Raw genomic sequence first — 71,774 nt, 5'->3', positions numbered from 1 at the left:
ATATCATCTACTTTTCCACAGAGAGATGTTTCCCTTATTTCCATCAGTCTTAGTTACACTAAAAGCAGAATTTGTATTCTTGGAAACACCTTTAGTTATTAACCAATTGTGAACTGTTACAACAGAATTCTTTAGATGGCCAATTTATGAGTCAGTTAAGTGCAAAACACGTTTACCAACAGATTTAAATACTTTTAGTTTCTTTGCAGTAAGAAGTCAAAAGCACAAACCTACATCCAGTAATTAACGACTTAGCATTTTATCCTGTTAAGACCTAAATGTCCACAATTTATAATTCCATTTGTCATCCAACCAAAACTTTTAAACTTTCAGGTTACCAAAGACTTTGTTACTTCAGAAATTACCCATTAGAACTTTGAGACAATTAACCATCAGTTTAGTCATTTCTTTGCTAACATATTTTAATAACACAAGCTTATTTGGCCTTCAGTAAACTTTGACAGAATAAAAGCTTCACATTAACTGCTGATAACTTAAGTCATACCTTAATTAAACCAACAAACTTAACTTAGTTCCAATACTGATTTACGTTCCACCTGGGCCCACTCCACTTTTAATGTTTACCTGAGACACAAGTGGGAAGATCTGGAGTGGGGGGTGTTAGGTTCAGGGGGTGCTCTTCTTGCTCCTGGGCAGCGAAGAGAGAAGGAGCTGTGGTGCATGATCTAGAGGCTAGTCATGCAGGCTGCACGCACGTTGGTGCAGAAACAGGAGAAGGGGGAAACAGAAGAAACAAAGTGCTGCCAGGAGGCAGAGAAAGGATTCCCGGTTTTAGAGCTCATAAGCCCCAACAGAGGAGTAGACACCATGCTTTCCCTCCAGCAAGCGGGGGAGGAGTTAAGCAGTCCAAGTCGGGCCAGAGAAGACAGGGAAACTTCCCCGAAACAAAGAGAGTTTCGGCAGCTGCTTGGGAATATTCCTTATGGTCTCTGTCTTGAGTTAGACCAACCCCAGTTGGCTCCAGTTACAGCCATTAACACGGGAAGTGAGTGAGGGAGAAGCCCCCACAACTATTAGGAGAAACAGAGGGAAATAAAGCCAGAGTCCCCTTTGCTAGGGATGGCCCAGCAACCTTGGTTTACTAGAAGAAGGCTTATTTACATAATTATCATCCAATATGTCAGGAGGACCTTTACTAGCTGACCCATTTGGGCAAACACATTCCGCAAAAGCCCCTTAGTTCGGGGTCCTGGTGCAGAGCAATGAAGGCCTAGGTATGAGCAATGAAAGTATCCTAGGTCCATTTGCCCTGTTGCCTGCAGAGGAGATCTAACTAATAGATCCCACTGAGGCCATGCAGTGTTACAGGAGCTCAGTCCTTTCCTAAGTTTTGCAATCCAAATTATTTCCAGTGGGTTAAAAGGCACCCCAAAGTAGAGTCCTTAGGAACTGAAGAAGCCTACTTGATGAAGTTCTAGAACCTAGGTGAGGTTTGGTGGGCTGAGGTCCGGAGCTGATGACCAAGTAAGAATTCTTGAGACATCTTTGGTGCAAAATGGTGGTTTACTAAAGCACGGGGACAGGACCCATGGGCAGGAAGAGCTGCTGCTCCAGGTTTTGAAGGATGGCAGATTATATACCTTGCCATTGGGGGGGGGGTGTGAAGGAAAGGGAGATTCTTGGTGGGGTGTTGTGATCCTGCTATCATTTACATTCCCTTCTACCTAGCCTCCTCCAGTTGATGGTGGGGAGAGAGACATTAGGGCTTTAGGAACTGAGAGTTATTTCCCTCTGGAAATTTGTGCTATTGATAAGGTAACCTCCCTGTTTGTAGATCTCTAGGACATCTGTAGAGCAAGGGAGATTCCTGTTCTGCAGGATTGTGGTCTCTGCAAGTTAATTATTTATCATTTTATGGCAGTCAGGGGTGCCTGAGGAATGCTACACATATTACGGAGGGGAGCGGGAGGAGCGGGGGGTGCAAGGCGCCAGCTTTTGCTTTGTCTTCAGCCAGCCTCCTGCTCCCTTATCATACTGAGGCCATGCTTCCAGAAAAGTAAAGAAGGTCCATTACCAAATACCTCCTGACTCCTGGGTGGCGTCCCATGCAGGATATGTCAGAGGTTACCGCGTGTCAAAAGAGAATAGAGGCATCCCTCAATATATCGCTATTGATCACTGATGAGGGAGCAAAAGGCTGGCTGAGGACAGAGCAAAAGCTTGTGCCTTGCACCCCCTCTTCACCCGCTCCCCTCCATATGTGTGGCATTCCTCAGGCACCCCTGACTGCCATAAAACGATAAATAGTTAACTTGCAGGGATCGCAATCCTGCAGAACAGGAATCTCCCTTGCTCTACAGATGTCCTAGAGACCTAAACAGGGAGGTTACCTTATCAATAGCACAAATTTCCAGAGGCAAATAACTCTTGGTTCCTGAAGCCCTAATGTCTCCCTCCTCACCATAAACTGGAGGAGGCTGAGGTAGAAGGGAATGTAAATGATGGCAGGATCATAATACCCCACCAAGAATCCCCCAATTATCTTGATGTTAGTGCCTGACCTAAAGACGACATTGATCAAGCCATAAGGGCAAGGCCTCCCCCCGGAACCTTGTAGGCCCTCCCTAACATGTGAGAACTCTGTTGAAACCTCACATCCCTTCACCAGCTCCCACCCAACCATGGGGTATATAACATGCCTACCCGCACAACCCGGGGCAGCAGCTCTTCCTGCCCACGGGTCCTGTCCCCGTGCTTTAATAAACCACCATTTTGCACAAACGACATCTTAAGAATTCTTTCCTTAGTCGTCGGCTCCGAACCTCCTCACTCCACCGAACCTGACTTAGGTTCTGGGACTTCATCATTTTTGGCAAGCCAGCCAGGAGGATTGTGAGTCTTTACATTTGGACTCTGAGCTTCTGTACAAAATTGGTGAGTACTTTCCTTTTCCTGTACTCTCATTCCAGGGCTTTTTCAAAAAGTATGGTCTTATTGGATCACGTGCATGTCAATTGCTCAGGCTGTAATCCTCTAGCCCGTGGCTACTTTATGGGGAGGAGAACGTCTGCCTTTTGGCTGTAAGCTAGTACCCTGGCCAGAATGGCAATAAGACCCAGAAACTTGATGGCCTCTCTTTATTCCTGTTCTTATAGAAAGTTGTCTCTCTTGGGCATGGGACAGCCACCTAAGTCACCAGGACGGCTGCCAATCATAAGACTCCCTTGTGAGGTTTCCTGATTGATCTAATGTGATCCCCTCCACATCCCTGGTCTAGCCACTTCTGGCCACGGGACCTCCACTGGGAGCCGGCCGAAACCAGCACCCGAATGAATTAAAACGCAACTGGGGCAAGCTGGTGCAGCCACTCTGGAAAACAGCATGGAGGTTCCTCAAAATGTTGAAAATAGAACTGCCCTATGACCCAGCAATTGCACTATTGGGTATTTACCCTAAAGATACAAATGTAGTGATCCAAAGGGACACATGCACCCGAATGTTTATAGCAGCAATGTCCACAATAGCCAAACTATGGAAAGAACCTAGATGTCCATCAACAGAGGAATGGATCAAGAAGATGTGGTATATATACACAATGGAATACTATGCAGCCATCAAAAGAAATGAAATCTTGCCATTTGCAACAACATGGATGGAACTAGAGCGTATCATGCTTAGCGAAATAAGTCAAGCAGAGAAAGACAACTATCATATGATCTCCCTGATATGAGGAAGTGGTGATGCAACATGGAGGCTTAAGTGGGTAGAAGAATAAATGAAACAAGATGGGATTGGGAGGGAGACAAACCATAAGTGACTCTTAATCTCACAAAACAAACTGAGGGTTGCCGGGGGGAGGGGGTTTGGGAGAAGGGGGTGGGATTATGGACATTGGGGAGGGTATGTGATTTGGTGAGTGCTGTGAAGTGTGTAAACCTGGTGATTCACAGACCTGTACCCCTGGGGATAAAAATATATGTTTATAAAAATAAAAAAATTTAAAAAAAAAAAATGTAAAGATTAAAAAAAAAAAAAAAAAAAACGCAACTGGGGACCGTTTCCTAGGGAAGTTGGCTGCAAGGACCACATGTGTTGGAATGTCGCAAAGACCATGATGGATTTGTCTTTACTGTTTCTTGTCAGTATCTTCTACTAACTGCCTAAAGCTATGAAATTGGGTAATTTCCCCTTGCCAAACTTTTCTAGTATTTCCATGGGTTAATATGGCAAAACAGTATGCAGTTTTCAGGACAGGCAATGGCATGGCACAATTTCCTAGTCCATTCACCAGGCACCCATCTGTAGCCTGGGATGCGATGGGGAAGTGGAGGGACGCCGGCACCCCTCCAGGGCCTTTTAAGGCATAATGGTGATCTCAATAGCATATCTTGAGGGACGCCTCTGGTCGCTTTTGACACCTAAAACCTCTGACATACCCTGTGTGGGACGCCACCGAGGAGTCAGGGGATTTGGTAATGGACCTTCATTACTTTTCTGGAAGCATGGCCTCAGTAGGCTTCTTCAGTTCCCAAGGACTCTACCTTGGGGTGCCTTTTAACCCACTGGAAATAATTTGGATTGCAAAACTTAGGAAAGGACTGAGTTCCTGTAACACTGCATGGCCTCAGTGGGATCTATCAGTTAGATCTCTGCAGGAAATAGGGCAAATGGACCTAGGGTGCCTGCATTGCTCATACCGAGGCCTTCATTGCTCTACACCAGGACCCCAGACTAAGGGGCTTTTGTGGAATGTGTTTGCCCAAATGGGTCAGCTAGTAAACTTTCTCCTGACATATGGGATGGTAATTACGTAAATAAGCCTTCTTCTAGTAAACCATGGTTGCTGGGCCATCCCTAGCAAAGGGGACTCTGGCTTTATTTCTCTCTGTTTCTCCTAATAGATGTGGGGACTTCTCCCTCACTCACTTCCCGTGTTAATGGCTATAACTGGAGCCAACTGGGGTTGGTCTAACTCGAGACAGAGACCATAAGGAATATTCCCAAGCAGCTGCCGAAACTCTCTTTGTTTCGGGGAAGTTTCCCTGTGTTCTCTGGCCTGACTTGGACTGCCTAACCCCCCCACCCTTGCTGGTGGGAAAGCATGGTGTCTGCTCCTCTGTTGGGGCTTATGAGCTCTAAAACCGGGAATCCTTTCTCTGCCTCCTGGCAGCACTTTGTTTCCTCTGTCTTCCCCTTCTGTTTCTGGACCAAAGTGCGTGCAGCCTGCATGACTAGCTTCTAGATCATGCACCATGGCTCCTTCTCTCTTCAGTGTCAAGGAGCAAGAAGAGCACCCCCTGGACCTAACACCCCCACTCCAGATCTTCCCACGCATGTCTCAGGTAAACATTCAAAGTGGAGTGGGTCCAGGTGGAATGTGAATCACTATTGGAACTAAGTTAAGTTTGTTGGTTTAATTAAGATAAGACCTGTCTTTTAAGTTAACAGTAGTAAATGTGAAACTTCGAAGTTTACTGAAGGTCAAATAAGCTCATGTTATTTGTTAAAATTTGTTAGCAAAGAAATGACTAAACAGGGTTAATTGTCTGTCTCAAATTTCTAATGGGTAATTGCTGAAGTAGCTTTCAAAGTCTTTGGTAACCTGAAAGTTTTAAAGTTTTGCTTGGATGACAAATGGAATTAAATTGTGGACATCTAGGTCTTAACCAAACAGGATAAAATGCTAAGTCGTTAATTACTGAATGTAGGTTTGTGCTTTTGACTTCTTACTGCAAAGAAACTAAGAGTATTTAAATCTGTTGGTAGACTTGTTTTCCACGTAACGGATTCATAAATTGCCACCTGAAGAATTCTGTTGTAACAGTTCACAATTGGTTAATAACTAAATGTGTTTCTAAGAATACAAAGTTCTGCTTAGTGTAACTAAGACTGATGGAAATAAAGGGAAACTCTGTATGTAGGAAAGTAGGAGATATGTAAGAAAGATTTAAGGAATGGGAATACATTTTGTTGAAGGTAAAGGAAGGTAATTTTGTCCTAAATGAGATGGTTGTTTGGAAGGAAATGGCTTTGGACAAAACCTGAATGCAAAGGAAACTTGTAGAAGGTTTGTGAAGGGAAATCTTCACCAAAGGAATTTTAGCTGTGGTCGAGAATGGACTAAGATTGAAATGAATGGGTTTTAAAGGTACATTGGTACAAGACTGAAATTGTCTCTGTTCAAAGGACAAAGTTTTCTTAGATTAATTGATCTGCTGTTAAGAAAATGTAAATGGTTTTCTCTTTGCCTGCCCAGAAAAACCAGTTTCTATGTTCAGTTTTATCAGGTGTCAACATCCCTAATTATATTTAGGCATATGTGCTTTAAAACTTTCTAAAATTTTAGCAAATGTTGACAGGATTTAAATTGTAAATCTCTTAACTCAGGCTTTTCCTTGGTATGTGAAGCTGCTCATGATGTACTACTGAACAAATGATAAACCTTGGATTACATTTGGGAAAATACTATAACTATTCTAGAGATTCTACGCACTTCCTAAAGTTTTAACGTTTTGAGAGATCACTGCTTGATACTGTAATTATGGAAATGTTATGTATCACAGAAATAACCTGATTTCCTTGCAGCTAAATTCTAAACTCCCGTGTCTCTTTAGCTCTAACCATATCCATTCTGAGATTTTGTCATTTATAATTGTTTTAATTCTCTTATTCTTTTTTTTTTTAATTTAAAGATTTTATTTATTTATTTGACAGAGAGAGATCACAAGTAGGCAGAGAGGCAGGCAGAGAGAGAGAGCGGAGGAAACAGGCTCCATGCCGAGCAGAGAGCCCGATGCGGGACTCGATCCCAGGACCCTGAGATCATGACCTGAGCCGAAGGCAGCGGCTTAACCCACTGAGCCACCCAGACGCGCCTAATTCTCTTATTCTTAATGAGTTTTATCTTCAAGGAGATTCCTATAAAGGACTTTCAGGACAAATACAGATATTTGATATACTTGAAAATCCTAAAACTAAATGGGTAAGAATTTCCAAAGATAACTAAAGGTTCATTCACCAGAATTAGGAACATGGGACTAAGTGAACTAAAAGATTATAGTGTTGTGTCTCTTAATGTTTTGTCTTACTTTAAATATTGCTGGTTCTCTCTACTGTTTGCTCTTACAGACTAGGGATACTCCCTCCTAGTTATCTGTAACTTATAGAGATGTAAAAGTGCTAATTTGTAAAAGTGCTCAAAGCATTCACCTTTTCTCTCAATCTGAACCCTCTGAAACCAAAAGGTCTCAGTTAAGTATTCTTTCTTCCATGGCAATCGGTCATTTGCACAAGTTCAATAAGAATCTGTTCTCCTTGTAACAGGACACCACTGGAAACTGGTTATTTTACCAAGGCTTTGACTGAGATGTCATATTTGAAAAGACTCAGATATGACCAGACAGTTTAAAGGAACTAAGGTTGACTTTATGAAACCTGGAGCCATAAAGCCCCTTGGGACTGTTGGCCTGATACCTTGCTTACAGAGTTCCCAGCAGCCTCACCAGGTGAGTAAAGAATGTCACTCCTTCGTAGGTGCAGCCTCAGAAGAGGAATTCACCCAAAGGTATTGCAGGCATGCCTGATGGCAAGTACAGGGCTTGGCTTCTGGCCCGGAGAGGCTACTAAAAGTTCAACCTAGAGATTCCTTATACAGAGTTCCAGCAAAGTAGATTCTAAAAGATCTATTGATCACACTCACTGTTCTTGCTGAGCTTATGTAAATAATGAGCCAAGATTGTCAAAACTGGACTTGTTTCACAAGTGAATTAGTCCTGATTTGGCTATCTCTGGAAATTAGGGTTATTTTAGAGAGAAAAATTGTGTTTTAGTAACACACCTTTATGGATGTTAAATTAGATTTGATTGTCTTTAAAGGTTTGTTTACCTAAGCTAAACAATTTGAGGTAAACTTCAGAGAAGTTGTACAATAGCTTCTTTAGTCGATCTTATTATTTTGTGGGGATATTAGCAGACCCCACAGCACATGATTAAACAACTGGAAAATGGGATTGATTCCCCTGAAATTGTATAACTTAACTAACACCTTATGTGTGGCTGGGATAATGAAATTGCCTAAAAGCCAACCTATCACACTCCATAGGATTAACTATGGACTTGCGGAGATAATGGATGACCCCACTTTCTTTATGAGTGGATTGAATGATGCATGGGGAACTCCCCTGATCTCTTGACAAGTTTTCTCACTTGCCAGTGATCCTCTGTAATCAGGATATTGTTAAGGCTGGACCACTCAAAGGTCTTCTTATTGGTTTTATCCCTTAGTCCTATTTATCCTAGAGGCCACCTCTGTTGAGGTGCAATTGCAAATAGATGCTTTAGCTAAGCATAGAACAGCCCTCATAAAAGGAGCCTCAAAGCTCACTATGAGACAGTCCTTGACTGTAATGACTTCACATCAGGTCCAAATTTGTCTTAGAAGCCAAAGGCCACCAATGGATGATGGAGGCCGACTTACTAAATACTGGGCTACACTAACAGATATGCCAGAAATAATACTTAAAACTTGTCAAACTTTAAACCTAGTTACCTGTATGCCTGAACCTGACCACTGTACTTCTTTCTCTATAGAGCAAAAATGTTCAGAGGTTATTGATCTTGCTTACTCTATATGGCCAGATTTAAGATGCCCCTGTTAAAATTACGAATGACAGTTGGTTTTCTGATGACAGTAGTTTTCATAGAAAGAATAAGAAAAGCTAGGTGTGGCATAGTGCTCACTAGCACTTTGCAATTGCCAAAGCCTAAGAATTAACATTTATACTGACTCCAAATATGCCTTCCTGGTACTACAATGGAGCTATTTGGAAGGAAAGGGTATTGCTACCAAGCCATAACTCCCCAATCCAATATGGGCCTAAGTTACTAAACCCTCCTTATCGCTATACTAAGGATGGTATATATCAAATCTGGGATGCGCATCTGTGGCTTACACCCACAATTGGACGGCTCAGTCAAAAGGCAGTTTTATGCTGGGAACAAAAGAATCATATGTTTGGTACTTGGGCAAATAACACACGATATCTAGGATGGCTATCATTAGAAATGTGTTCCCAAGTAATAGTACTCCAGGCTACTGACTGGTTTGCTACTGACTGGGCAAGGTGACCTGGCATTAGATGGCCAGCTCCAAACGGAACCCACTGGATATGTGGAACCAACCTGTGGCCCTGGCTTCCTCCAGGGTGGATAGGTCGCTGTACTTTATGATTTGCCTGGATTCATGGGCGCATTACTAAAACCATTACAACTCCAGCTAATCTCCCCAACTTGAAACAAAAATGGACACGATCTGTTTTTAAATGGTATGATCACTTAGCATCCATTTTTGTTCCATCTGAGGGACTAGAGGATGTCATGTGGCATGTAGAAGCCCTTAATAAATATACTACACAGGCACTTAGTGATTCACTAAATAGCATCTCCCTACCTAAGACCGAAGTTTCACAAATACGCAAGGCAGTCCTACAAAATAGGATGGCCTTAGATGTCCTGACAGCAGCCCAGGGTGGCACATGTGCAATTATCAAACAGAATGTCGTGTGTACATCCCAGACTATCACAAAAATATCACAGGACTAATAAAGGATATGAATGTCCAGATTAAGGCTCTACAAGGTCCTTCTCTCTCTCTCAGGGAATGGATAAGTACTTGGTTTGAAGGAGGACTATGGCCAACAATTAAAAATCTCTTTCTTGGGGTTCTCACTCTTATCGCCTTTTAATCTTAATATGTTGCTTTTTTCAATATTTCTCTACTTGGTGCCGAGACTCCATTGCTACAATGACTACACCACAACAGACGATCCTTGTTGCGCGGGAGGACGCCTCTTCACTGTCAGCGCTGGATTCAGCTGCCTCCACTTTTTGTAACACCCTTATAGTTCCTACCCTGACCAATATTGACCCAAGCAGGTAGGGACAGCTCTACGCCCCTATTCAGCACGATGAAGTTACAGAAGATGAGACCTTCCACCTTCAACCACCTTAAAGATTTAAGGGTCAAAATTGTTCAGGGGGGAATGATGAGGGAGCAGGATGCTGGCTGAGGATAAAGCAAAAGCTGACGCCCCTCTTCACCTGCTCCCCTCTATATGTGTAGCATTCCTCAGGCACCCCTGACTGCCATAAAACAATAAATAGTTAACTTGCAGGGATCGCAATCCTGCAGAACAGGAATCTCCCTTGCTCTACAGATGTCCTAGAGACCTAAACAGGGAGGTTACCTTATCAATAGCACAAATTTCCAGAGGCAAATAACTCTCAGTTCCTGAAGCCCTAATGTCTCCCTCCTACCATAAACTGGAGGAGACTGAGGTAGAAGGGAATGTAAATGATAGTAGGATCATAATACCCCACCAATAATCTCCCAATTATCTTGATGTTAATGCCTGATCTAAAGACGACATTGATCAGGCCATAAGGGCAAGGCCTCCCCCCAGCACCTTGTAGGCCCTCCCTAACATGTGAGAACTCTGTTGAAACCTCCCATCCCTTCACCACCTCCCCCCAACCATGGGGTATATAACATGCCTACCCTCACAACCCGGGGCAGCAGCTCTTCCTGCCCACGGGTCCTGTCCCCGTGCTTTAATAAACCACCATTTTGCACCAAAGATTCTTTCTTTAGTCGTCAGCTCCGAACCTCACCCCACCGAACCTGACTTAGGTTCTGGGACTTCATCAATCACCATCCTGCCTTCCTTGGGAATGCATTTCTGCCATAAAAGGCCCTGGGGGGGTGCCGGCATCCCTCCTCTTCCCCATCACATCCTATGCTGCTGATGGGTGCCTGGTGAATCGACCAAAACACTGCGCCATGCCATGTCATCGTATGTCCTGAAGACTGCATACTGTTTTGCCATTTTAACCCATGGAAATATTAGAAAAGTTTGGCAAGGGGAAATTACCCAATGTCATAGCTTTTAAGTAGTCTGTAGAACACACTGATAAGAAACAGTAAAGACTGAAATCCATCATGGTCTATGCGACATTCCAACACATGTGGTCCTTACAGCCAACTTCCCTAGGAAACGGTCCCCAGTTGCGTTTTAATTCAATCAGGTACTGGTTTCGGCCGGCTCCCCGTGGAGGTCACGTGGCCAGAAGTGGCTAGACCAGGGATGTGGAGGGGATCACATTAGATCAATCAGGAGGAAACCTCACACGGGAGTCTTAAGATTGGCAGCCGTCCTGGTGACTTAGGTGGCTGTCCCGTGCCCAAGAGAGACAACTTTCTATAAGAACAGGAATAAAGAGAGGCCATCAAGTTTCTGGGTCTTATTGCCATTCTGGCCAGGGTACTAACTTACAGCCAAAAGGCAGATTCTCTCCTCCCCATAGAGTAGCCACGGGCTAGAGGATTACAGCCTGAGCAATTGACATGCAAGTGTTCCAATAAGACCATACTCCTTGAAAAGCCCTGAAATGAGAGTAAAGGAAAAGGAGAGAAAGTACTCGCCAATTTTGCACTGAAGCTCAGAGTCCAAATGTAAAGACTCACAGCCCCACGTTTGGGCACCATATGATGAAGTTCTAGAACTTAGGTGAGGTTCAATGGGCTGAGTTCCAGAGCCGATGACCAAGAAAGAATTCTTGAGACATCTTTGGTGCAAAATGGTGGTTTATTAAAGCACGGGGACAGGACCCGTGAGCAGGAAGAGCTGCTGCCCCAGGTTGTGAGGGATGGCAGGTTCTGTACCCTGTGGTTGGGGGAAGGTGAGGAAAAGGGAGGTTTCAATGGACTTTTCATATGCTAAAGAGAGCCTACAAGGTGCCCAGAGACTGCTGTAGTCTTTCAGCAAGCCATTAACATCCAGATAGTTGGGAGATTTCCTGTCTTGCAGGATTGTGATCTCTGCATGTTAGCTATTTGTTTCTTAGGGTGGTCAGAGGTGCCTGAGGAATGCTCCACATATTACTAAGGGGGGGGGGGTGTCTAATGGAGAGGGGGTGCAATGTGCCAGCTTTTGCTTTGTCTTCAGCCAGCCTCCTGCTCCCTCATCACAATTAATGAATAACTAAATTTTATCTTTGAAATTAATAATATACTGTATGTTACTAATTGAATTAAAAGAAATATTGGAGTGGGAGACGGACCATGAGAGACAATGGACTCTGAGAAACAAACAGGGTTTTGGAGGGGATGCGGGTGGGGGTTTGGGTGAGCGTGGTGGTAGGTATTGTGGAGGGCACATATTGCATGGAGCACTGGGTGTGGTGCATAAACAATGAATTCTGGAACACTGAAAATAAATTAAAAAGTAAATAAAATTTTTAAAAATAATTGCTATATGGCTGTTACAGTAGGTAGTATAATATTAACTCAATTAGCATCAGAATAACCTATATTTAGAGCAAGAAAAGTCATTCATGGTCAGTGTACAGTGTTTGTAGCTAAAACACCCAGAACGTAAGCCCGATGAGCTTCAGGAGGCAGTGGAGTTTGTTGCCTTTTTTGTTTTGTTTCCTTTCCAAGGTGCCTTCAGATATCCTTCCACTATCCTTCAGGAAAATCTTCCCTGTGCTTTGTTGTTCCTTCCTCTCCCCTTTCAACATGGGGTCCAAGGGCAGGTATGCAGGGGGATAAACTTTCAGGCTCTATCATCTGCATCATTGCTGGGTCCAAGGTCCCCTTCCTCCTCCTCTTTCACCCTGCATTGTACAGAGATGGGGGCTGGGGTGGGCTTGAGGACTGGGATGTGGAGGGGTGTATGAGACAGTGTTTCTGCAGCTCTAGCCCTCCCTCCTCTGGAAAGTTCCTGCATGAAAGGTTACTAGGTGACAGGACTGAGGTCTTCATCTCTGTTTGCATGTGTGAGAACCGTGTTTTGTGAATACAATAGCTTAGTTCCTGGCACTTAGGAGGTACTCAATAAAATATGACTTTCTTCCCTGTGTCTTTTTTTTATGGGATAATTAAAAAAAAAGTTTATTTATTTAATTGACCGAGAGCACAAGTAGGTAGAGAGGTTCAGTGGGGAGCCCAATGCTGGGCTTGTTCCTGGTGCCCTGGGAACGTTACATCTGTATCTTTGGGGTACATACCCAGTAGTGCACTTGTGGGGTCATAGGGTAGCTCTATTTTTAATTTTTTGAGGAATTGTCACACTATTTTCCCAAGTGGCTGCTCCAACTTGCATTCCCACAAACAGTCTTGATGAAGTTTTAGAACCTAGGTGAGGTTCGGTGGGCTGAGGTCCGGAGCCGATGACCAAGAAAGAATTCTTGAGACATCTTTGGTGCAAAATGGTGGTTTATTAAACCACGGGTACAGGACCCGTGGGCAGGCAGAGGTGTGGCTGCCCAGGGCCTGTGAGGAGTGGCTGGTTATATACACAGGAGTGGGGTAGGTGAGGACAAAGGGGTGTTCAGAAGGGGTATTGGGGTAAAGAAGACTATCAGGATATTGAAGGCCTGGTTACTGTCAAGCCAAGGCCACTTTCCCTCTAATGAGGCACTAACATAAAGACAATTGGGAGTCTGCTGGTGGAATGTTACATTCCTGCTATCAAGCATCCTTGTTAATGAGATTTAGGTTTAGAAGAAATTTAACTTTATTTACTTTTCTTTTTACCTCCACCTCCTTTTTTTTTTTTTTTTTATGGAAGGGAGGGTGATGTTAGGGCTTGAGGAACTGAGTTAAGTGTCCTTGGAAATTGGGCTATTGATAAGGTAACTTCTTTGTTGTAAATCTCAAGGACATTTGCAAACCAAGGGAGACTCCTGACTTACAGGACTGTGATCTCTGCAAGATAACCATTTGTTCTTCTTTTAGGGCAGTCAGGGGTGCCTGAAGAATGTCACACACATCACCAAAGGGAGTGGGTGGAGATGGGGTGCAAGGCGTCAGCTTTTGCTCTGTCCTCAAGCAGCCTCCTACTCCCTCATCAGTGTCAGAGGGTTCCCCTTTCTCCACATCCTCTCCAAGATTTGTTGTTTCCTGCTTTGTTAACCTTTGCCATTCTAACTGATGTAAGGTAGTATCTCAATGTGTTTTTTTTTTTTTTTTTTTTAAGATTTAATTTCTTGTGCCTGAGTTTTCACGTCTGAGAGACCACCAAGGAGTCAAGCACCGATGCAATCACATGAGGGTTTATTTGACAAGCTTAAGCTTGGGCCCAAGTATACCCGACACAGTGGAGTAGGGACTTGGACCCCGAGCCAGATTATAGTCAGAGTTTTTAAAGGCAGAGTAGGGGTGGACTTGGCGGTGGATGAGGACAAAGGGGGTGTTCAGAAGGGTTATCAGGGTAAAGAAGACTGTCAGGATATTGAAGTCCTGGTTACTATCAAGCCAAGGCTGTTTTTCCCTTTAATGAGGCACTAGTGTGAAGACAATTGGGAGTTTCCTGGTAGAATGTCACATTCTTGTTATCAAGTATCCTTGTTAGTGAGATTTGGGTTTAGAAGAAATTTAACTTTCTTTAGGGCTTGAGGAACTGAGTTATTTGCCTCTGGAAATTGTGCTATTGTTAGATAGCTTCTTTGTAAATCTCTAGAACATTTGTAAACCAAGGGAGACTCCTGTTTTGCAGGATTGTGATCTCTGCAAGCTAACTATTTGTTTTCCTTTTCGGGCAGTTAGAGGTGGCTGAGGAATGTCACACATACTGCCGAGGGGAGGGGAGCAGGTGGAGAGGGGGTGCAAGGTGCCAGCTTTTGCTTTGCCAAGATGGTTGTACTTATGTCAGGGCTAGACTCAAGGTGGGTACAGCCCTGTTTTTCTTGGCCTCCACATTATTTTGTTGTTGGACACAGAGAGATTACAAGTAGGCAGAACAACAGGCAGGGCGGGGTGGGGGGGAAGCAGGCTCCCCACTGAACAGAAAGCCAGATGCAGGGCTTGATCCCAGCACCCTGAGATCATGACCTGAGCCAAAGGTAGAGGCTTCACCCAGTGAGCCCCCCAGGTGCCTCTCAATGTCGATTTGATATGTATTTCCCTGATGGCTAGTGATGTTGAACATTTTTTCATGTGTCTGTTAGCCATTTGGAGCAGTATTCAGCTACTCTTAACTGGGTTTGCTCATACATTTTCGTCATATTGGGGAAATATAATTAAAAGGAAATCTTTGAGAAATGTCCTTCACACAGATAGTGGGAAAGAAAACCCTTTTATTATAGAATTAAATTTACCAAAATGTGATGTGTATCATAGGCAATCTTTGAAGAGATGCAAAGACTAAGAAAATCACTATTTTCCATAGCCATGCAGACACAGCTCATTACACATATCTTCTCAGGATAGATGGTTACTAGCTCTCAAGTAAAATGACCTGACAGCACCATCTGTCACAAACAGTTCACCCTAGATTTACATAGTAATAGGGTGACCATCTATGTTAGCTACTTGGCCTCACTAGAAGAAAAACATATTTTCACATTTTTATAACAGGAAGCGGTTTTACACGAGGATCCTGGTGCCACTGAGGTTAGGCATATACCCTGGCACAGGAAGGAGGAGAGAGGGGTGTTGTCTTCCATGAGTGAGCCGTTCAAAGAGAAGTTTCACAGATCTTTAAGAAAGACATTCCTGGATCACAAAGCTGGCAAAAGGCCTATCTCTGTTTTTCAATACATATGTTTCAAAGAGGTGAGAGAGCACCCATAGTCACAAGTTTTCTCAATAAATAATGAAAAAAAAAAAAAAAAGGAAGAGACTCTCTTCCCTTATTTTCAACAAGGACAATTAAGCCTCTTTGCCTTAGTTTTTATTTGTCCTGACAGTGGACCTTGGCTGGGTTTTCTCACATGGGTTCTGTTTAGCCGGCACCTGGCTGGTCCAGGACAACTTTAGCTAGAAAGGCAATGCTAGCCTGAGCATGTCCTTTTCATGGGAGAGGGCAAGGCAAATGGTAAAAGAAGTTTCCAGCCACTCCTGGAGTCATATTGATGAAGTCCCAGAACCTAAGTAAGGTTCGGTGGGGTGAGGAGGTTCAGAGCCGACGACTAAAGAAAGAATTCTTAAGACATCATTGGTGCAAAATAGTGGTTTATTAAAGCACGGGGACAGGACCCGTGGGCAGGAAGAGCTGCTGCCCCGGGTTGTGAGGGTCGGCATGTTATATACCCCACGGTTGCGGGGAGGTGGTGAAGGGATGGGAGGCTTCAACAGAGTTCTCACATGTTAGGGAGGGCCTACAAGGTGCGGGGGGGGGGAGTCCTTGCCCTTATGGATTGATCAATGTCGTCTTTAGGTCAGGCATTAACGTCAAGATAGTTGGGAGATTCTTGGTGGGGTATTATGATCCTGCTATCATTTACATTCCCTTCTACCTCAGTCTCCTCCAGTTTATGGTAGGAGGGAGACATTAGGGCTTCAGGAACCAAGAGTTATTTGCCTCTGGAAATTTGTGCTATTGATAAGGTAACCTCCCTGTTTAGGTCTCTAGGACATCTTGTAGAGCAAGGGAGATTCCTGTTTTCCAGGATTGCAATCCCTGCAAGTTAACTATTTATCATTTTATGGCAGTCAGGGGTGCCAGAGGAATGCCACACATATGGAGGGGAGTGGGTGAAGAGGGGGTGCAAGGCGCCAGCTTTTGCTTTGTCCTCAGCCAGCCTCCTGCTCCCTCATAATTCCCCCCTGAACAATTTTGACCCTTAAATCTTTAAGGTGGTTGAAGGTGGAAGGTCTCATCTTCATAACTTATTCCTGCTGAATAGGGGTGTAGAGTTGTCCCTACCTGCTCGGGTCAATATTGATCATGGTAGGAATGCATAAGGGAGTTATGAAAGGTGGAGGCAGCTGAATCCAGCGCTGACAGTGAAGCGGCATCCTCGCGCACGACAAGGATCGTCTGTTGTGGTGTAGTCATTGTAGCAATGGAGTCTCGGCACCAAGTAGAGAAACATGGAACAAAGCAACATATTAAGATTAATAAGGCAATAAGAATGAGAAGCCCAAAAAGGAGATTTGGCCATAGCCCTCCTTCAAGCCAGGAACTTAACCAATCACTAAAAGAGAAAGAAGCATCTTGTAGGGCCTTAATCTCGGTGTTCATATCCTTGATTATTCCTGTGACATTTTTGCGATAGTCTGGGATGTATACGCAACATTCTGTCTTGATAATTGCGCATGTGCCACCCTGGGCTGCTGTCAGGACATCTAAGGCCATCCTATTTTGTAGGACTGCCTTGCGTATTTGTGAAACTTCGGTATTAAGGAGGGAGATGCCATTTAGTGAATCATGGAGTGCCTTTGTAGTATATTTATTAAGGGCTTCTACATGCCACATGACATCCTCTAGTCCCGCAGATGGAACAAAAATGGATGCTAAGTGATCATACCATTTAAAAACAGATTGTGTCCATTATTGTTTCAAGTTGGGGAGATTAGCTGGAGTTGTAATGGTTTTAGTAATGCGCCCATGAATCCAGGCAAATCATAAAGTACAGCGACCTATCCACCCTGGAGGAAGCCAGGGCCACAGGTTGGTTCCACATATCCAGTGGGTTCCGTTTGGAGCTGGCCATCTAATGCCAGGTCGCCTTACCCTGTCAGTAGCAAACCAGTCAGTAGTCTGGAGTACTATTATTTGGGAACACATTTCTAATGATAGCTATCCTTGATGTCATGTGTTATTTGCCAAAGTACCATATGTATGATTTCTTTTGTTCCCAGCATAAAACTGCCTTTTAACTGAGCCGTCCAATCGTGGGTGTGAACCACAAATATGTATCCCAGATCTGGTATATGCCATCCTTAGTATAGCGATAAGGAGGGTTTCGTAACTTAGGCCTATATTTGATTGGGGAGTAATGGCTTGATAGCAATCCCCTTTCCTTCCAAATAGCTCCATCAGCATGTAGTACCAGGAAAGGGTATTTGGAGTCAGTGTTAATGTTTATTCTTAGGCTTTGGCAATTGCAAAGTGCTAGTGAGCACTATGCCACACCTAGCTTTTCTTATTTATTTATTTTTTTATGAAAACTACTGTCATCAGAAAACCAACTGTCATTCGTAATTTTAACAGGGGCATCTTAAATCTGGCCATATAGAGTAAGCAAGATCAATAACCTCTGAACATTTTTGCTCTATAGAGAAAGAAGTACAGTGGTCAGGTTCAGGCATACAGGTAACTAGGTTTAAAGTTTGACAAGTTTTAAGTATTATTTCTGGCATATCTGTTAGTGTAGCCCAGTATTTAGTAAGTCGGCCTCCATCATCCATTGGTGGCCTTTGGCTTCTAAGACAAATTTGGACCTGATGTGAAGTCATTACAGTCAAGGACTGTCTCATAGTGAGCTTTGAGGCTCCTTTTATGAGGGCTGTTCTATGCTTAGCTAAAGCATCTATTTGCAATTGCACCTCAACAGAGGTGGCCTCTAGGATAAATAGGACTAAGGGATAAAACCAATAAGAAGACCTTTGAGTGGTCCAGCCTTAACAATATCCTGATTACAGAGGATCACTGGCAAGTGAGAAAACTTGTCAAGAGATCAGGGGAGTTCCCCATGCATCATTCAATCCACTCATAAAGAAAGTGGGGTCATCCATTATCTCCGCAAGTCCATAGTTAATCCTATGGAGTGTGATAGGTTGGCTTTTAGGCAATTTCATTATCCCAGCCACACATAAGGTGTTAGTTAAGTTATACAATTTCAGGGGAATCAATCCCATTTTCCAGTTGTTTAATCATGTGCTGTGGGGTCTGCTAATATCCCCACAAAATAATAAGATCGACTAAAGAAGCTATTGTACAACTTCTCTGAAGTTTACCTCAAATTGTTTAGCTTAGGTAAACAAACCTTTAAAGACAATCAAATCTAATTTAACATCCATAAAGGTGTGTTACTAAAACACAATTTTTCTCTCTAAAATAACCCTAATTTCCAGAGATAGCCAAATCAGGACTAATTCACTTGTGAAACAAGTCCAGTTTTGACAATCTTGGCTCATTATTTACATAAGCTCAGCAAGAACAGTGAGTGTGATCAATAGATCTTTTAGAATCTACTTTGCTGGAACTCTGTATAAGGAATCTCTAGGTTGAACTTTTAGTAGCCTCTCCGGGCCAGAAGCCAAGCCCTGTACTTGCCATCAGGCATGCCTGCAATACCTTTGGGTGAATTCCTCTTCTGAGGCTGCACCTACGAAGGAGTGACATTCTTTACTCACCTGGTGAGGCTGCTGGGAACTCTGTAAGCAAGGTATCAGGCCAACAGTCCCAAGGGGCTTTATGGCTCCAGGTTTCATAAAGTCAACCTTAGTTCCTTTAAACTGTCTGGTCATATCTGAGTCTTTTCAAATATGACATCTCAGTCAAAGCCTTGGTAAAATAACCAGTTTCCAGTGGTGTCCTGTTACAAGGAGAACAGATTCTTATTGAACTTGTGCAAATGACCGATTGCCATGGAAGAAAGAATACTTAACTGAGACCTTTTGGTTTCAGAGGGTTCAGATTGAGAGAAAAGGTGAATGCTTTGAGCACTTTTACAAATTAGCACTTTAACATCTCTATAAGTTACAGATAAGTAGGAGGGATTATCCCTAGTCTGTAAGAGCAAACATCAGAGAGAACCAGCAATGTTTAAAGTAAGACAAAACATTAAGAGACACAACACTATAATCTTTTAGTTCACTTAGTCCCATGTTACTAATTCCGGTTGAATGCGGCTTTAGTCAGTTTTGGAAATTCTTACCCATTTCAGTTTTAGGATTTTCAAGTATATCAAATATCTGTATTTGTCCTGAAAGTCATTTATAAGAATCTCCTTGAAGATAAAACTCATTAAGAATAAGAGAATTAAAACAATTATAAATGACAAAAACTCAGAGTGGGTATGGTTAGAGCTAAAGAGACACGAGAGTTTACAATTTAGCTGCAAGAAAGTCAGGTTATTTCTGTGATACATAACATTTCCATAATTACAGTATCAATCGGTGATCTCTCAAAATGTTAAAACTTTAGGAAGTGCGTAGAATCTCTAGAATAGTTATAGTATTTTCCCAAATGTAATCCAAGGTTTATCATTGGTTCAGTAGTACTTCGTGAGCAACTTCACATACCAAGGAAAAGCCTGAGTTAAAGAGATTTACAATTTAAATCCTGTCAACATTTGCTAAAATTTTAGAAAGTTTTAAAGCACATATGCCTAAATATAATTAGGGATGTTGACACCTGATAAAACTGAACATAGAAACTGGTTTTTCTGGGCAGGCAAAGAGAAAACCATTTACATTTTCTTAACAGCAGATCAATTAATCTAAGAAAACTTTGTCCTTTGAACAGAGAATTTCAGTCTTGTACCAATGTACCTTTAAAACCCATTCATTTCAATCTTAGTCCATTCTCGACCACAGCTAAAATTCTTTCTCTGAAGATTTCCCTTCACAAACCTTCTACAACTTTCATTTGCATTCAGGTTTTGTCTCAAGCCATTTCCTTCCAAACAACCATCTCATTTAGGTCAAAATTACCTTACTTTACCTTCAACAAAATGTATTCCCATTCCTTAAATCTTTCTTACATATCTCCTACTTTCCTACATACAGAGTTTCCCTTTATTTCCATCAGTCTTAGTTACACTAAGCAGAACTTTGTATTCTTAGAAACACCTTTAATTATTAACCAATTGTGAACTGTTACAACAGAATTCTTCAGGTGGCAATTTATGAATCCGTTACGTGGAAAACATGTCTACTAGCAGATTTAAATACTCTTAGTTTCTTTGCAGTAAGAAGTCAAAAGCACAAACCTAGATCCAGTAATTAACGACTTAGCATTTTATCCTGTTTGGTTAAGACCTAGATGCCCACAATTTAATTCCATTTGTTATCCAAGCAAAACTTTAAAACTTTCAGGTTACCAAAGACTTTGAAAGCTACTTTAGCAATTACCCATTAGAACTTTGAGACAGACAAATAACCCTGTTTAGTCATTTCTTTGCTAACAAATTTTAACAAATAACATGAGCTTATTTGACCTTCAGTAAACTTTGAAGTTTCACATTTACTCCTGTTAACTTAAAAGACAGGTCTTATCTTAATTAAATCAACAAACTTAACTTAGTTCCAATATTATTTACTTTCCACCTGGACCCACTCCACTTTGAATGTTTACCTGAGACATGCGTGGGAAGATCTGGAGTGGGGGGTGTTAGGTCCAGGGGGTGCTCTTCTTGCTCCTTGACAGTGGAGAGAGAAGGAGCCGTGGTGCATGATCTAGAAGCTAGTCATGCAGGCTGCACGCACTTTGGTCCAGAAACAGAAGGGGAAGACAGAGGAAACAAAGTGCTGCCAGGAGGCAGAGAAAGGATTCCCAGTTTTAGAGCTCATAAGCCCCAACAGAGGAGCAGAAGCCTTGCTTTCCCACCAGCAAGGGGGGAGGGGTTAGGCAGTCCAAGTCAGGCCAGTGAACACAGGGAAACTTCCCCAAAACAAAGAGAGTTTAGGCAGCTGCTTGGGAATATTCCTTATGGTCTCTGTCTCAAGTTAGACTAACCCCAGTTGGCTCAAGTTATAGCCATTAACACGGGAAGTGAGTGAGGGAGAAGCCCCCACATCTATTAAGAGAAACAGAAATAAAGCCCGAGTCCCCTTTGCTAGGGATGGCCCCGCAACCTGGGTTTAGTAGAAGAAGGCTTATTTACGTAATTACCATCAAATATGTCAGGGGAAGGTTTACTAGCTGACCCATTTGGGCAAACACATTCCACAAAAGCCCCTTAGTCTGGGGTCCTGGTGTAGAGCAATGAAGGCCTCGGTATGAGCAATGCAGGCACCCTAGGTCCATTTGCCCTGCTTCCTGCAGAGGAGATCTAACTGATAGATCCCACTGAGGCCATGCAGTGTTACAGGAACTCAGTCCTTTCCTAAGTTTTGCAATCCAAATTATTTCCAGTGGGTTAAAAGGCACCCCAAGGTAGAGTCCTTGGGAACTGAAGAAGCCTACTGAGGCCATGCTTCCAGAAAAGTAATGAAGGTCCATTACCAAATCCCCTGACTCCTCGGTGGCGTCCCACACAGGGTATGTCAGAGGTTTTAGGTGTCAAAAGCGACCAGAGGCGTCCCTCAAGATATGCTATTGAGATCACCATTATGCCTTAAAAGGCCCTGGAGGGGTGCCGGCGTCCCTCCACTTCCCCATCGCATCCCAGGCTACAGATGGGTGCCTGGTGAATGGACTAGGAAATTGTGCCATGCCATTGCCTGTCCTGAAAACTGCATACTGTTTTGCCATATTAACCCATGGAAATACTAGAAAAGTTTGGCAAGGGGAAATTACCCAATTTCATAGCTTTAGGCAGTTAGTAGAAGATACTGACAAGAAACAGTAAAGACTGAAATCCATCATGGTCTTTGCGACATTCCAACACATGTGGTCCTTGCAGCCAACTTCCCTAGGAAACGGTCCCCAGTTGCGTTTTAATTCATTCGGGTGCTGGTTTCGGCCGGCTCCCAGTGGAGGTCCCGTGGCCAGAAGTGGCTAGACCGGGCATGTGGAGGGGATCACATTAGATCAATCAGGAGGAAACCTCACAAGGGAGTCTTATGATTGGCAGCCATCCTGGTGACTTAGGTGGCTGTCCCGTGCCCAAGAGAGACAACTTTCTATAAGAACAGGAATAGAGTGAGGCCATCAAGTTTCTGGGTCTTATTGCCATTCCGGCCAGGGTACTAGCTTACAGCCAAAAGGCAGATTCTCTCCTCCCCTTGGAGTAGCCACGGGCTAGAGGATTACAGCCTGAGCAATTGACATGCAAGTGTTCCAATAAGACCATACTCCTTGAAAAAGCCCTGGAATGAGAGTAAAGGAAAAGGAGAGAAAGTACTCACCAAATTGCACCGAAGCTCAGAGTCCACATGTAAAGACTCACAAATCTCCTGGCTGGCTCGCCAAAAATGATGAAGTCCCAGAACCTAAGTCAGGTTCGGTGGAGTGAGGAGGTTCAGAGCCGACGACTAAAGAAAGAATTCTTAAGACGTCATTGGTGCAAAATGGTGGTTTATTAAAGCACGGGGACAGGACCCGTGGGCAGGAAGAGCTGCTGCCCCGGGTTGTGAGGGTAGGCATGCTATATACCCCCACGGTTGCGCGGAGGTGGTGAAGGGTTGGGAGGTTTCAACAGAGTTCTCACATGTTAGGGAGGGCCTACAAGGTGCCGGGGGGGGGGGAGTCCTTGCCCTTATGGCTTGATCAATGTCGTCTTTAGGTCAGGCATTAACGTCAAGATAATTGGGAGATTCTTGGTGGGGTATTATGATCCTGCTATCATTTACATTCCCTTCTACCTCAGCCTCCTCCAGTTTATGGTGGGAGGGAGACATTAGGGCTTCAGGAACCAAGAGTTATTTGCCTCTGGAAATTTGTGCTATTGTTAAGGTAACCTCCATGTTTAGGTCTCTAGGACATCTTGTAGAGCAAGGGAGATTCCTGTTTTCCAGGATTGCAATCCCTGCAAGTTAACTATTTATCGTTTTATGGCAGTCAGGGGTTCCTGAGGAATGCCACACATATGGAGGGGAGCGGGTGAAGAGGGGGTGCAAGGCGCCAGCTTTTGCTTTGTCTTCAGCCAGTCTCCTGTTCCTTCATCAATATTCCCTGAAATCTCATTAGCTGAGTCAAGTCACATGATGGAGCCTAGAAGCAGTGTGTGAAGGCACTAACAGTATGTGGCTGTGGGTGAGTTGGCTGTGAAGAAGGCTGAAGGATTGGAATGTTTTCATCATCAGGTTATCAAAGATGGGACCAAGTATGAACCTGTTCAGGATTTGAATTTGTAGCATCTGTGAGGAATTCAGGCAGAGATAACCCTCAGGGATGTAGATATTAGAGAGGATGCTCAGGAGGTAGTTAGATTTTTTGAAGGTGAAGTTATGTAACAAGTGGCAGTGGGTGCAGATGACCTGGAGAGTGTGTGAGGTGAGAAGAGCAGAGAAGGATGGAATCTGAGAGCAAATTCCTTCTTCTGTCACTCTGGACAATGGACTTCCCATCCTTATGTTTCAGAAGAAGAGCCCTGCCTTCTGTGTCTACCGCAGGTCTCCAAGCTCCTTCTTCTTCTTTTTTTTTTTTTTTGTGGTAGGGCTCCTGCTTTGTTCCCTGCCATGATCACTCCCCAGTGGAGCCCCTGAATGAAATGCTGCCCCCGGAGGTGTGCACAGGAAGACTTTGTTTGCATCCTTGGTCTCTGGGAGCCCTCCCTGTATTCACCAGCTTCTCTCTTGCAGGTATGGCCTCTGCCCCTCGAGTGCACATCGCAGGGCCAGAGGAGGACGGGGTCCGACTGTTGTGTAAGGTATCAGGATGGTTCCCAAAGCCCCAGGTGCAGTGGAGAGCCCTCAGTGGAGAGAAGTTCTTGATATTCTCTGAGACCCATGCCCAGAATGCTGAAAGGCTGTTCAGTGCAGAGGCTGTGCTGGTGGTGAAACACAGCTCTTTGGAGAATGTGACCTGCTCCATTCTTAACCCAATCCTGAGCCAAGAGAAAGCAATGGCCATTTTTTCTCAGGTCGGTGCTGTTTCCCTCTCCCAGTAGGGCCATAGGGAGGGACTGGGAGTCCCTGGCTGTGCTGTGTGAACTCTTCTGGGCTGTGCCCCTGACTGTGTGTATGGCCAGACACAGAGGACTTCTTTCCCCAGACTTCTCCCTGGATGTCAGCTTTCATGGTGATCCTGACCTTGTTGATATTCTTACTCTTTGGGACTGCCTACTACACCAGGGGAGAACAAACTTCTAAGTGCCAGGAGATGAAGGGATGGGAGAAACTCCATAGAGAAAAGGATGAAAACAAGCAAAGGAGGAGGCAGTGAAATCCAGACATAACAGAGGGCAGAGGCCACAGTCTGTGAGTGTGGTAGCTGGTGCAGAGGAAAAGTGGACAGAGGGTCCTTGCCCTGGAGCAAGTGGCTGAGGAGGTCGAGAGAGGACATGGATCTGTGGAGACTCGATGGATCTAGAGCTATAACTTCTAGGTTACTGACATGTGCAGTTGTAGGTTTGTCAAGTGCAATCTTTGCTGTTCTTAGAGATGGGAGTTCATTCTTATTTCCCACTCTCTTTTAGACGAACTCCAAGTAGATCTTGGTAAATTCTGCTTTTACTCTAGAAGTTTTTTTGTCTTCTTTGAAAGAGACGTTCTGGTTCTTAGCTCACCTGTTTCCTGTGTTGCCTTTGAGACTGGAGGAAATCTGTTTACCTGACTGGTGAGTGACTGTCCAGGTGTCCATGGGTCTTTGGTTCCACCTAAGTCAAGGTGTCCCCTCTCCTTGTTTCAGGCAGAAACATGTGGACCCTTCTCTGGGGCAGAAGCAGAAGCTGGTGGCAGGAAGATCCCTGTTCTATGAGCTTTCTCCAATCTAGGCCACTATTTCCCACTCAGTTCTTGAGAACCCGGGGGTGACGGTGGTTTCTGGAATCTATCATGCATTTGGATTTATTCCAATGCTGACTTGCGTGCCATATTGCTAGCTCTTTAGCCTTCAGTGCAACTAGTTCTGTAAGCACTTGAATCCAAAAGTCAGCTCCTCTGAGATTTCAAGAAAAGAACTATATAAATTAATGGGGTCACTAAGATTAGGAGTGTGATCTTAGCTCCCTAATACCAACCAAGGAGAGTGTGTTTTCTCCAGTTCCTGGAAGTTGTGATCACAAAGTGATGGGTAGAGGCCTGGACAGACTATGTGTGAGAATGTGGTAGAATGAGCTGTCAATGCCCCCAAACAGTGATTGTGTTTTCTGTTACCCTAGAGTTCACCTTGCATCCTGCTTGAAATTATCTCTCCTCTTGGGTTATTTCTCAAAGATCTCTGTGTTCAAAATCACCAGGTGTAGTAATGATGTTTTTATAATTATGAAATTTTATCCCTGTAATTTTTTATACAGTGTATGTCAGCATGTGGCAGGAGATCATTTCCTTTTCAGCCTGTCCCCACTCTGCAGTTAGTGTCACTTGTAGCTCAGAGGGGAGGCAAGGGTCAGTAGATGAATGCTGAGCAGGCTTGTTCTGACTGAGGTCTCACCAGGGTGTGTTCCCTTCCAGTCTGGAGGAAGGCACATCTGTATGCAGGTAAGCTACTCAGGTTCCTGTTACCTTATCTCCCCATGTTCAACTCAGCCACCTTCTATGTTACAGACTCTACACCAGGAAGGGCTTGGTGTCCATGCTCCCCTTGTCACTTTTGTCCTCTTTCTCTTAAGACTGTAAGGAGTGTCATTGGGAACACAGATCTGCCTCCATTTTGACCCATTCTCTGCTGCAGGTCATTTTTAGGGTTACCAACACCCTCTGAACCCACTGCTCAAATCATATGTTTAAGTGGTGCATTGACCACAGAGAGGTCATTTATAAGGAAAGTCTGGAACAGGATTGTGACTTTCTAAATCAGAAACTGTTGTGTGTAGAGGATTTCAGAAATCAAACTTGCCTGCTTAGGACTCAGTTTTCCTAGGTGGATTCTTGGTTCTGAATCCATTTCACCCTGAAATTCCTATTCCTAATTTTTTTTTTTTTTTTTTTTTGTCTCTGGTTTTGATTTTCCTGTTTCTTGCTAGACCTCTGGCATGTTGGTCTTTATTTTGCTTCCTCATGCTCTGACTCCCTGTTGAACTGGGTTTCTTCCTTTAAGCCTCCTTAGGTGTTGAGGAATTAAATACTTTAGAGCAGGTGATCTGAATCTGAGATGCAGAGCCACCAGAATATTTATGGATTCCTGGGGGTGGGGTCTATGTACCACCTGCAATTATATACAATATCTTTTGTGTATTGTTGTGTAAGAAGAGCAATAACTTATATATGTTATAATCATATTATACTATTAAATATTTATTATATATTAAATATTTAACATTAGAATATGTGATATATATGTTTTTTTTAATTTTAAAAAAAATTTACTTATTTTACAGGCAGAGATCACAAGCAGGCAGAGAGGCAGGCAGGGGGTGGGGGAAGCAGGCTCCCCGCCAAGCAGAGAGCCCAATGTGGGGCTTGATCCCAGGACTTCGAGACCATGACCTGAGCCGAAGGCAGAGGCTTATGCCACTGAGCCACCCAGGTGCCCCTATATATGTGTTTTTAAAAACAGCTACTGATAATTGTTTCCAACCATTATCTTTCCTTTCAGGAGGATATTGCTCTTACCTGATAGGCTTAACTTGGTTGGGTTTATTGGAGGCAAAGTGTGAAGATGCAAAAGGAGAAAACTAGGAGAGTTAAAATTCTTTACTAGGGAAAAGTGGAGTTCAAATCAGAAAAGAAAAATATGTGTTAGGAAAAGAGAAGGAGCTGAGAAGGAAAGTAGAGAGCCGAGATTCCTTTGGAGAGATTCTGGGCAGATAAGAGTGGTAGAAGTGAGACCCCAAATCACAGCTGTGGCGGTTTGAGTGGGCAGTATACAAGAAGGTGTGCAAGTTATTTGCATGTATGAAAAGTAATAAACTCCTATTACATGTTTAAGAGATTTCTGAGAGGACTTATACTTGTTTTAAGCTCTTTGAAAGTAATCATGTAACCAGATTTGCCTCTGATAATGAGATCACCTTGATCTTCCAGTGGTGTGTGGACAGGAGAGTGCTCTGGAGATCCTGAAGAAATGAAATATTATCCAGAGATTCCTTTAGTACTGGGGTAGGTTAAGAATCTGGGCCCTTTGAACCTGTGTAATATGTGGTTTTTCTTTTTGGCTGTTTCTATTTATGATCAGGGATATAAACTGTGAGAGCAGAGAAGGGGAAGCCAGAGGTGAAGGAAACCAGGGGTCCAGATGTGTGAGGCTCCTTAGAGAGCCTTGCTGATTCTTGGGATGTATGTGAAAAATGATGATCAAATATCATATTTAAATAGCATTTCCCCTTCTCTGCAGAATCATCTGCATGATTTAATTAATTAATTAATTTAAAAATGTTTCCCCATGCAGCATACTGATAAAATAGTTTTTGTTATATTTTGTTAGTCATCATACAGTACATCATGAGTTAAGTGTTCCCTGATTTATTATTTGCATTTAACATGCAGTGTTCATCACAGCACATCCCCTCCTTTTTTTTTTGACATTATTATAAAAGTGATGTTACTGATTTTTAATTTTTTTCTCTTATTTTTTATTTATTTTCAGCATAACAGTATTCATTATTTTTTCACCACACCCAGTGCTCCATGCAATCTGTGCCCTCTATAATACCCACCAGCTGGTACCAGGTGGTGGGTATTATAGAGGGCACATCCCCTCCTTAATACCTATCCCCAGGCTACCCTCACCCTTCTGAAATCCTCAGATGGTTTCTTGGAGTCCACAGTCCCTCAAAGTTTGTCTCCCTCTCTTATTCCTTCCCCTCAGTTTTCCCTTCATTCCCATAATGCCTTTCATGCTATTCCTTATGTTGCATATATGAGTGAAACCATATGACCTTTGTCTGCTTGACTTATTTCACTTAGCATAATCCCCTCCAGTTCCTCCAGGTCAATGCAAATGGTGGATATTTATCCTTTCTGATGGCTGAATAATATTCCATTGTATATATGAACCACATCTTCTTTATACATTCATCTGTTGAGGGACATCTTGGCTCCTACAGTTTGGTTTCTTTTCTCTTTTTTGAATTAAAAAAACAATAGTAGGGGCCCCTGGGAGACTCAGTTTCTTAAAAAGCTGCCTTTGGCTTAGGTCATGACCCTAGGGTCCTTGGATCAAGCCCCACATTGGGCTCCCTGCTCAGTGGGGATACTGTTCCTCCCTCTCCTCCCTGCTCTTGCTGTCTCTCACCATCTCTGTCTCTCTCTCAAATAAATAAAATCTTTTAAAAAAAGATTTTATTTATGTATTTATTTAGAGCCATTGGAGTGGGTAGAGGGTTGAAAATCTCAAGCAGATTCCATGCTGAATCTGGAGCCTGATAGGGGGGCTTTATCCAACCACTCTGAGATTATGAACTGAGCCTAAATCAGGAGCCGGATTTTTAACTGATTGTTACAAGTGCCAGTGTTTTAAAGTATGTGTGTGTTTTCTTTTTAAAAAGATTTTATTTTTTTATTTGACAGAAAGAGAGATCGCAAGCAGGCAGAAAGGCAGGCAGAAAGAAAAGGGGAAGCAGGCTCCCTGCCGAGAAGAGAGCCCTATGTGGGCCTCAATCCCAGAACCCTGAGATCATGACCTGAGCCGAAGGCAGAGGCTTTAACCCACTGAGCCACCCAGGCACCTCTAAAGTATCTTTTAAAATATGCCTTGTGTACTTGTATTTTGGTCTTCCCCATTTGTTTCAAGAAAACCTAGCTTTCATGACGGATATATGGCTAAGGATTGAGAAAACATAATTTGAGTGAAATCTGGGCATAGAGTCTTCTTTTCAGGTTGTTATATAGCCTCTCAGTGGTGTTAAACTTTATGGCTTGTCTTTTATGGGAAGGCTGTAGAATGATGGCTCTGTGTGTGTGTGTATGCGCGTGTGTGCGTGTAAGAAATAAATGCATCAGGGAATGTTTCTGAAAGATATTTCCCTGTAACTCTTGCATCAGTGTATTTCAGAAGACTAGACATAGATCCCAATGTGTTAAGACTTCTCAAAGCCTTAACAAGAAACATGTAGTTCTTTCATAGATTGGCAGAAAGAGAATTTCCTGCCTTGTGAGTAACTTTGAGTTCTTTCTGGGTCTTCCTACTGCTGCTCCAGCGTGGCTGACCTGTCCTCAGCTTGCTGTGGTGATACAGATGTTGGCCCCATCCATGGTGGTGGGTTGAGATATGGTGGTAAAAGTCACATAGGTGGGGTTGGTGGGTGTGGATGATATCGGATGCTAAAGAGATACCCTTCAGTGTTGGAGTCCAGTCTTTCCTCAAATGCCTGTGAGATATCAAAATCCTGAATCAGTCTTTAGTTACTTCTTCTGGTGGGTTGGGTATGTTTTTGAGTCACAAGATTCTCATCTCAGGAGGCTTACCCCTGCCCACATGCATCTAGGTGTCTGATGGTGGGGGTGGTTGATGTGTGCCTTGTTATAGGGCAAGGGGAGAACTCAAATGATTGGCAATTTTCTCTGCAGTGTCTGTCACTTTGGATCCGGTGTCTGCAGATCCAAACCTTGCTGTTTCTGATGAAAAGTCTTGTTTGACCTGGAAGGATACAACTAAGGACCCAGAAAAACAGTGTAGCATCTTAGGTCAGGAGGGCATCAATCAGGGTGCTATTACTGGGTGGTGGAGTACAGGAATGGAGACAGAAGTGAATGGGCACTGGGGGTCTGCAGGAGAGATGTGGAGAGGAAAGTCTAAGTCTTATACCAGGAATTTCCAGAAAAGGGGATCTGGGTTGTGGGGATGTATGCAAATATACTTTGTTTCCTCCCTGATAATTCAGAACTCCTTGTGCCAATTCCCCACAGGGTAGGGGCTTTCCTGGACCTGAAGGAAGGGGATGTCTCATTCTACAACATGACTGATGGTTCCCACATTTTCTCCTTCCCTCTAGCTTCCTCCTTTAGGACTCTGTTTCATACTTCAGGTTGAGGTCAGGAGATGTGTCTCTGATCATCTGCTCTGGGGAGGGTGGGCCTGTGCAGACCACTGTACCCATTAACAACCCTCCTTTTTCTTCAGAGGAGCCTGTGAGCCTCTCAGGGCAGGGGTTCAGTTCAGGCTGTGGTTTTACTGGTAATCTTCCAGGGGCTGAATCTCCATTACTCCCCTGCGGCCGTGAAGCTATGTCCCCAAATGGTGCCAACAGGGTTCCAGTTTCCTCATGTGGCTCTTCCTGGAGCTGCAGAATTCCTGGAGTTAATGGCTCTGAAGTTAGTCCTGGAAGACCTGGTATCTTGCCCTTCTCTTCTGAGGGTAGACTGCTGGGGTGAAGCTATGAGAATAGGCGGTTCATGCCTTATGCTCAGGTATTAGAAGATAAATGTTGGCTTTTTCAGGTGTAATGAGGTTGGCTGAATTTTGCTATTGTCAGTCATGTTTCTTTTGATCATGAACATTATTTCATGGAGTCTTTGTATTGTTTTGATATGAAATGAGATGAGGTCTGAATTACTCTGAAGAATTAAATGGTGTTTATTTTATGCAGTCTGTGTTGTGCAGATGAACCCAGAGGCTATGAGTGAGTCATCAGCTTTGTTTTCGGAAATGTGCACTCTGACTAGAGATGTTGTCTATCTAAACATTTCTGATGAAATGTATGGCTGATGGACTTTAAGTGGAGTGTAGTATAATATTCTATTGTATATCTTTCCTATTCTGGGATGGATGAGACCTACTTATCTTAATGAACCTTAGTATATATCTGTTATATGTGAAATACTAGTGCTACATTAATTCAGGGATGGGAAGATAAGAATTTGGGTTCCCTTGTGAGTCAAGAGCAGTTAGAGAGAACAGAACTGCTACCAGAATAAAGATGTGAATGAAGAAGAGCATTTTCAGACCCCAGATGAATTGAACAAAGCTTTGACCATGAACACAGTTCCAGGATCTATGTACTGCTTCTCGGTACTTCTAGTCCAATTGTAAAGGTGGATGGAAACCACAGGAAACACAAGGAAGCCAGACTACTGAGGGTTCAGACCTTCAGGAATAAATGCGTGTCCACTTCCAACGTACAGAACTCTGACCTGCTATGGATCAGAGGTGTGAAATCTGCCCATTATATACAGAGAATAGGAGGTGGAAGAAGGAAGCCACAGATCTCAGTTCCTGCCTGTAACCAAAAGTAGGAAAAGGACTGTATTAGTTTTGTATATATATTTTTTCTTGTCAGGTCATTTGTATTAATTATGTATTTTCTTTCTTCCTTCTTCTTACCAGTGTGATTTTATGCAAGTTGTCCATGGTAATATTTCAAATGTAATCTCTAGGTAACAGAATAGTGAAATGATTGTGGCTGGACTGAAGAAACTGAATATAATTGTTCAATTTAATGCTTGGGACTGCCTGTCTTTTCCATTTTGGGGAAAGAGCGGAAAGTTTTTCACTTTTAGGTGTAGCCATGTAGACGGGTGAAAATGTGGAGTTGTTATGTTATTATATGGAAGTTCCAGTATGAGAAAATGATGTATGAGAAAATGAGGATCTAGAGGTGTGAAATCTGCCCATTACCCATTCTTTGCCTTTTAATTCAAACCTACCCTCTATGTGCCCTACTTGTTGATACTGGATGTCATAAATGTTTCATTTTTGCCATGTGGTACACTTGGCACCGCCTTTGTCAGTCAGTGCACTGTTGGGTTTGGCTCGCAAACCCTGAGTGGGTGAATGAAAAGATTACTCCAGACACCTTCATAGGACAAAGGAGAGAGAGGCCTGGGGACAGATGCTCTAGTGGCAAAAGGCCACCAGACCACGCTTTGTCCCCATTTCATAAGGTCATATCAATACACCCAGTGCAAGCACAAAGCAAGGAGGAAAGTGTAGCCTTAATGGTCAGGACAGTAATATGTGGGGCAGCGTGTGGTAAGGGCAAGGAGGCTAGGACTTTGTTAAGTATATGAGCAGCACATGTGCCTGTTTCTCCTCGAAATTTAAACATTTACTCCCTGGATGAGAACTTTGAGCCACAGCTAGAATCTGGCTGGTTTCAGCCAAGAATCTTCAAAGGAGGCCAGTGTTCTTTGTTTTTCAGTTGGCTTCATCCACTGAGGTGTATACAAGTCAGATTTTAATTGTCTCAGGACTGTGAATTCCTACAGGGCAGCAGAGGGAATACAGCAAGACATAGCTGGGGACAAAGTTTTATTCTTCTTTTGCTATGTGTTCAAAGATTTTTTATTTATTTACTTGTCAGAGAGAGAAAGAGTGAGCAAGCATAAGCAGGGGGAGCGGCAGGCAGAGGAAAATCAGGCTCCCTACTGAGCAAGGCGTCCCATGCGGGATTTGCTCCCAGGACTCTGGGATCATGACCCGAGCCAAAGTCAGATGCTTAACCCACTGAGCCACCCAGACGTCCCACTTTCAGTGTTTTCACCCGTTGATGTTACAATGTTACTGCCAGTGGCCTGGAGAAGACCTAGTTTCTCTCGCCTTTAAGTAAATGGGTATGGCATTGTAGCAGGCTACAATTGTACATTGCAGCAATTCTAGAAGGCTGGCTCCCAGGGATTCTTGCCAGTTCTCTAGTGAGAGTTTTCCTGCCCAGCAGCCTTGGTCTGCGGCACGTTGGTGAACTTCTTTCCCTACCTGAGGTCCCCAGTTCCACCTTCTCCAATAAACAGAGTGTCAGGCTTATTCTCTCAAATGTCTTCTGTTTTTGAAGGTAGCATCTGCTTCCTGTATCTCCTACTTCTGGTTTCCTTAGGACTTTCTTTTACTTCTTTCATAAGCAAATTTAAAATATGCGCTTAATAATTCTTTATATGACATTTTCCATGTTAAAATGAGTTATGTGGTTTCTGCCTCCTGACTGGACACTGAGTGATACAAACATCTAAATTGAACTGTCTTGTAGGAGGGCCCTGCACTGCTCACAGTACATGGTAAGGGTAGTGGAGGAATTTTCAAATTTAACAAAATCTTTTCCCCAACAATAAAGTCATAAATATACTCTTAGGGAACCTTGTACATATTTTAAATACTCTATATGGTTTTTTAAAAAATTAATTTATTTATTTTCAGAAAAACAGTATTCATTATTATTTCAAAACACTCAGTGCTCAATGCAATCTGTGTCCTCCATAATACCCACCACCTGGTACCTCAACCTCCCATCCCCCTGCCACTTCAAACCCCTCAGATTGTTTTACAGAGTCCATAGTCTCTCATGGTTCAACTCCCCTTCCAATTTCCCCCAACTCCCTTCTCCTCTCTAATTCCTGATGTCCTCCATGCTATTTGTTATGCTCCACAAATAAGCGAAACCGTATGATAATTGACTCTCTTTGCTTGACTTATTTCACTCAGCATAATCTCTTCCAGTCCCGTCCATGTTGATACAAAAGTTGGGTATTCGTCCTTTCTGATGGAGGCATTATACTCCATTGTGTATATGGAACACATTTTCCTTATCCATTCGTCTGTTGAAGGGCATCTTGGTTCTTTCCATAGTTTGGCGACCATGGCCATTGCTGCTATAAACATTGGGGTACAGATGGCCCTTCCTTTCACTACATCTGTATCTTTGGGGTAAATACCCAGGAGTGCAATGGCAGGGTCATAAAGAAGCTCTATTTTTAATTTATTGAGGAATCTCCACACTGTTCTCCAAAGAGGCTGCACCAACTTGCATTCCCACCAACAGTGAAAGTGGGTTCCCCTTTCTCCACATCCCCTCTGACACATGTTGTTTCTTGTCCTGTTAATTTTGGCCATTCTAACTGGTGTAAAGTGATATCTCAATTTGACTTTAATTTGAATCTCCCTGATGGCTAGTGATGATGAACATATTTTCATGTGTCTGATAGCCATTTGTATGTCTTCATTGGAGAAGTGTCTGTTCAGATCTTCTGCCCATTTTGATATGATTGTCTGTTTTGTGCGTGTTGAGGTTGAGGAGTTCATTATAGATCCTGGATATCAACCTTTTGTCTGTACTGTCATTTGCAAATATCTTCTCCCATTCCGTGGGGTGCCTCTTTGTTTTCTTGACTGTTTCCTTTACTGTGCAGAAGCTTTTGATGTTGATGAAGTCCCAAAAGTTCATCTTTGCTTTTGTTTCCTTTGCCTTTGGAGACATATCTTGAAAGAAGTTGCTGTGGTTGATATCAAAGAGATTACTGCCTATGTTCTCCTCTAGGATTCTGATGGATTCCTGTCTCACGTTGAGGTCTTTTATCCATTTTGAGTTTATCTTTGTGTATGGTGTAAGAGAATGGTCGAGTTTCATTTTTCTACATATAGCTGTCCAGTTTTCCCAGCACCATTTATTGAAGAGACTGTCTTTTTTCCACTGTATATTTTTTCCTGTTTTGTCGAAGATTAATTGACCACAGAGTTGAGGGTCCATATCTGGGCTCTCTACTCTGTTCCACTGGTCTATGTGTCTGTTTTTATGCCAGTACCATGCTGTCTTGGTGATCACAGCTTTGTAGTAAAGCTTGAAATCAGGTAACATGATGCCTCCAGTTTTATTTTAGTTCTTCAGCATTTCCTTAGCGATTCTGGGTCTCTTCTGGTTCCATACAAATTTTTGGATTATTTTCTCCAGCTCTTTGAAGAATACTGGTGGAATTTTGATCGGAATGACATTAAAAGTATAGAGTGCTCTAGGCAGTATAGACATTTTAACAATGTTTATTCTTCCCATCCAAGAGCATGGAATAATCTTCCATCTTTTTGTGTCTTCTTCAATTTCTTTCATGAGTGTTCTGTAGTTCCTCAAGTACAGATCCTTTACCTCTTTGGTTAGGTTTATTCCCAGGTATCTTATGGTTCTTGGTGCTATGGTAAATGGAATTGATTCTCTAATTTCTCTTTCTGTATTTTCATTGTTAGTGTATAAGAAAGCCACTGATTTCTGCACATTGACTTTGTATCCTGCCACGTTGCTGAATTGCTGTATGAATTCTAGTAGTTTGGGTAAATACTCTATATGTTAATATACTATCTGACATGTTTATCTCCTCCTTCAGTAGACCTTGTGGTTTTATGATGCTAGATTACTTTTAGATGGGCTACGGGTATATTTCCTTTGAAATGGAGGGGAAAGAAAGGTATGGATGTGATATGAATTATCTACACACAAAAGAAGAGGAATCTTTTGAAACTAGTGGACCAACTGCCCATGTAATTCCAGAAAGAATGGTTAAAACCATCATTCTTGGGAAGAGTGAGGTCAGCATCATGGCAAAATGAGTCCTTCCATTTGTCTCTCCCTTTCTGTTTACAACTAGTAAGATTTCAAAACCCAACAAAGGTCCCTCTGCACAGCACACCAGACGCCAAAGAGATCCATCCATGTTTACATCTGAGAGGGTGTGGATTGGTTCTCAGGGAGACCAAAGCCCAGGCAGCTTGGTGGGGTCTGTTACCCTGGCTTTTACAGTGGTGGTAATGCTCACCAGTGACTCCTGTGCCCGAAAAGGTGTGGGTGGAAAGGCATGAGTGAAATATTAGTTGGTCCTGTGGGCTGTGGCTTGAGGACTCCATAGGTGTGAATCCACAGAGCAGGGTCCTTTGAGGTAGGACATCTGTGACCAGGAGGGACAGTGGGAGGAAGGAAAAGGCAAGGGAAAGAGGTAGAGATGAAATACTTTATGCACTGTCTGCTCCTAGAGTTCAACAGGAGAACTCCATGCTCCTTGGGACTCCTGAACTTGAGGATCCTCCTCCTGGATTGTGGGGCACGCCCCAAGCCCTGGGGTTTTGTACATGCTGCCCCTAGTAGGTTGCCAGCCCCCTACTTTTTTTCTTTATATTGAGCCTGGCGTGAACCATCAGGGCTGCTCTGGAAAGAGAAACCAAACACTTGTGCTATTCTGCCACCTGCTGAAATACTAAACAAGAGTCTGTAACTGCATATACAGGAACAGTGAGAATTGAAGTGAATAAATCTTGACCTACACGAAAAAGGTGTTGGATACTTCAAATGATCTGGCAGAGGAAAATCTCATGAAAGACCATGAAAAATGTAGTTACATAATCTTGCTAAAAGAAACTGACAGTTCTCCCGCCACCAAACCATAATTAAACATTATTTTATTGGATGTCTGTAATATGTGGGTTTAATCCTTTCCTCCAACTGGCACATTATGAAATCACACTTCATTTTACCGTAGCCCATGTTTTATGGCATGTTTTCTGGAACTGCTCAAAAAAACCTTGAAGCAACTAAACGTAAGATGTATTATATGGCTGTGAAAGTAGAAAGTATAATAATCCTACTTCCATCAGGATAATTTATTATGAGCAAGAAAAATCATTCATGGACAATGAACAGTGTTTGTGGATAAAGCACCTGGAGTTTGAGTGAGCTGAGCAGGGGGAGGGCAGTGAAGCCTGCTGTTTTGTGTTCTTCCTGCAGCATCTTCAGGTGTCCCTCCAGTGTCCTTCAGGAAACCTTCCCTGTGCTTTGTCATTCCTATCCCTCCCCTCCTATCATGGGATCCAGTGGCTGCATTCAGGGGAGATAAGCTTTCTGGCCCAATCATGCTGGGCCATGTCTGAGTCCAAGGTCCCCTTCCTTTTCCTCTTACAGCCTGAGTTGTGTGGAGCTGGGGCTGGGCTGGGCTTGAGGAATGGGGCGTGTGAGGGTGTGGGGAGCAGTGTCCCTGCAGCTCTTGCCCTCCCTCCTCCAGCAAGTTCCTGGATGAAAGGTTACTAGATGGCAGGACTCTTGTCTTCCTTTATCTCTGCATGTCTGAGAATGAAGTTTCATAAGTATAACTTGTGTATTGCAGTTCCTGGCACTTAGTAGGTACTCAATAAAATTTGGTTTTCTTCCCTCTGACTTTTCACAAAATTCCACTATGTTTTCAGGCCTTGAGGAATCCCCCATTGGGCAGAGATTGGCAGTGGCAGTGGAGGGTGGACTTGGAGGATGATATTGGCCCCTGTTTTTTTTTTTTTTCACTTGAGATGGATTTTCCCAATATTCCTGAGTCTAAGTGGACATTTGCAGAATAGACCTTTGGGGATGATAACAAGCCCCAGGTTTGCCCAGAGTTTAATATCTCAGACCAGACATCTGGGTAGAAACCAATCACTCCCATGCACCAATGGGTCCATCAGTCCTTGCTTCATGAAAACAGAGTGGATCATTCAGAACAATTGAGAGTGAACACAGGCTGGGAGAGGCTGGACACGTGACCAGGGCACACAGTGCCTTCCTTTGTGGATGCCATGGACATTCCTCAGGAGGTCACATATCAGGGCTGTGGAGAAGACAGGGCACCACTAAACCCCAAAAAGCACGTGTATGGGGCACATTTGCGGATGAGAATGTTTTCGAAGGATCCTCTGAGGAGGTCACTTTAGATGAGACTGGAATGGTGACCAGTTTGGAGGACGATGGTGAACAGGAACAACCAGGGCCTTGTGAGAAGGCCTGAGGCTGGGAAATCTCCGTGAACTGAAGGAACACTGCCAGGCCAGGAGAGAGCACTCTGAGGTCAGAGAGGAAGTTGGGGCTGGCTGAGTTTAGCACGGGGATCCCTGGAAGGGATGAAGCAGAGCTGATATATGATGGTTTGAGAGGTTATAACCTTGGATAGAAAATAAACTTGAGAGGGCGAGGCTGGAGGTGGAGAGGGGATGCCCATGGGGAAGCAGGGACACTGTGTCTGGGTGAGGGGGTATGTGAGATGTGTGTAGAGCTGGAAGGTAGCCATGGATATGGATTAGAGAAAAGTCTTGGAACTTTCTGGTGCACTGGCAGCAGACTGGTTAGGAAAGTGGAGTGTGTGGTGGAATGACCCTCCAATTTCTGGCAGGCATAACTGGGTGACCCTAGGTGCCCTTTACTGAGATGGGGAACTGCAGGAAGGGAGGGGCTGGAAAGGAAGCCCTTGTGCTCCACAGTGTTCCTTCAGAGACCACAGAATCCACCTTTCCTGGTGCACACTGTGGCCTGTGGGGAGTCTACCCAGGCCTCGTGTGATAGTATAGTATTAAGAAACCACAGGGTGCTCTCCATTCAGCTGGGGCAGGGCCAATGTCCTGGAGCTGGTCCTGGAAGATTCTGTGATGCGCAGGCTTAACCCCTCTGTTGCCACACTGTGTGGAGCACCTGGGTTATCTCCTGGTGATAAAAAGCAAAGCAGCTGCACTGGGGGCTATTCAAAGTCTTCTGCCACATAGCATTCACCAGCTGACAGGATTCACCAACCAACAGAATAGTTTTGGTAGTGAACAGAAAGTACAAGTAGCCCCAAGCATAGGGCTTTTTTAATCTTGGCTGTGCCACACACACTCCTTGCTTCTGGTCTAGAAGTTAGCCAACATGGAGAGTAGCAGTTGTTCAGCAAAGGATTATGGAGTCTCCCACTGCAGAGTGGGTCTGTGTATCTGTACCTGCCCTGTTTCTGTGGCTCTGATCATGCTGTTTCCTTCCTGATAACTAGGGTGCACCGTCCAGAGGGCAGGGCAGAGTCTGTTAGGGCTGCACTTTGTAAGCTTTCACTTTCAAATGGTGGAAGGAGTCAGCACAGGATTCTTCTGTCTGAGAGTGCTGAGTGCCCCAGGTCCCTGTTTCAGCTGAGGCCTCTGCAACCTGTGCCAGGCTGTGCTTCTCCACTCTCCTGGAACCAGTTGCCTCTCAGACAAGAGGATCGTGTGGTACCAATGTTAGATCTGGAGCAGGGTTTGGGGCTTGAGCAGTGAACCGCGTGTGCAATCTCTGAGAACAGATTTGGGGCTGGCTGAGGTCTCACAGTACTGAGTTAGAGACGCTCCAGAAGTCCCAGGTTTTCAAGCAGGTGAGTGGGTTCTGAAGACACTTGCTGGACAAGAAGAGGAAAGTGGGGAGCAGATGCTTGGGAGGAGGTCGCTGAGATACTGGGGGTGCTGAGAGACTGGGGCGAGTAATAATGAGGTTCTGAGATGACCCAGGACAACTACAGTGGGGACTCCACTTTACTCATTTACTTAATGACATTTCTGTAGCTTTACTAGGAACAGGCACTGTTCTAATGTGCACTGACTCTCCAAGCATACATTTATAGGATACTTCTTATACAGTGGGATGAGATCTTATTACTCTCTCCATATGGCAGATAGGACCTGGGGCAGAGCAGGTCAAGAAACTTGCCTCAGGTGACTCCCGCAGCAGGTGGCTTAGTATGAAGGAGACTGCTAAGGTCCACTGGCTGGACCACTGGCTTCCCCTCTCCCCCCTCAGGGTCAGCGGTTTGAAGCCCTTCTTCTTCTTTTTTTTTTTTTAAGATTTTATTTATTTATTTGACAGAGAGAGAGATCACAAGAAGGCAGAGAGGCAGGCAGAGAGAGAGGAGGAAGCAGGCTCCCTGCTGAGCAGAGAGTCCGATGCGGGGCTCCATCCCAGGACCCTGGGATCATGACCTGAGCCGAAGGCAGAGGCTTAACCCACTGAGCCACCCAGGCACCCCTGAAGCCCTTCTTTTTGACCAGGTCTCATTTTATCCTGTGCTTCCCACTGCTCTGCTGGGATCCTTTATCCTGAGGCCGAAATTCCTCAAATATAGAGAAGATGAGGATTAAAGGTTCATGGGGAATTGTCTGGCCTCAGCTATGAGCAAGTCCACGTCCTTGGTCCTCAGCAGAAAAGGGCTGCAGGAGGCAGGAGCTAAAATCAGGATGAACTCACCTATCAAAGGACCCCAGAACAACGTGCCTGTGGTAGGAGCCATAGTGTCCTTCAGGAGGACGCAGTCTGACTGTCAGGCTTCTCAGTCATTCCCTGGTCATAATTAGGGGGCAGCAGAAGAACAGCACACAGGAGCTGGTGTGTCCTTCATGGGGAGGGCCCTGAGTCTACGCCTTGTGTCCCTGGACCTCTGTGGTGGCCTGTGACTTACGCAGACATGGAAGAGGCCTCTGTGCTGAGGTGGGAAGGGTGTGGTCCTGTGGGCAGAGCAGGCTGGGAAAGTTTCCAAAGGGCTAGGCGGGTATCTTGGCATGAGGATTGTGGGGCCCCCACCCATCAGCCTACTGAGCAGCAGGAAAGGCTGTGCTCTTGCTGGGGACTGTTGCAAGCCCTGAGCCCTTCTGTCTGCTCTGAGGCCCAGAGCTCTGGCCTGGCCCTGCTTCCTTTCTGGATGTGTCACCTGCCCCCTGCCCTGTGTCTCCCCAGGTCTGAGGAAATGGAGAATTGCTGCAGGGGCTCTTTGCTGTCCCAACTCTCCTCCCTGCTTCTCCTCTTCCAGCTGCCTGCTGGGGGCTCTGCAGGTGAGTGTGTCCCCTCCCCTGCCCCGTGTCTCCCTGGGGTTGGTGAGAGCCCCCGGAGTTCTGCTGGGGTCTCCATCAGGACAGATGGCTGTTGGTGGAGGCCCTGGCTCTGCACAGATTCTGGAGATGCCCCAACTGCTATTTGAAATTAAACACATAAGAGGAATCCCAGAACTGCAAAATAAGGGCAGGGGAGGCATAACAGTTTTCTAACGAGTTTATGTCTCTAAAGTAAAAAATGTGGATTTCACTATGAAAAGTATGAAAATAATTGTCTCTTTATTTTTTTGTTTCCTGGCTTTATTGGCTTTTTGTTTCCTAGCTTTACTGGTACTTCTATTTCACAAATATTTATAGGGTACTGAGTACATGTTAGGTGCTTCTCTGTGTACAAAGCAGCCAGTCTCTATCTTTACAGAGCTTAAATTCTGGCAGGGACAGTGAGTACTAAATACCACAACCCTGTACAGTCTATGTTTGTTAGAGGAGTGAAGAGCATAGGACAAGGACGTAGCCAGTTGGGGCAGTCAGGGCTGCAGGATGGCATGTGGGCAGGCAGCGGTGCTCCATAAGGTGGTCACTGTATATAGTGAGATGAGAACAAATACATGGAGGAGGTGGGAGGAGCCTATCTGGATCCCATGGGTAGGGGTTCTCCACAGTGAGGAGCAGCCAGACAAATCTCGAGGTGTTCCTAAGTGTTCAAGGAGCAGAAGAGGTGAGTGTTGGCCAGAGCAAAGTGAATGAGGGGGAGAGAAGCAGGAGTTGGGGATCAGAGAGCAGGGAGGGTCTTCCTTAATGGGCTTGGAATCACTTGGGCAACTGCAAAATCATTGAAGGGCTTTGGTAGAGGAGGGACATGATTTTGGTTCCAGATTTAAAGGTTTACAGACATTGCCTAGAGAGAGGATGTCACAGGGAGACTAGTAATTGTCATCCCCCAGGTGAGACAGATGGTGACTCAGCCAAATTTAAGTAGCACAGGAGCTGAGAAGTCAGTGTTTGGTTGTCAGGTGGGGTTTGTCCTGCAGAAGTGTCCTGCTGTGACATATGTACCAGGTCTCAGAACACCAAGGCCTACAAGAGGTTGGGGGCAGTGGGATGAACCCTCTCTGGGAACAGGTAGTGATTTGGGTCCTGTGAGCAGTGGAGTGAAGGCAGGTTTTACTGGAAGTAGCTGTGAGCTCTAGTTTCTAGCACACATAGAATTCAGCAGAGAACAAAGACATAGGCAGAAATAATAAATTTAGGAGCAGGTGTAGGAAGGTTTCAGGTGTGCTGCAATGAGTAGGATGTTACCACTAGGCCATAGTAGTGCTTTTTGGTGAGTTTTCAGACCTGTCCTAAGAGGAGACACGTTAGAGTTGTGGTTTTCAAGAGTGCCATCCCTGGGACATCAGTATCTGCTTCTCACCATCTCCTTAAAATGCACATTCTTGGACCCACTCCAGACCTACTGAACCAGGAGGCCTGGGGGTAGAGCCCACCAGTCTGTGTTTCACAGGCCTTCCTGGTGATTGTGATGCCTGTGGAAGGTTGGACCTACTAAGTTAGAGAGTCCTTCATGGAAGGGCCTGGAGTCAGGAGCACAGGCTGTTGAGAGACTCTTTGACACCATTTGTGTGTTTTAAAGTTGTAGGATAAAATTGTTCCATCAGGAGATGTCACAGCTGAGACCCTTAGTTAGGGCCTCTTTCCTGACAGCAAGTTTCCTTCCCTGACCTGCATCTCTCCAGCTTTCTCACTCCTATGTCTGTGTCCACAGAGGAGTTTATGGTGATTGGCCCCTCCGAACCCATTGTGGCAGTGCTGGGTGGGGACATCATGCTGCCATGTCGTGTGTCCCCAGCCATGGATGTGCAGAATATGGAGCTGCGGTGGTTCCGCTCCAAGTTCTCAGAAGCAGTGCTCATCTATCAAAACCAGCGGGAGCAGAGAGAAGAGCAGTTGGCTCAGTACAGAGGGCGAACCTCACTGGTGAAGGATTTCCTCACCCAGGGGGAGGCTGCTGTGCGCATCCACAATGTCCAGGCTTTCGACAACGGGCTGTATACCTGCTTCTTCAGAATGGGAATATTCTATGAAGAGGCTGGTTTGGAACTGAAGGTGGCAGGTGGGTTGCTGATCTATATTTAGAGACCTGTAGTACTGGAATTCGGAGCCACCTCAGGGTCTAAGTTAATAGCCCTCAATTTATATAAGAGGGAAAGTGGGTCTTTCACTCTTCATTTATTCAGTTTAAATATATAGAACTCCTGGTACTTGATAGCTATGTTCTCTGCACCTGGGTATCTTGGTGTAACAAATAAAGGTCCCTGCCCTGTAGAGTTTATATTATACAGACAATAAATAACCAAATAGATAGGATATAGACAATGTTAGATGATGGTGAGTAGAGATTTAGCCAAATAAATATTTTAGGGGTGAGAGTTCCAAGCAGAAGAACCCCCATGTGAGACACCTGAGGGAGGAGTATGGCTGGTGAGTCTGGGTGGAGAGAGAGGCCACATGATTGGTGTGGAGGTGAATGGGAGGGTGGTGCGAAGTGACTATCTGGAATATGGAGGTGTTCCAGGTCCGGATGCACAGAGATGGGAATTATCAGGAGAAGCCCATGAGTAACGCATACTTGAGCAGATATTTGAGTGAAGCAGGCAGTGTTCTGAAATGGCCTTTTGGTTGATGGATCTGTGTGAGGCATACACAGCATAGTGATTGTGGTTCTAGCAGTCAACCGAATTGTTGCACCCTGATGGGTGCAGATGGTGGGATTGGGGAGGAGGTGGATAGGAGTTTTGTTTGTGGGGTAGTGTGGGGGTGGTAATACCAGACCATCAAAGGCTTTGTGTGCTCTTATGCCATTTAGATGCAGGGCTGAGGGAATTTTCAACAAAGCAGTGGAGCGAGGTGTGTGAGGGCAGGTTTGCTTTGGCAGCTGTAATGGAAGGTGTATGGAAGGTGAGCAAGATTGGAGGCCTGGATGTAGTTATGGGGTGAAGAGGATGGCCCCCTGCATTCAATTAGAGACAGTGTGGAGGGAAAGGAGCACTCAAGCATCAGAGAGGTTTGGAAAGTAGACCCAGTTGAGTGAGGAGATTTGGGGACAAGGGACTTCAGGTACTCACAGGTTTTTTTTTTTTTTTTTTTAAATTGGTTGTTTAGTGGTAGAAATATTGATTTTATGTGTAAGCTGCAGGTTGCTTCCATAATGCTGTGTAACACAGACATAGAAATCTCAGTGGTCTATAACACCAAACGTATTTAATCTGGCATTCAGGGAGTTCAGCTCAGCTGGGCTGTGTTTAGCCAAACCTATCTTAACAAGTTTTACTCATAAATCTTCAGTTATGTAGGGGAAATATAATTAAAAGCATAATCTTCCAACCCAGAATCTTGTCTCTAAGATAGTAGGAAGAAAGATCCTTTTTATTATTAAATTAGCATTAACTACAATGCACTGTGCATCACAGAGATTCTATCAAGATATGCAAAGACAGAAGAAATATCATCTTTTCCAAATGCAGACAGAACTCATTCCATACATGTTCTCAGGATCAACAATTATGATCCCTCAAGTAGGTGGGCTTGTCAGCACCATTTGTCCTAGATGGTGCACCTTATATTTGCTGGAAATTGGGTGAGCATGTAAGTTAGCTAATTGGCTTTATTCCCAGGAAAACCAAATTCTCCTACTGTAAAAATAAAAAAAAATAATTCCAGTGTAGTTAACATAGAGTGTTATATTCATTTCAGGTGTGCAATATAGTGAATCTACACTTTTACATATAGTCAGTGAATTTTCAACAGAAAAAAAAATATGCACCCATGAAACCAGAAAGGGGATCATTCGGAATATAAGGAGAGATGTAGAGTTTCCCAGACAAATAAAAGTTAAAGTAGTGTTTGTTTTTTTTTTTTAACCAATTCTCCGATCAAGATGACAAGCTGTGATTTCACACGTGTATCATGGTGCCCACTGAGGTTAGGCTCCTACCCTGGCAGAGAAGGGTGAGAGAGGGCTTCTGTCTTCCTGAGAAGTTCAAAGAGAGGGTTCCCAGGTCCTTTAGAAACACATTCTTAGGTTATGGAGCTGGCAAAGGCCTATTTTTTTCTTTTTAAAGTATTTATATACATTTCAAAGAGGAGAGAAGACACCCAGAAACAAAAATTTCCTCAAGTAAATGCTATAAGAAAAGGATGGGAAGGGGCTCTCTTTCCCTATTTTCAGCAGGGATAATAAAATCTTACTTTTAATATATTTTGTCCTGACAGTGGACCTTGGCTGGGTTTGCTCAGCTGGTGTTGTCCAGGTGGCTATTTGTTGATCTAGGACAGCTTCAGCTGGAAATGCTGCACTAGCCTAAAGATGTATGTCCTGTGGCAGAGGACAAGGCAATGGTGGAAGCTGTTTCCAACCTCTGCTAGAGTCACATTCCCTGAACTCTCAGTGGCTCAGTCAAGTCACAGGATGGAGCCCAGAAGCAGAGTGTGAAGGCATTAACAGTAGGTGGCAGAGGGCTGGTTGGATGTAAAGAAGAAGGAAAGATTGGGTGTATTTTCATCATTATCCTCAGAGATGGGGCCAAACATGAATTAGTTCAGGATTTGAGTCTGAAGCATCTGTGAGGAATCCTGGCACAGCTAAACCAGAGATGTGGACATTAGGGAGCGAGCTCAGGAGGCATGTAGGTTGGTGGAAGTAATGACCGAGTGGCAGTGGGTGTGCCCGCAAATGCTCTGGAGAGTGTGTGAGTTGAGAAGAGCAGAGAAGGATGGATCCTGGAACCAGATTCCTCCTTCTGTTCCTCTGGGTGATGGAATTCCCACCCTCATGGCTGGGGAGAAGAGCCTGCTCTCTGGGCCTGCCACAGGTCTCCATGATCCTTCCTTCTGTTCTCCATGGCAGGACCCCTTACATTAATCCTTGTAGGGACCACTCCCCCCAAGGAGCCCCTAAAATGCAATGCTGTACAGGAAGGTTATGCTGGAATCCCTGGACTCTGGGTGGCCTCCCTGTGCTCTCCAGCTTCTCTCTTTAGGTGTGGGCTCTGCTCCTCAAGTGCACATCACAGGGCCAGAGGAGGATGGGGTCCGAGTTGTGTGCATGGCCTTAGGGTGGTTCCCAAAACCCCAAGTGCAATGGAGAGCTCTAAGTGGAGAGAAGTTCCTGACGTTCTCTGAGACCCAAGCCCAAGATGCTGAAGGGTTGTTCACCATAAATGCAACTCTTGTGGTGAGGGACCCCTCTTCAGGGAATGTGACCTGCTCAGTCCTCAACCCCATCTTGGGCCAGGAGAAGGCAATGGCCATTTTCATCCCAGGTCAGTACTACTTCCCACTCCTAGAGGGTGGGATGATCTGGTTGGGGGTCCCTGTGTGTGCTGGGCTGGGCCGTCCTGAGCAGTGCCCCGATGGGGTGTCTGGCTGGGCACAGAACCCTTCTTCCCTCGGAGTTCTCCCTGGAAGCTGGCTTTCATGGTGATCCTGACTGTGCTGATGCTCCTACTCCTTGGGGCTGTCTTCTACATCATGAGAGAACATACTGCAAAGCTCCAGGAGATGCAGGAATGGGAGAAACTGCACAGAGACAAGAAGGAGGACCAGCAGATAAAGGAAGAGGCACTGAAGGCCAGAGGTAAGGCAGGACAGGGCCATGGCAGACAAGTGTGGAAGCTGGTGTAGAGGAAAAGTGGACAGTAGGCCCTTGGCCAGGAGCAGGGGGGCTGAGGAGGACCAGAGAGGACAGGTGCGGCTGTGGAGGCACGAGGGGTCTGGTGTTAGATCTTCATGGAGACATATAGATGCTCTTGTGGGTTTTCCAGGTGCAGTTTTTGCTGCTGTTAGTGATGGGAGTTTATGTGTATTTTTCACTTTTTTTTTTTTAGATGAACTCCAAGCAGATCTTGGTATGTTGTGTCTTTTTCCCAGAAGTTTCTGTGTTATGTTTGTAGGACACATTCTTGATCTTAGCTCACCTGTTTCCTGTGTTGCCTTTCAGACTGGAGGAAATCTGTTTACCTGGCCTGTGAGTGACTACCCGGATATCCTTGGGTCTCTTGCCCCCTAAGCCATAGTGTCCCCTCTCTGTTTCATGCAGAGACATGAGGACCTGTCCTTGGTGCAGAAGTGGAAACTGGTGGGAGGCAGAGCTTGCTTCATGGGCTTTCCCCATCTGGGCTATTGTTTCGCACATGGTGTTTTGAAACCTGGAATGATGGTGGCACTGGAGTCTGTCGTGCATCTTGGGTTGATCTATTCACCACCTTTGCAGCTTTTAGTTTTCAATGCAACTGGTTCTCAGTCAACCTGAATACTCTGGAATATTTTAGAGAAACTATATAAAGAAATGGGGGTCGTTAAATTCAGGATTGTGATCCCTCCACATAACACCATCGTGGGAGAGTCTTTTCTCTCCAGTTCCTGGAGGTACTGATCACAAAGTGTTGGGTAGAGGACTGGGAAGAGCTTGGCTGGGCATGTCATGGGATAAGTTGTTACTGGTCCAGTGATGTGTTTTCTGAGAACGTCTGGCCACTTTTACCCTAGAGCTCACCTAACATCCTGGTCCTTATTTCATCTCCCCTTTCTGTTATTTCCCATATCTCTCTTTCCTGGAAATCATTGGATGTAATAATGATTTCTTACATTCATGGAATAATGTATACTTTATTCCCTAAAATATTTTCATACATTGTATAATTTTTGACCTTTAAACCAAATTGAAAGCAGATGGAATAATAATTTTGCTTGTTTTTCTTTCCATGTGAAACTTTCTTTATTTTGGGATGCAATTGATTTGGGATTCATTTCAGAAAAATTCTGTGGATGAAATTAGTTAGTATTATGTATTTTCTTTTGGTAATAAAGAATGGTTGGACATGGTGTATTGTTCTTTTAAGGAATACTATTTTTTTTGTCAAAATGTATTTGAAATGCACGTTTTGACTTACTGTTGAATCCTACTGCACCCCATAAAAAAGAGAAGAAACAGATTTAGATGTTGACTGTATTTATGCTAAGTCCCTCCCACACTGCTACCAATTTTTTATAAACATGAAATTTCTTTAGAGATTAAAATTCTTCTCCACTGACCCTAGGAGATTTACCTGACTCTGATGGGTTCAGTGTTTCCACAGAAGTTGTGTCTCTTCTATTGTTCATAAAATCAAATGCATATAGATAACTGACCTTGCAGTTCTTGTGTGCATAAAATTGAACGAATAACTTAAGAGTTTTTCCACCTTAGAGATTCTTAATGTTATAATCAACCATTCAGTTCTATGTTATTTTCATTTGTCTCTTTGGACTCTATTGAATTTATTTGTTTATTTTTTTAAATTTTGTCTCTTCTGGTTAAAATTGTTTTTCTTGGTTGACTCTTAAGACTACTTGTCTGTAGGAGAATAGAAGTTTAATAGTTAAAAGTGATTTTGATTTTTAATTTACCTCTTATTTTGATGTTTTTACTCTTCAACTACATGTATCTTTTATTTTTTTTAATTTATTTTCAGTGTTCCAAAATTCATTGTTTATGCAGCATGCCCAGTGCTCCATGTAATATGTTCCTTCCTTAGTACCCACTACCAGGCTCACACAACCTCCCACTCCTCTCCCCTCCAAAACCCTCAGTTTGTTTCTCAGAGTTTGTATTTTAATGTTGTGGTTTTTAACACTCAGGACGCTAACTTGGCAAAGGTCACACAGCTATAACTGGCAGGCATGGAACTCAGCCTGCAATGCTGGCTCTCTGACCTGTGGTCCAGGGAATTTCCCTGAACATCCTATTGTCTGCCCATGTCAGGAGGGTATCTCCTCTCTAGCATCTTTCCTTACTTTGTTATAGTGTTACCTGTAGCACAGAAAGGAGTCAAGTGCCAGTAGATCAATAATATGCAGACTTGTTCTGGCCCATGTCTCACCACGGTGTCTTCCCTTTCAGCCCTGAAGAAGGCAAAACTGTATGCAGGTAAGTGACTCAGTTTCCCGTGGCTTTACCTTCCCAGCCTCCACTGTGACACCTTCTCTGTCATTGGACCTCACATCAGGATGGGGTTGGTGTCTCTGATCTCCTTGTTATGTTTGTTGTGTTCTGAAGACTGCAAGGACTGTCCTTGGGAACACAGATCTGCCTCTATTCTGACCCATCCTCTACTGTAGGTTGCTGTGAGAATTAGCAACACCCTCTGAACACACCTTGTTCAACTGCTAGTTTGTTGGTACAGTGAGAACAGAGTGGTCATTTGTAAGGGCAGTTGGACCATGGCATTGACGGTGTACTTCAGAATTTGCTGTCTCTGGAAGATTTCAGAAATCAAGCTTGCCTGCTTAGGACTCAGGTCTTCCATAAAGGATCCTTTTTTTGAATCCATTTTACCCTGAAATTCCAATCTCTTTTTGGATCTTGCTTCGGTTTTCCTGTTTGTTTGTTTGTTTTGTTTTGTTTTTGTTTTTGTTTTTTCTGTTTCTCTGGAATGATTGTCTTCATTTTGCTTCTGCATGCTCTGACTCCTTGTCCAAGCCATGGTTGTTTTGGAAGTAGTTATCTTTATGTCAGCTGTTCTGATTCTCAGATCCAGAGTCTCCAGGATGCTTAGGGAGTCCTGGTAGTGGGTTTGTGAGATACTGGCCATTATATACAAAATCTTATGTACATGTTTGTATTACAGCATTAAGAAATTAATTTTTTAAAGGACAGTAACTTATAGGTGTTCAAACCATTATCTCTCCTTTTAGGAGAATTCTGGGTTTACCTGATGGGCTCAGTACTGGTTAGATTTATTAGGGGCAATGTGTGAGGATTGCAATAGGAGAGGCTCAGAGCAGTGAAAATTGTTTACCAGAGAAAATTTGGGAGTAAATCAGGGAAAGAAAAGCTGGTTGGAGAAGAGAGGAGGAGATGAGAAGGAAAGTAGAGAGCCTGTGATTCCTCTCAGAGACACTTTGGGTGGCTGAGAGTAGAAGAGACCCTTTGGGTGGCTTTGGGTAGGAGAGAGACCACAAATGACAGCCATGGTGGTTAGAGTGGGAAGTACACAAAGGACATGAAAGTTATTGGGTACACAAAAAGTAATAAACTCCTTGATACATGTTTGAGAGATTTCTGAAAAGACATATTTATTTTAAGGTGTTGGGAAGTAATTTTCTAACTGGGTTTGCTTCAGATAATGAGGCCATCTCACCCTTCCCATAGTAGCCGGCGGGAGGAGTATGATCCTAGGGTTGCTAATGCAATGAAAGGCTATCCAGAGCACCCTCTAGCACTGGGGTGGGTTATGAATCTAGGCCAATAATCCTTTGATTTGAGTCCATAATATGTGCCTTTTCTGTCCTGGCTGTTTCTACTTATGATGAGGGATAAAGCCTGTGAGAACGGAGAAGGGGGAGCCAGGGATGTAAGAGTCTATGGGGACCAGATGTGTGAGGAAAACTCTTTAGAGAGCCTCAATGAATCTTGAGACTTATCAGTTAAAAATGTGAATTAAATAGTCTTCTTTTAGCATCACCCCATTCTCTGCTGGATTGAAATGCCTGTGTTTTAAAGTATACCTTATATATGTTCTCTTTATTTTGTTAAGGACAGACACCCTTACAGTAGAATCAACACTTTCACATTGGTGGGCTCATAATGTGATGTGAACAAATGTCTGATCTGATCTTATTCATGAAATTGGAGGAATAATTTCTAATGAACAGCTTGCTGTGGAAATGAGGTGAAGTATGCGCTTGGTCCACAGAAGTGCACAACATAGCTCTGGGGGCACTGTAGAGACTCAGAATGAAACACCAACTCCCTTTCTCCTCTTCCTTCTCCTCTGCTTGATTTCTTTTCTTTGCTAATCTTTGTCACTTGTCATATAGAAATGTAGAGTTTGCTGTCAGCTAGTGTCTTAGTGAAGAATAAGTAAAGTTCTCTTTTCTCAAAATGTGACATGTCCACCCACTTCATGTGATCTGTTGGTATAAGCAAATCAACAGAGCTGGACATACTACTTTATCTGAATAAACCTGTGGGAGAATAGGGGTCCCATGTTGTTGGCAAATATTCAAGAACGTGTCCTGTTCTTACATTCTAATCTTCTAATTTTGTTCTGGAGTCTCTTTCCTATTGGAGGTAACAGCTTTACCATGCAGACTTTTCAGGGTCTTATGACAGATATACATTTGCTGTGATTAGTTAGTTTCCTTTCTTCTTCCCAAAGGGGAGTATGAAGGTTGGAGGAGTTTGTACTTCACATCACTGAGGGACAGGGTCCCTGTATTCTTCTCTTGCTCATTTCAGGACCTCACTTTATAGAGGGTAGATTGATATGGTCCTTAGGATAATTGGGTTTGAGGTTCCATCTAGGTTTATGGAGAAATTGTTATTCTACCCCTGCCCCATTCATATCTCCAGTTCCTAATCTTACATCTGTAAAGTCCTCTCTGCCAAAACATATTCACAGTTTCTGGGGTCTAGGACACAGCCATATTTGGGGGCTGATCGTGTGTGGCGTATCCTTGCTTTTGATCTCTCTAGGTGATTATAAGGAGAAGGAGATGACTAGACCCAGTGTTTTTGGGTTTCCCCTTACACACAGGGATGTTTTTCCTTGCAATACTCCATGATAAAGGGAAGCAAAGACATCACTTTCTTGCTTTGAACTTCTCTCTCTCCTTCCTTGAATCTTCCCTATTACCTCTTTTTTTTTTTTAACGATTTTATTTATTTATTTGACAGAGAGAGATCACAAGTAGGCAGAGAGGCAGGCAGAGAGAGAGAGAGAGAGGAGGAAGCAAGCTCCCTGCTGAGCAGAGAGCCCGATGCGGGACTCCATTCCAGGACCCTGAGATCATGACCTGAGCTGAAGGCAGCGGCTTAACCCACTGAGCCACCCAGGCGCCCTCTCTATTACCTCTTGATGGGGCAAGATTTCTCTTGTGCCATGTCCTGCGTTCTCCTCACCTATGGCTGAGAGTTATCCTCCAAGTGCAGCTTGTATACAACTGGGTGCAGTTGTATTGCCCCTACCATGGTTTTGAGTCAACTGGCAAGTTCAGTTTAGCCTGTTCTTTATAAGTAAATGGAGACCTCAGAAATTTTGATCTCCTCAGTTCTTTCTCAAAAGAAAATCTAGTTTTCAGGACGGATGTGTGACTAGGGATTGAGAAAGCTTACTTTGATAATGAAATCTGTGCAAAAAGCCTTCTTTTTAGGTAAGTTCCCAGTCCCTCAGTGGTGTTAAGCTTTATGGCTTGGGTTTCATGGGAACAGTGTAGCACGATGGCTGTGGGTGTATAAGAGAGAATGTGTGCATGTTTGTGTGTGTCAGAGAGGACAGAGAGAGACAGAGTGTGTGTGAGAGAGAACTAATGTGAATGAAAAATAAATTCAGCAGATGCATGCTTCCAAAACATTTCCCCTTATAACCCTTGGTTTAGTGTATTTCAGAGATAGGTATCAACTCTGGTCTGTACAGTTTCCTCAAGTCTCTGATTTGTTGTTCACATTTGTGCAATGTGGTTTTCTTGTAGATTGGCGGAAGGAGAAGTTCCAGACCTGTGAGTTACTTCTGTCGTTTGGGTGCTCCTACTGTTATCCCATGGCTTCTGACATCTCCTTCAGCTTGCTGTGGTGATACAGATGCTGGCATCATCAATGGTGGTGGGGTGGGATGAGGCGGTGAAAGTCATGTAGCTGAGATTACTTGGTGTGACTGATACTGGATATAAATGAGTATTCTTTAGTGCTGGAGTCCTGTCTGGCCCTCAAGTGCCCTGTGACATGTCTAACCCCCAGATCAGTCTTATGCTTATTTCTTCCAGTTAGAGGCTGTGTGCTTGAGCCAAAAGGCTCTCATCTCATGAGGTTTAGCCCTCCCTGCATGCAGCTAGGTGTCTGGGGGTGGGGTGGTGGTTGTGTGCCTTATTATGTGGTAGGACAAGTCCTTGAATAATTGGTAACTGTCTCTGCAGTGACTGTCAGTCTGGATCCAGAGTCTGCCCATTCCATCCTTGCTCTCTCTGATGACAAGACTAGTGTGACCTTTAAAGACTCATGCAAGGGCTCAGAAGATGGAGTCTATAGTGTCTTGGGTCATGAAGGAATCACATCAGGGTGCTGTTACTGGGAGGTGGAGATCAAGAATGCAGAAAGAAGTGAGTGGGCCCTGGGGGTCTGTAGGAGAGATGTGGAGAGGAAAGGCTGGTACCAGGAATCCCCAGAAAAGGGGTTCTGGGTTGTGGCGATGTATGATAATATATTCGGTTCCCTCCCTGCTAATGGAGAACACATTGTGCCAATTCCCCAGAGGGTAGGTGTTTTCCTGGACCTGAAGGAAGGGGATGTCTCATTCTACAACATGGCTGATGGTTCCCACCTTTTCTCCTTCCCTCTTGCTTCCGCCTCTGGAACTCTGTTTCCATACTTCAGGTTGAGGTCAGGAGTTGTGTCCCTGACCATCTGCTCTGGGGTGGGTGGGCCTGTGCAGACCCCTTTACCCTTTAACAACCTTCCTTGTTCTTCAGAGGAACCTGGGAGCCTCCCAGGGCAGGGGTTCAGTTCAGGCTGTGGTGTTGATGGTGATTTCCCAGGGGCTGAATCTCCATTACTCCCCTGTGGTCCTGAAGCTATGTCCCCTTAATGCTCTAACACCAGATTCCTCATGGTGGCTCCTCCTGGAGCTGCAGAGCCCCAGGGGTAATAGCCTCTGAAGCTAGTCCTGAATGACTGGGTCTCTTGCCCTTCTTTTCTGGGTATAGACTGCTGGGGTGAGGTTATGAGAATAGTTGGTTCATGCCTTATGCTCAGGTATTAGAAGATAAATGTTGACTTTTTCAGCTGTAATGGGGTTGGCTTAATTTTGTTATTGGAAGTCATGTTTCTTTTGATCATGAACATTACTTCATGGAATCTTTATATTGTTTTGATATGAAATGAAATGAGGTCTTAATTATTCTGAATAATTAAATGGTGTTTATTTTATATAGTTTGAGTTGTGCAGATGAAACCAGAGGCTACAGGTGGGTTACCTGCTCTATTTAGGAAATGTGCACTCTGACTAAAAAACATTGTCCATCTGAACATTTCTGAAGAAATGTATGGACTTGAAGAAGAGTGGAGTGTAATATTCTATTTTACAGGCTTCCTATTCTGGAATGGATGAGACATACTTACCTTAATGAAATTTAGTAAATATTTGTTTCTTTCTGAAATACTGATGCTACATTAATTCAGGGAATAAAAAAATGAGAGTTTGCTTTTCCTTGTGAGTCAACAGCAGTTGGAAAGAACAGAACTGCTACCAGAATAAAGAGTTAAATGAAGATGAATGTTTTCAGATCCTGGGTGAATTGCAGAAAGCTTTGACCATGAGCACAGTTCCAGGATCTATGTACGGCTTCACAGTCCAATTGTAAAGGTGGATGGAACCCACAGGAAATAGAAGGAAGCCAGACTCTTGAGGACTCAGACCTTGATGAATAAAGGTTTGTTGGCTCCTGAAGTAGAGAACGCTGACTTGTTGTGGTTCTGGGAGAGATGAGAAGACACGGAATTGGAAGTGGAAGAAGGAGGTCACAGATCTCAGTTCCTGCCTGTGACCAAAAATAGGAAAAGGACTGGAGTCCCTTTGCATATTTTTCTTTGTCATGTAGATGTGTCATTTGTATTAATTATCTATTTTCTTTCTCCCTTCTTACCAGTGTGATTTTATGCCAGTTGTCCCTGGTAATATTTCAAAAGTAGTCTCTAGGTAACAGAGGAGTTAAATGAGTGTAGCTGGACTTAAGGAATCAATATAATTGATTCAATGCCTGAGACTGCCTGTTTATTCCACTTTGGGGAAAGACTGAGAACTTTTAAACTTTTAAGTATAGCCCTGTAGATGGGTGAAAATGTGGAGTTGTTGTGTTGTTATATAGAAGTTCCAATGTGAGTAAATGGTTTATGTGGAAGTTGAGGAACTGAAAGTGTGAAATCTGCTCCTTTTCAATTCATTGTCTTTTGATTCAAATCTACCTTGTATGTGCCCTACTTGTTGATACTGGATGTCATAAATGTTTCATTTTTGCCATGTGGCACATTTGGCACCGCCTTTGTCAGTTAGTGCACTGTTGGGTTTGGCCATCAAACCCTGAGATGGTGAATTAAAAGACTCCTCCAGACACCTTCATAGGAGAAAGGAGAGGCCTGGGGACCAGACACTCTAGAGGCAAAAGGCCTCCAGGCAAGCTTTTTCTCCAGTTTCATTGGGGTCATATCAATACAGAACGTGCAAGCACAAAGCAAGGAGGAATGTGTAGCCTTAATGGTCAGGACAGTAATATATGGGACAGCGTGTGGTAAGAGCAAAGAGGCTAGGAGTTCATGAAGTACATGAGCACCACATGTGTCTGTTTTTTCTTGAAAATTAAACATTTACTTTCTAGATGAGAGCCTTGAGCCACAGTAAGAATGTGGCCACTTTCAGTCAAGAAATTTCAATGGAGGCATAAATTTCTGGGCATTCCTCCTTTGTTTTTCAATTAGTTTCATCCAGGGAGGCATATACAAGTCAGATTTTGTTTATGCAGGCACTGAATTTCTACATAGCAACAGAGGGAACACAGCAAGACATAGCAGGAGAAAAACCTTTTTTCTTTTCGTGTTTTTAACTTAATTTAATTTTTTAAAGATTTTATTTATTTGTTAGAGAGAGAGAGAGAGATAGTGAGCAAGAGCATACACAAGCAGGCACAGTGGCAGGCAGAGGCTGAGAGAGAAGCAGGCTCCCTGTGGAGCAAGGAGCCTGATGCAGGACTCTATCCCAGGATGCTGGGATCATGGCCTGAGCCGAAGGCAGTGGCTTAACAGACTGAGCCACCCAGGAATCCCTCTTTTCGTGTTTTAAAAAAAAATTTTTATTTATTTATTTGTCAGAGAGAGATTGAATAAGCACAAGCAGGGAGATTGGCAGGCAGAGAGAGAAGCAGACTCCCTGCTGAGCAGAGAACCCAAAGCAGGACTCCATCCCCAGATTCTGGGATCATGTCCTGAGCTGAAGGAAGACATTTAACTGAGTGAGCCACCTAGGTGTCCCACTTTTGGTGTTGTTTCCCCCTTGACCTTATGATGCTACTGAGAGTGGCCGGAGAAGACTTAGTTTCCCTTGCCTTTGGGTGAATGAGTATGGCATTGTAGCAGGTTGTGTACCAGAGCGCTGCCTCCCAGGGAATCTTGTCAGTTCTCTAGTGAGAGTTTTCCTACCCAGCAGGCTTGGTCTGCAGCATGTTGGTGGATTTCTTTCCTCCCTGGGGACTCTGGTCCCACCTTGTCCAATAAACAGAATGTCAGTCTTATTCTTTCAAATGTGTTCCATCTTTTGGATGCTCTACCTCAGCCCTAGACGTAAAGTCTGCTTCCTATATCTTCTCCTTCTGGTTTCCTTAGAGCTTCTTTTATCTCTTTCATAATTAAATACATCTTTCTTAATTCTTTATATCCAATTTTCCCTGTTAACAAGAGTGATGTGGTTTCTGCCTCCTGACTGTACACTGAGTGATACAAACATCTAAACTGAATTGTATGTTGGGGGAGGGCATTGCACTGCTCACAGGACATGGGAAAGGGTAGTAGAGGAATTTTCAAATTTATCAAAATATTTATCCCAACAATAAAGTTATAAATATACTCTTTGGTATCTTTGTATATTTTTAAAAATACTCTATGTGTTAATATATTATCTGACATGTTCATCTCCTCTTACAGTGTACCTTGTGGCTTTATGACACTGGATTCCTTTTAGATGGGCTATGGGTATGTTTCCTTTGAAATGGAGAGGAAACAAAGGTATGGATGTGATACGAATTATCCACACAAAAAAGAGGAATCTTTTGAAACTAGTGGACCAGCTGCCCATGTAATTCCAGAAAGAATGGTTAAAACCATCATTCATGGGAGAAGTGAGGTCAGCATCATGGCAGAATGAGTCCTTCCATTTGTCTCCCGCATTCTATGTAGTAGGATTCCAAACCCCAACAAAGGTTCCTCTGGACAGCACACGAGACACCAAAGAGATCCATCCATGTTTACATCCAAGAGGGTGTGGATTGGTCTTCAGGGAGACCAAAGCCCAGGCAGCTTGGTGGGGCCTGTTACCCTGGCTTTTACAGTGGTGCTCACCTGTGACTCCTGGAGTCAAGAAGGTGGGGCTGGATAGGGGTGAGTGAAAGGCTACTTGTCCCTTTGGGCTATGATTGGAGGACCCCATAGCTGTGAAGAGCTATGTCCTCTGAGGTAGGACATCTGTGACCAGGAGAGGACTGTGGGGGAAAGGAAAAGGCAAGGGAAGGAAGGAGGCAGAGAAGAAGAAATACTTTATTCTCTGTCTGCCCTGAGAGTTCAGCAAGAGAGCTCCTAGCTCCGTGGGATTCATGAACTTGAGGATCCCCCTCCTGGAGTGTGGGGCATGCCCCAAACCCAACGGACTTAGTACATACTGGCCCCCCCAGAGTTGCCAGTGTCCTCTTTTTTTTTTTTTTTCCCTTTGAGCCTGGTCTATACAGCCACCAGCCACCAGAGCTACTCTGGTAAGAGAAAGCAAAAACTTATGCTCTTCTGCCACCTGCTGTAATACTAAAGAAGGGCCTCTAACCTCCCACCCATGAACTGTTAGAATCATAGTTAACAAATTTTTGCCTACATACAAAAGGTGTTGGCTACTTCAAACTATTTGGCAGAGAAAAATCTCATTAAAGAGCATGAAAAATCAGGGTAATATGGTTTTGCTAAAAAGAAATGACATTTCTCCAGCCACCAAGCCTACATTTACAGAAGACTGTGATCTAAGTAATAGAGAATTCAAAATAACGGTCAGAACAGAATTCAACAAGATACAAGAGAATCAGGCAATCCAATGAACTCAGTAAAAAAATGAATGGATATAAGGAGTACTTTACCCAAGAGACCAAATTTCTAAAAAAGCACCAAACAGAAATTTTGGAGCTGAACTCAGTAAATGAGATGAAGAATGCATTAGAAAGATTGGAAATAGAGCAGATCAGGTGAAAGGGAGAATACATGGTCTGAAAGGTGGAATCTAGACATGATTCAGGTGGAAGTGAAGAGAAGTAAGGTTTATTATTATTTTTTAAAATGAAGAAACCCTGGGGTGCCTGGCTGCTTCAGATAGTGGAGCATCTGATTATTGATCTTTGGGTTGTGATCCAAAGCCTTACATTGCATGTAGAGATTACTTAAAAGGAAAACAACTTAGAAAATGAAGAAATTCTGCAAGAGCTACCAGTTTCCATTAGGAAAGCCAATTAAGAATATTGGGTATATCAATAAGAGAAGAGAAGGAGAAGAGGGGCAGAGCTCTTATTACAAAAGTGTTGTCTCAGAACTTCCCAATCCTGGGGAAAGAACTGGACATAGAAGTCTGTGAATTTAATAGATAATCTTATTACCTCAATACAGAAATATCATCTCCAATACACTTTCCATTGACACTGTCAAATGTCAAAGATAAAGAAGGAATCTTGTATAAAAGAAAGTAATGTAAAATTAAGCCCCCATAGGAGAGATAATCAGCAGGTTTCTCAGTAGAAACTCTGTAGGCCAGGAGAGAGGAATGACATACTCATAGCATTAACAAATAAATATTGCCAGACAAGAAATCTGTATCCAGGATTTATCTTTCAGACATGAAGGAGAAATAAAGACTTTCCGACACAAAGAACACTTGAGGGAATTCCCCACTACCAGCCCTGCCTCCAAGACATATTGAGCAGAATTTTAATAGTGTAATGAAACAATGATGGTACAGAGACTCTGAGTAAGCTGGCAGACAGAGTGAGAAACTGTAAGCTTATTTTAGAATAAGGCATTAAACACTCAATGAAAACAGCAATGGCTAAAGTTATTAAAAATAACTAGAGCTACTACAGTTGGTAACAAACTATACCAGGAAAAGAGTTTGTGACAGCAAAAATGTAAAAGGGGAGGAGGAAAATGAGAACAGCCATGTAGGCAAATGAAGAAAAGTTGCTAACAGCAGGAGAAGCACCATTTAATCTATGAGACAGTTTATACAAACCTCAGGGTAAGACAAAACAATATCTAGAGCAGAGAGAACCTTAAAAAGGGGCAAACTGAGGGAATCATCATGGAAAACCAGCAAGTGATAAAAGTAGACAGAAACACAAAGAAGAAGAAATAATAAAGATAGAAAAATACCAGAAAAAAAAAGATAAAATGATGATAGTAAGTCCTTACATATCAATAATCACTTAAACGTAAGTGGGTTGACTTTACCAATCAAATGACGGAGAGTGCCTTGAGAAATTAAAAACAAGACCCAAGTATGTGATGCTTTCAGAAGGGTCATTTTAGCTGTAAGGACAAACGTAGGTTTATAGTGAAGGAACAGATGTGCATAACCCAAGCGAATGGTACCGAAAAGAAAGAAGGTGTAGCCATGTGTGTATCAGACAAGTTAGAGTTCAAGCCAAAAAGAAGATATAACAGTTGTAAATAGATGTGCCCTCAATACCTGAGTATTGAAATACATTAAACAAATACAGATCTTAAGGGAGAGATAGACAATTATCCAATAACAGCAGGGGACCTCAATACCTGATGGTCCACAGTGGATTTACCACCCAGGTGCAGAATCAGTAAGGAAACAGAGCATAACCACACTTCAGAAAAAAATTACAGACATTTACAGAACATTCTGTCCACCTGCAGAGGAATACATATTCTTCTCATGTATACCTTGAATGTTCTCCAGGATGGATCCCCTGATGGGACACAGAAATCTTATCAAAATTAAGAAGATTGAAACCATATCAGCCAACTTCTGTGACCAAGTTGGTATGAAAGTAAAAAATGAACAAGAGGAAACTGAGTAGACCTAAAAATATGTGGGAGAGAGATGACAAAGTTTTAAACAACTGAAGCCAAATACCTGGTTTTTGGGCTAGTCTTGAAAGCATATGCAGAACAATATTGTCTTAGGTGCATTATTAACTTACATGCACGTCACGTTTTATTCCCTACTAAGGACGTTTACACATTACTTAACCTCATGCATGATCAATCATTTACTTTGCTTTTTACCCCGACTCCCTGTTAACCCACTGATTATAGGAACCTAATGGGGAGTGGAAAGAAACATTTGTCTCAAAATTATCTGACATACCTGATCTTTCCATGTCCCTAATGGGGTGCCTTATTTTCCAGAAGAATATAGAGCTCCAGATTCTTTCAAGGCCCACCCTCTCAAGGTTTCCAGGAACACCTCATTGCCCTCCTTCACCTACCTACATTCACCTCCTTCCCCAAACAAGTAGTGGCTGTCCATTTTCCACCAGAGGGCAATGCAGCTTCGGGAATGATAGCCAGCCTTCTCACTAGGCTTTTCTTGTGATAAGGAAGCTTGCTTTGCCTCAAAACCCATGTCTCAGACATTGGCTTACTGGGCACTGGGTGCTCAACTAGTCTGAGTTTGGTAACACAATCAATAGGTCAAAGAGGAAATCAAAAGGGAAATAAAATAATGGTCTCCAACAAGTGAAAATGAAAATACAATATATCAAATTTTGTGGGTTGCAGTAAAAGCAGTTCAGAGAGGAAGTTTAGAGCAACAAAAAAATTAGGAAGATCTCAAATAAACAATCTACCTTTACACTTCAACAAACTAGAAAAAGAGGAACAAATTAATCCCCAAGTTAACATGGGAAGAAATACTAAAATCAGAGCAGAAGTAAATGAAATAGAGACCAAAAAAAACAACTGAAAAGATCCGTGAAACTAAAAGCAGGTTCTAGAAGATGATGAACACAAACTGGCAAAAAGTTAGCTACTCTAAAAAAAAAAAAAAAGAGAGAGACATAGTACTGTACGGTGACTAATATAATATAATAAAAAAAGAAGAAATAAAGGAGGGTTATTACAGTCAATAGGACAGGAATATGTAGAATCATGAAAGCTATGAATAATTGCATACCAACAAATTATATATCTAAAAGTTGATATCCAGGATCTATAAAGAACTCCTCAAACTCAACACGCACAAAACAGACAATCATATCAAAAAAAGGCAGAAGATATGAACAGACACTTCTCCAATGCAGACATACAAATCAGACACATGAAAAAATGTTCATCATCACTAGCCATCAGGGAGATTCAAATTAAAACCACATTGAGATATCACCTTACACCAGTTAGAATGGTCAAAATTAGCAAGACAGGAAACAACATATGCTGGGGGATGTGGAGAAAGGGGAACCCTCTTCCACTGTTGGTGGGAATGCAAGTTGGTGCAGCCTCTTTGGAGAACAGTGTGGAGATTACTCAAGAAATTAAAAATAGAACTTCCCTATGATCCTGCCATTGTACTCCTGGGTATTTACCCCAAAGATACAGATGGAGTGAAAAGAAGGGCCATCTGTACCCCAATGTTTATAGCAGCAATGGCCACGGTTGCGAAACTATGGAAATAACCAAGATGCCCTTCAACGGACGAATGGATAAGGAAGATGTGGTGCATATACACTGTGGAGTTTTATGCCTCCATCAGAAAGGACGAATACCCAACTTTTTTAGCAACATGGACGGGACTGAAAGAGATTATGCTGAGTGAAATAAGTCAAGCAGAGAGAGTCAATTATCATGTGGTTTCACTTATTTGTGGAGCATAACAAATAGCATGGAGGCCATGAGGAAATAGAGAGGAGAAAAGACTTGGGGGAAATTGGAAGGGGAGGTGAACCATGAGAGACTATGGACTCTGAAAAACAATCGGAGGGTTTTGAAGGGGCGGGGGGTGGGAGGTCGGGGTACCAAGTGGTGGGTATTATAGAGGGCACGGATTGCATGGAGCACTGGGTGTGGTGGAAAAATAATGAATACTGTTATGCTGAAAATAAATATAAAATAAATAAATTTAAAAAAAAAAAGGAAATGGGTACATTCCTAGAAACACACAACTGAACAAGAGTGACTTAGGAAGATGGAGACAATCTGAACAGACCAGTATAGTCATTTGAGAGGCACAGGTGGAGGCTGAAGGTCAGGAAGACGGGCTTGTAGGGGAGGCACAAACACCTGAGAACCTGGGGTTGAGGATCACATGGGGCCTACAGGCCCCCAAATTGCACATGGCATACAAAGGAGCTCTCCTTATGGCCATTCTCTTCCCACTGATAACCAGATTAGCTCTGACCTGGCTGAGTTCCAAGAGGCCTCTCACCTTGCCTCTGTATTCATTGTGGATATCTGGGCACCAGGAACTTGGAACAGCTACAGTGAGATTCCAGAAAAATCTCATCCCTACTCCACTGCTATCCCTTCCAGAAAGAGAGCTCTCCCTTTGGACCTGCCTATTTGTCTCTTCCCCCCAGAGCCCAGCTGGTGGAGGATGTGCCCTGGGACAATATCCCTGCTGAGAAGGGACTGTTCTTTCTACTACCATCTGACTGAATAAGACAAGTACTGACTCTGACTTCACACCAGTATGAGGAACCCTAGCCCTCAGGACACTTAAGCAGGCCCTGCCTCTCCTAGCATCTTGCACAGTCACCATGGAGGTTTTCTGAATGGCAAAGTGCACTCCAAAGCCCCTGTTATTGAAGAAAACTTGTTAGAGGACAAAGAATTGTTGAAGCCATGCCATTCTTGGAAGCTGTTCCTATGTTCGTCCTGATCTTTGTCCTGTGAACTCCCTGGAATTAACAGTTATCTGATGTTAATGAGATCACCACGTGCTCCCTGACCAGCCTGCCAATGTGCCTGCCCTTTCACCAGCCATGAACACAGGAAGCTCCTTACCTGATCTCACCATCTTTCACTTTCCCCTGGCATTTCCCATCCCCCAGGGCCCTGAGGAGACAGCTTACCCCAGCCTGAGTGAGGCTATCAGTACCTCCAAATTAAGACCTAGCATGATCCACCTCAGGATCAGTGGGAGCCAGTGCCTGGACCACCTTGGCTTTGATGAGAGAGGACTTTACTCCCTGCTCAGCTACACATCCTGTGGTCTTTCCTGAGCAATCCTAACCCCTAGGTTTCTTGGAGCATTCCCCCATCCCCATATTCGAGGCTCTGATAGCTATCCCTCACTATCAGCCTTCTCCCTCCTCACTCAGTGCTCTGGTTCTCACATTCTCCAATTCCTCCCCCTCTGCTTCTTCTCCTGTGCTGGGTAACCCCCTTACCCAGCTTCTCCCCCTGGAATCCCTTCCTGTCACTACCATGTGCCCCTCAGCTGCTTGAGGTTGCCCAAGGGCCCAGCTGATACCCAAGAGCGGCTGCCCAAAAAGTTTTTGACAACAATGCCACATGCCTTGTCCTGCATCACTCAGGGTGTCCCCCAGATATCAGCACATTGTCCACTGATCAGAGGCTGCCTCCATTCCCATACAGCCCCCCAAATTTGGTTCTGCCCACCCAGATACCTACCCCAAAGCCTCTATAGCATCCAGCGATGTCCTCTCAGACCTGCAGGTGTTTTGACCAGCCTGACCAGCCTGCCAATGTGCCTGCCCAGGGGCTGCCCACCACACTGTGGGACACTATACCCACCCAGCTCAATGGGCATGAGCAAGCATTTTACCATCAGCCAGTGAGGGACTTCAGCCTGGGAAACCTGTTTCCTCACAGCGTGCTTTTTGATGACTGCTGCTCTGATTTGTTTGTCCCCTGGCATGCACACACTCTATCTCAGCAGCAGGAATGGTTTAGCATGGAAGCCCATCAACAAGCCTGGTGTTGGACCCCCCAGCTTTTCTGAGGGGCCTTTATTTTTAGGGGACAAGGGGCCAGTTAGTGGCTTCCAGGACCCCCATGCCCTCAACCACCAGAGCTTAACCTTCTGTTCCTGCCATGGCTCAGGGCCCAACATCATCCTCGCAGGAGAGTCCTCCCACGTTATTGTAATGAGATTGTGGCAGCCCTGGCTGGAGTGCCTGGCAGATGCTGGCGAGGATGCGGAGAAAGGGGAACCCTCCTATACGGTTAATGGGAATGCAAGCTGGTACAACCACTCTGGGCACAGCATGGAGGTTCCTGAAAAAGTTGAAATAGAGCTACCTTACGATCCAGCAATTGCACTACTGGGTATTTACCCTAAGGATAAAAACATAGTGATCAGAAGGGGCACATAACCCAAATGTTTATAGCAGCAATGTCCCCAATAGCCAAACTATGGAAAGAACCTAGATGTCCATCAAGAGACAAATCGATCAAGAAGGTGTGGTATATATACACAATGGAATACTATGCAGTCATCAAAGAAAAATGAAATCTTGCCATTTGCGACAATGTGGTGGAACTAGAGGGTTTTATGCTTAGAGAAATAAGTCAATCAGAGAAAGACAGCTATCATATGATCTCCCAGATATGTGGAAGTGAAGAGGCAACGTGGGGAGTTTGGGGGGGGTAGGGAAAGAATACATGAAACAAGATGGGATTGGGAGGGAGACAAACCATAAGAGATTTTTACTGCCACAAAACAAACTGAGGGTGACTGGGAGTAGGGGGGTAGGAAGGGGGATTGGGGCTATGGACATTGGGGAGGATATGTGATATGGTGAGTGCTGTGAAGTATATCAACCTGGTGATTCGCAGAGCTGTACCCCTGGGGATAATAATACATTATACGTTTATTAAAAAATTTAAAAAAGTTTCTATGGTGAGTGCTGTGAAGTGTGTAAACCTGGTGATTCACAGACCTGTACCCCTGGGGATAAACACATTATATGTTTATTTAAAAATTAAAAACAATTAAAAAACAATTAAAAATTAAAAACAAAACAAAAACCCCAAAATGCCCAAAAGGAAACCTCGTGGTCAAATGACGTCACTAGTGAATTCTAGCGAACATGCAGTGGAAAATTAATATCAATACTCCTCAAACTCTTCCGGAATGTTAAGGAGGAGGCAACAATTTCAAATTCATTCTACAACGGCAGTATTATTTTGATAGCAAACCAGATAAGGACACTACCATAAGAAAAAAGCAATAAACCAGAATCCTTGATGAATATAGATGGAAAAATTCTCAGCAAAGTGTTATCAAACTGAGTTCACACATGAAAAAAATTAGACACCATGGCTAAATGGGATTTATCTGTGGGATGCAAGCATAGTTGAACCTACAAAGATCAATAAGTGTAATTCAATACACCAAGAAAATGAAAGGCAAAAATCACATGATCGTCTCAAAAGTTGCTCAAAGAAATTAGACAAAATATACCATTCTTTTATGATAAAACTCTTAATAGATTGGATATAGAAGGAGCATACCTCTACATATAAAGGCCACCTACAGGAAACCCACAGCAAACCTCCCACTCAATGAAGAAAAATTGAAAGCATTTCCTCTAAGAATAGGAACATAACAAGGAAGGACAGGGTCACCACCTCTACTCAATATAGTAGTGGAAGTCCTAGCTAGAACAATTAGGCAAGAGAAAGAAAGAAAATCCTTCGACATCAGGAAGGAAGAAGTGAAAACGTCACTCTTTGCAAATATTATCTTACATACAGAAAAATTTGAAGAGTCAATTAAAAAAAATCTGTTGAAAGTAATCAATGATTCAATAAAGTGACATATTACAAATTGACTTACAAAAATCAGTGACATCCTTGTACGCTGACAGTGAAACATCAGAAAATGAAAACAGCATCAAAAACAACAACATAGGAATATAAGAAACCAGGGAAGTGAAGGACCTTTACAATGAAAACTATAAGACTTTCCTGAAAGAAGTTGGAGACACAAACAAATGGAAACACATCCCATGTTTATGATTTGAAGAATTAATACTGTTGAAATGACCATATTACACAAAGCCATTACAGAGTCAATGTGATCTCAATCAAAATTAGAAGAAATCATTCTGAAATTTGTGTGGAAGCATAGGAGACTAAAAAACCAAAGCAATCCTGCAAAAAGAGAGCAAAGCTGGAGGTAGCACATTTCTTCATTTCAAACCATACCTCAAAGCCATAGTAACAGAATCCAATGTGGTAATGGCAAAAAAAGCAACCTATGCACCAATAGAACAGAATAGAGAGCCCAGAATTAAATACCAACACATGTGGTCAACCAATAATAGGTAAGGAAGCCAAGAAGACTGAATAAAAAGTATAGTCCCTTCAAGAAATGGTGCTGGGAACACTGGAGAAACACAAGCAGAACAATGAACTCTTTGGATCATCTACTCCTTTCAGAATATATTTTCAATGTGCAGCTAATAAATATTTACAGACATTATACAGATTATAAAAAGAAATTCAAGAAACATGTTAAGAGAGTTAAGTTCAAAGCTTTCTAATAGAAATTCCCTTATTTAGGGTAGAAGTTCGAATATGATCTCTGTCTCCCCTCCTGCCTGTCTGATCTCTGGAGCACTCCTATTGCTGGTGCTCCCAATCTGATGCCCTCTGTTTAGAGCTCAGCTGAGCTTGGGGTACACCTGGCTCCTGTAGGATTTGGCCACACAACCAAATGAACCTTGAGTTTCTGTCACTCAGATTTAAAATGAGGAAAGACTCTCCTCTGAGGATTAGAGTAAATTATTTATTGAAATAAAGTACATAATGTTCAGAATGAAATGGCACCTGGTGAACGGTGGGCCTGATTATTTGGTGAAGGTCAGCAGAGAGCTGGATCCTGGCCTCATGGTTTCAGCATACAGTCCAGCCTTTGCAGATAAGTTTCTCTGACAGAGACTCTGACACAGGCTGATTCCAATTAGCCTCTCAGGTTTGGTCAGGATCTCTTTTGCTTTTACTGCCCCAGGCCTCTCTCCCTTGACGCTTTCAAGGTGAGAGCCCAAAGTGCCAGTTCTCCAGGCCTTTTCCCATAACTTGGCACTCACATCCCTTCCACCCAGTTTGCCCATTTCAGCCTTGACCTTGGATGGGCCTGACCTACATGTGCCTGAGAGAGTGGGTACATTCTCTCAGGTCACACTTGCTCTTGGAAAATGATTCACTGACATCGCAGGAACTGAGGAATGTGATTGAGACACTCTGGGCATTTCTGTGACTATGTACTGAGTGAAGTCTTCCACTGATGAAGCAAAATACATAGTGTCCTTAATTTTCAGACCTTTACTCTCAATGTGCTCTGAAGAATTAAACTGTGACACATAAATGGATGTGCAACAGGTTCACATATTTCAAATATCTTTCCTGCTGCCTGTTGATTGCTTTTAAAAATTACAGTCTCAAAAAAACATTACATTCCCTTTAACTGGAGGTAGGTTAATCATTAATGGAATTATTACCAATTGCTCAATGATACTTGAAACCATCCCAAAGGGCTTTAAATCAGTATATTCATGCAGAATAATAGTGAGTTCTTCAACAGAAGGTAGTTCATTAAGGAGTAATTCATCTTTTGTTTTAAGAAGAAAATTCGTGTTTTCCTTCTCAGTTTGTCAGTCATCTTCTCCATCTGACAGCAGTGGAGGAAGTGATATACAAGAGGAAGATGATGAGAAAGAGGAGGCGCAGGGGCGGTGACGCAGTTCCCTGCGGGGGGAGGTCCTGGCCTTGACTGTGGAGGGAATTCAGGTGGCTGCCCCTTGGCAGGCGGAACCTCCACGTCCTGTCTGCTGCCCAGGGACACCTCATGCGACTGCAGTGACGGCCATGACCCCGGGACAGGTATACAGCTCCAAGACTGCACTGCTTGATCTTGGCCATCCCCCAAACCGGTGCCATTAAATTTCAGAGTTTCAAGCTGAGCTGCCGTGGCCTCAACTACTTCCATGGTGTCGTGCCAGAGGGCCCTCAGACAGGCTCAGAGCTCATTAGGAAAAAGATAGAACTGTGCGGGTTGTAACCACATCTGCGCCAGATTCCATGCGTTTCTAGGGTAACTGCACGCGGACCTTCCTGGAGACATGCCCCCGCCACTTACACAGGGGCACTTCCAGGGGAGCCTACTCTGCACTTGCTTTTCTTTTAATTTCTTATTTACTCATTGTTAATTAATGAGTGTAATAAAATTTCTCCAAGTGTCTATAAGAATATCTTTTTCCTTGTTTGTGAGTCCTTTGCCTTTATATAGCTCAGGGCTTTGGTGGGAGTGATGCCTCCTCACTTAACTTGGAATCTCAGACATTAGAATCAGAGTGGATCTCCTACTCAGAGGGTGCTGGGACAGGGCCCACTGTCACATGCACTGTGCAGCTGACCTCAGGGTGGACATCAGCATGCTCCACCCCTTGGGGGTTCCTTAAGGTATTCTCAGGGCACCTATGTTTTGATACTTGGGTTATGGGATGACAATCTCTTGAGAGGGGCTGTGATCACCGAGGGGCAGATGTGTGGGCTCAGAGGATGGTGAACATACCCACTGTACCCTTTGACGCCTCATAGCAGGCTGCCAGGGCAAAACTCAGCCCACCAGCTAGAGTAATCCTGGTTAGAGGAGGAAGGAAAATTTTGAAAGGCCAAAAGAATACTATGACTGTGTGTGTGTGTGTGTGTGTGTGTGTGTGTGTGTTGTCATATTCCACATCTTTCCAGGTAGCAAACAAGCAAAAAATTTTACCCTGCAGCAGAAGATAACTCAGTGAACCTCTTCATCTTAACAGTGTCAAAATAACTGAAGCTCTCTGCAAGCTGGAATGAGTGGCATGATATATACAAAGTCCTGAAAGGAAAAAGAACTATAACCAAGAAGAATGTACTTGACAAGACTATTGTTCAGATTTGAAAGAGAGATCAACATCTTCCTATAGAAATGAAAGCTAAAGAAGTTTACCACCGCCAAAACATTCTTACAATAAATGTGAAACTGACATTTTAAAAAAATGGAAAATGAGGGGTGCTGGGTGGATAAGTGGGTTAAAGCCTCTGCCTTTGGCTCAGGTCATGGTCCCGGGGTCCTGGGATCGAGCCTGATTTCTCCTCTCTCTCTCTCTGCCTACTTGTGATCTCTGTCTGTCAAATAAATAGGCAAATAATAAATAAATAAATAAATAAATAAATAAATGGAAAATGAGCAGCCAGAAATTGTATAACTAAGTTATGAGTTAAAAGATGTAAAATACAAAAAAAATGTCAATATGATAGCATGTACATAATATATGGAAGAGATAAGGAAAAAGGAAGAGAATTTTTTTTTAAAGAATGTATTTATTTTTTAAAGGTTTTTTTTTTTTTTTTTATTTGACAGAGAGAGAAAGAGAGAGAGCACAAGAAGGGGGAACAGCAGGCAGAGGGAGAGAGAAGCAGGCTGCTGAGCCGGGAGCTGGATGTAGGGCTTGATCCCAGGACCCTGGGATCAGACCAGAGCTGAAGGCAGAGGCTTAAGCAACTGAGCCACCCAGGGATGTGTAAAGAATGTGTTTAGACTCAAGTGACTGTCTAATTCATATACACTGCTATAATGCAGGATATTATATAAGAACATCAGGGTAATGGAAAACCTAAAATCTGTAGTGGATATACAAAATTTTAAAAAAGAGAATGCCAAACAGCACTATAGAAACTCATCAGTCACAAAGAAAAGCAGGAAGGTAAGGAGACAGGAACAGAAAACTACAAACAACCGGACAACAAATAACAAAATTTCAATAAGGACATATGTGTGAATAATTACGTTAAATGTAAAGAGCCTAAATATTCCAATCAAATAACAAGGTAGAGAATGGATAAATAAGCAAGACCTATCTGTATGGTGCCCAGAAGAGATCATCTCAGATGTAGAGATACATGCAGAGTAAAAGCTAAGGTATGGAAAACATAGATGCATGTGTTTGGAAGCAAAAAATAACCGAACAAACAAAATGATAACAACCCAGAGAAGAAATGGTTATATCAGAAAAAATGGAATTTAAAAAACAGACTGTGGGACACCTGGGTGGCTCAGTGGGTTAAGCCTCTGCCTTTGGCTCAGATCATGATCTCAGGGTTCTGGGATCAAGCCCCACATCAGGCTCTCTGCTCAGCAGGGAGCCTGCTTCCCCCTCTTTCTCTGTCTACCTGTGATCTTTCTCTCTGTCAAATAAATAAATAAATAAATAAATAAAATATTTTTAAAAAAAACACAAAAAGCACAGACTGTAATGAGTGACAGAGAAAGACATTACATAATGCAAAGGGGTAAATCCAACAGGGAGATATAACAATTCTAAATATCTATGCACCCAACACTGAAGCACCTAAATATATAAAGCAAATATTAATGGACATAAGGAGACAAGATGATATGGCACAGCAAGAGTAGGGGGCTTTAACCCCAAAGTACATCAATGGGTAGATCATCAAGGCAGAAAATCAATATGGAAATCATGTCTTTGGATGAGAAATGAGATCATGTGGACAACATGGATGTATACAGACCATTCCATCCCAAAACAGCAGAATACACATTTTCTTCCAGTGTATATGGAACATCTAGAGTATATCACATGTTAGGGCATAAAACAAGCCTCAGTAAATTTAAAAAGATTGAAAGCATACCATGCAACTATTCTTGACCCCTATGGTATGTAACTAGAAATCAACCACAAGAAAAAAACGGGAAAACACACAAACACGTAGAGTCTAAACAACATGATACTAAACAGTGATTCAACAAAGCAGTCTAAGGGAATAAAATAATGGGAAATATATACAAATACCTATAAAAAGTGGAAACATGAAAAATAAAAATATCCTCTCCATATAATAAAAAACAAAAATAATGAGAGTGATGAGACAATGGTAAAAAAAAAAAAAAATCATTGAACACAGGGAAAACATTTTGTTAAAATTTGAATTCAATTAGCCAACATTTAGTACATCATTAGCTTCTGATGCACTGTTCAATGATTCATCAGTTGCATATACACCCAGTGCTCATCACTTCGTGTGTACTCCTTAATGCCCATCACCCAATTACCCCATACCCCCATCAACCTCCCCTTTCACAACCCTCAGTTTGTGTCCCAATAGTTCAGTTTTGCTTTTGTTTCTCTTGCCTTTAGAGACATGTCTTGCAAGACTTTGCTCTGGCCAAGGTTGAAGTGGTTACTGCCTTTGTTCTCAGAGATTTTCATGGATTCCTGCTTCACATTGGGTCTTTCATCCATTTTGAGTTTATCCTTGTGTATGGTGTGTGGTTCTCTCTCATTATTAATGTATAGAAATGCAACTGATTTCTGTGCATTGATTTTGTATCCTGTCATATGGCTGTATTGCTGTATGAGTTCTAGCAATTTTGGGGTGGAGTTTTTTGGGTTTTCTTTTTTTTTAATTAATTAATTAATTTCCAGCATAACAGTATTCATTTTTTTTCCACCACACCCAGTGCTCCATGCAATCCGTGCCCTCTATAATACCCACCACTTGGTACCCTGACCTCCCACCCCTCGCCCCTTCAAAACCCTCGGATTGTTTTTCAGAGTCCATAGTCTCTCATGGTTCAACTCCTCTCCAATTTCCCCCAAGTCTTTTCTCCTCTCTATTTCCTCATGGCCTCCATGCTATTTGTTATGCTCCACAAATAAGTGAAACCATATGATAATTGACTCTCTCTGCTTGACTTATTTCACTCAGCATAATCTCTTTCAGTCCCGTCCATGTTGCTAAAAAAGTTGGGTATTCGTCCTTTCTGATGGAGGCATAAAACTCCACAGTGTATATGCACCACATCTTCCTTATCCATTTGTCCGTTGAAGGGCATCTTGGTCCTTTCCATAGTTTCGTGACCGTGGCCATTGCTGCTATAAACATTGGGGTACAGATGGCCCTTCTTTTCATTCCATCTGTATCTTTGGGGTAAATACCCAGGAGTGCAATGGCAGGGTCATAGGGAAGTTCTATTTTTAATTTCTTGAGGAATCTCCACACTGTTCTGCAAAGAGGCTGCACCAACTTGCATTTCCACCAACAGTGGAAGAGGGTTCCCCTTTCTCCACATCCCCTCCAACACATGTTGTTTCCTGTCTTGTTAATTTTGGCCATTCTAACTGTTATAAGTGATATCTCAATGTGGTTTTAATTTGAATCTCCCTGAGGGCTAGTGATGATGAACATTAAGTACCATGCCATCTGGGAAGAGAGAAAGTTTGACTTCTTTGCCAATTTGAATGCTTTTT

At 43.4% G+C, this 71,774-nt stretch overlaps 1 protein-coding gene and 1 pseudogene across 8 annotated transcripts; both read left to right on the top strand.

The window, feature by feature from the left end:
* The first annotated feature begins 38,970 nt into the window (after positions 1-38,970).
* LOC131834295 (butyrophilin-like protein 1) lies at positions 38,971-56,031 on the top strand. 8 transcript variants are annotated; one of them, XM_059178777.1, is made up of 10 exons: positions 38,971-39,259; positions 40,612-40,706; positions 42,556-42,819; positions 45,746-46,027; positions 46,141-46,341; positions 46,529-46,612; positions 46,705-46,731; positions 48,646-48,672; positions 52,218-52,244; positions 52,659-56,031. In XM_059178777.1, exons 2-10 carry the CDS (start codon positions 40,622-40,624, stop codon positions 53,324-53,326), a joined length of 1,665 nt encoding a protein of 554 aa, XP_059034760.1. In that variant the 5' UTR covers positions 38,971-39,259; positions 40,612-40,621; the 3' UTR covers positions 53,327-56,031. The 8 variants fall into 8 exon arrangements, with proteins under 8 accessions (XP_059034760.1, XP_059034755.1, XP_059034759.1 ...); XM_059178772.1 differs by having other exon boundaries at positions 42,472-42,819; XM_059178776.1 differs by lacking the exon at positions 38,971-39,259 and adding an exon at positions 40,221-40,365.
* Positions 56,032-61,801: 5,770 nt separating this feature from the next.
* LOC131834687 (CREB-regulated transcription coactivator 2-like) lies at positions 61,802-67,203 on the top strand (annotated as a pseudogene).
* Positions 67,204-71,774: the final 4,571 nt, after the last annotated feature.

This window comes from Mustela lutreola, chromosome 6 (assembly GCF_030435805.1).
Source record: "Mustela lutreola isolate mMusLut2 chromosome 6, mMusLut2.pri, whole genome shotgun sequence".
In the NCBI taxonomy this organism is placed as follows: Eukaryota; Metazoa; Chordata; class Mammalia; order Carnivora; family Mustelidae; genus Mustela; species Mustela lutreola.
This window is presented reverse-complemented; position numbering and strand designations above follow the sequence as displayed.

What these genes read in the sequence shown, in the direction of transcription:
- LOC131834295 (XM_059178769.1), top strand. Translation starts at nt 40,577, where the DNA reads ATGTGTCACCTGCCCCCTGCCCTGTGTCTCCCCAGGTCTGAGGAAATG. An exon ending in GCCTGCTGGGGGCTCTGCAG is followed by an intron (nt 40,707 to 42,471) that starts GTGAGTGTGTCC and finishes CTGTGTCCACAG; the next exon opens with AGGAGTTTATGGTGATTGGC. An exon ending in TGAACTCCAAGCAGATCTTG is followed by an intron (nt 46,613 to 46,704) that starts GTATGTTGTGTC and finishes GTTGCCTTTCAG; the next exon opens with ACTGGAGGAAATCTGTTTAC.